Here is a 72,089-nt window from a genome sequence, read left to right as displayed (position 1 = left end):
CCTAAAAATGGTACAGATGAACTGGTTTGCAGGGAAGAAAGAGAGACACAGAGGTAGAGAACAAACGTATGGACACCAAGTGTGGGAAGCCATGGGGTGGTGGTGGTGGGATGAGCTGGGAGTTTGGGATTGACCTGTATACATGTATATGCATAAAATACATAACTAATAATAACGTGCTGTATAAAAAAATAAATAAAATAAAATTTCAAAATTTTAAAAAATAAAATTTAAAAATAAAACAGAAAAAATTTCTTCCCGTCACACAGATGTATTTATAGGAATGAATTATTTCCATGCTTCTATCTATAAATACATAAAAGAGGAATAAAATCTAACTTGAACCATAAAAGAAAAAAAAATCCTGAACCCACGAGTTATACAGAGGAAAATACTATCAGGGCACTTGCTCCAGTGGTAAACAATTCTGAAATTGGTCAGAGGTGGGGAACCATCTCCCATACAGCCAGCAACCCACCCCCCACGCAAGGAGCGTCCTCATTGCAAAGCTGGGGGACCGTGCCGAGGCATCTGTGAGTAAACGTGAGGTGAGCCACTGGCCAGCTGCTGCTGAACTGTTCCCACCCTTTCCAGGTAAAACACCTGAATATGTACAAGGGCTTGAAAGCCTAGAGGAAGGACCGTGGAGCCACACCTGCGACAGCACGCAGGCCAACTTGGTGCCTGCAGGCCAGCCAGGGTGGTCCTGGCCCCGGGCGCTCTTCCAGAAGCTTTCCATTGCCCTGCCTGAGATACCCCTCCTGTCCCGGCCCCCACTGCTTTTTTCCTTCCTCACCTCTGTCCGGAGAGAAATTCCAGCGGAAGGTATGGGTGACACATCCTCTTCTTTACAGGCGGCAGCCTGGCAACTCCTGCAGAAAGGCCAGCAGAACCCCACTCACACCGGGCCACCCACAAAGCTGTGGCCCCTCACTCCCTCCCACCAGCACAGCCCCGAGACTGCTGACGGGGCAGAGAATATGGAGTCAGGCACAGCTTCAGGGGCTATTGCTGCCTGGAGCTCTGTTTATATTGACCTCAACGAGGCACACCTGGGGAGGGCGGGCCGGCAGGGTAAGGCTGCCCAGGTCAGCTAATCCACAACCCTCAGGGAATCACATTGTTGAAAATGGACCCCGCTAAGGCAGAAGAGAAGCCAAGGGAAAAAAGGACACAATGCCATTTGCAGCACCGTAGATGAGTCTAGAAGTAATCACGTGACTTGTAGTAAGTCAGAAAGTGAAAGACACATATCATATCATATCACTTATAGGTGTTACCTAAAAATGGATACCAGGGCAGATATTTCCACGGAGAAGGGCAATCACAGATTCATTAAACAAACTTATGGTTCACCAATGGAAAGGTGTGAGGATTGGTTTCATTACGATATCGGGGTTAACAGACATATACAAACACAGGTGACATATATAATCACCAAAGACCTACAGAATACCAAGAGAGGACTACTCAACATTCTGTCATAACGTACATGGGAAAAGGATCCCAGGAAGAACACACATCTGTATATGTGTAAAAGAACCACATCTTCCACACCTACAGCAAGCCAAACATTGTAATCAAACTTGCTGTAATAAAAAATAAAAACTTAAATTAAAAACACGAACAAGAAGTAGTGAGACAAACGTGAGGGGCTTTCTCCTGGTACATTCCATTCTAAACTCCAACCTAGGGCTTCCCTGGTGGCGCAGTGGTTGAGAGTCCGCCTGCCGATGCAGGGGACACGGGTTCGTGCCCCGATCCCGGAAGATCCCACATGCCGCGGAGCGGCTGGGCCCGCGAGCCATGGCCGCGGAGCCTGTGTGTCCGGAGCCTGTGCTCCGCAACGGGAGAGGCCACAGCAGTGAGAGGCCCGCGTACAGCAAAAAAAAAAAAAATAAATAAACTCCAACCTAGAACACCACTTCCACTGAGGCTCTCTTGCCCTAGTAACCAGATTTGGTAAGGGTGAACTGCTGCCACCTTGTGGCCGTTTCACACAACAGCAGCTTTAATCCCAATGCTAATGGTCAGTTGATATTCAAAATCATTGCAGGCCTGTAAATGACACCTGCCCTGAAAACAAATCCTGGGGTCACATATCGACCAAAAATTTCAAAGGACGTCCATATATCAAAACAACCGTTTCAAAAGGCATATTTTACGCACATTAGTGTTCTGCTTCTTTTCCTTTCTTTCCTTTTTTGTTAAAAAACACGGGAATGGAAAAAGGAATCCCTCAGAATGGGCGAAAATCGTTGCAGACGAATCAGTGGACAGAGGTTTAATCTCCAATATATATAAACAGCTCATGCAGCTTAATATTAAAAAATACAAACAACCCAAAAAAAAATGGGCAGAAGATCTAAAGAGACGTTTCTTCAAAGGAGACACAGAGATGGCCAAGACGCACATGAAAAGCTGCTCAACAGCACTAATTATTAGAGAAATGCAAATCAAAACTACAATGAGGTATCACCTCACACCTGTTAGAATCAGCATCATCAGAAAATCTACAAACAACCAATTCTGGGGAGGGTGTGGACAAAAGCAGCCCTTTTCCACAATTGGTGGGAATGTAAATTGATACAGTCACTATGGAGAACAGTATGGAGTTTCCTTAAAAAATCTAGAAATAGAATTACCATCTGATCCAGCAATCCCACTTCTGGGCATATACCCAGAGAAAACCGTATTTCAAAAAGGCACATTCACCACAATGTTCGTTGCAGCACTATTTACAATAGCCAGGTAATGGAAGCAACCTAAATGCCCACAGACAGATGAATGGATAAAGATGTGGTACATATATAAAATGGAATATTACTCGGCCATAAAAAGGAATGAAACTGGGTCATTTGTAGAGACATCGATGGATCGAGAGACTGTCATACACAATGAAGTAAGTCAGAAAGAGGAAAACAAATATTGTCTATTAACGCATATATGTGGAGCCTAAAAATGGTACAGATGAACTGGTTTGCAGGGAAGAAAGAGAGACACAGAGGTAGAGAACAAACGTATGGACACCAAGTGTGGGAAGCCATGGGGTGGTGGTGGTGGGATGAGTTGGGAGTTTGGGATTGACCTGTATACATGTATATGCATAAAATACATAACTAATAATAACGTGCTGTATAAAAAAAATAAATAAAATAAAATTTCAAAATTTTAAAAAATAAAATTTAAAAATAAAACAGAAAAAAGTTCTTCCCGTCACACAGATGTATTTATAGGAATGAATTATTTCCATGCTTCTATCTATAAATACATAAAAGAGGAATAAAATCTAACTTGAACCATAAAAGAAAAAAAAATCCTGAACCCACGAGTTATACAGAGGAAAACCCTATCAGGGCACTTGCTCCAGTGGTAAACAATTCTGAAATTGGTCAGAGGTGGGGAACCATCTCCCATACAGCCTGCAACCCACCTCCCACGCAAGGAGCGTCCTCATTGCAAAGCTGGGGGACCGTGCCGAGGCATCTGTGAGTAAACGTGAGGTGAGCCACTGGCCAGCTGCTGCTGAACTGTTCCCACCCTTTCCAGGTAAAACACCTGAATATGTACAAGGGCTTGAAAGCCTAGAGGAAGGACCGTGGAGCCACACCAGCGACAGCATGCAGGCCAACTTGGTGCCTGCAGGCCAGCCAGGGTGGTCCTGGCCCCGGGCGCTCTTCCAGAAGCTTTCCATTGCCCTGCCTGAGATACCCCTCCTGTCCCGGCCCCCACTGCTTTTTTCCTTCCTCACCTCTGTCCGGAGAGAAATTCCAGCGGAAGGTATGGGTGACACATCCTCTTCTTTACAGGCGGCAGCCTGGCAACTCCTGCAGAAAGGCCAGCAGAACCCCACTAACACCGGGCCACCCACAAAGCTGTGGCCCCTCACTCCCTCCCACCAGCACAACCCCGAGACTGCTGACGGGGCAGAGAATATGGAGGCAGGCACAGCTTCAGGGGCTATTGCTCCCTGGAGCGCTGTTTATATTGACCTCAATGAGGCACACCTGGGGAGGGCGGGCCGGCAGGGTAAGGCTGCCCAGGTCAGCTAATCCACAACCCTCAGGGAATCACATTGTTGAAAATGGACCCCGCTAAGGCAGAAGAGAAGCCAAGGGAAAAAAGGACACAATGCCATTTGCATCACCGTAGATGAGTCTAGAAGTAATCACGTGACTTGTAGTAAGTCAGAAAGTGAAAGACACATATCATATCATATCACTTATAGGTGTTACCTAAAAATGGATACCAGGGCAGATATTTCCACGGAGAAGGGCAATCACAGATTCATTAAACAAACTTATGGTTCACCAATGGAAAGGTGTGAGGATTGGTTTCATTACGATATCGGGGTTAACAGACATATACAAACACAGGTGACATATATAATCACCAAAGACCTACAGAATACCAAGAGAGGACTACTCAACATTCTGTCATAACGTACATGGGAAAAGGATCCCAGGAAGAAGAGACATCTGTATATGTGTATAAGAACCACATCTTCCACACCTACAACAAGCCAAACATTGTAATCAAACTTGCTGTAACAAAAAATAAAAAATTAAATTAAAAACACGAACAAGAAGTAGTGAGACAAACGTGAGGGGCTTTCTCCTGGCACATTCCATTCTAAACTCCAATCTAGAACACCACTTCCACTGAGGCTCTCTTGCCCTAGTAACCAGATTTGGTAAGGTAGAACTGCTGCCACCTTGTGGCCGTTTCACACAACAGAAGCTTTAATCCCAACGCTAATGGTCAGTTGATATTCAAAATCATTGCAGGCCTGTAAATGACACCTGCCCTGAAAACAAATCCTGGGGTCACATATCGACCAAAAAATTCAAAGGACGTCCATATTTCAAAACGACCGTTTCAAAAGGCATATTTTACGCACATTAGTGTTCTGCTTCTTTTCCTTTCTTTCCTTTTTTGATAAAAAACACGGGAATGGAAAAAGGCATCCCTCAGAATGGGTGAAAATCGTTGCAAACGAATCAGTGGATAGAGGTTTAATCTCCAATATATATAAACAGCCCATGCAGCTTAATATTAAAAAAACAAACAACCCAAAAAAATGGGCAGAATATCTAAAGAGATGTTTCTTCAAAGGAGACACAGAGATGGCCAAGACGCACATGAAAAGCTGCTCAACAGCACTAAATATTAGAGAAATGCAAATCAAAACTACAATGAGGAATCACCTCACACCTGTTAGAATCGGCATCATCAGAAAATCTACAAACAACCAATTCTGGGGAGGTTGTGGACAAAAGGAGCCCTCTTAGACTATTGGTGGGAATGTAAATTGATACAGTCACTATGGAGAACAGTATGGAGTTTCCTTAAAAAAACTAGATATAGAATTACCATCTGATCCAGCAATCCCACTTCTGGGCATATACCCAGAGAAAACCGTATTTCAAAAAGGCACATTCACCACAATGTTCGTTGCAGCACTATTTACAATAGCCAGGTAATGGAAGCAACCTAAATGCCCACAGACAGATGAATGGATAAAGATGTGGTACATATATAAAATGGAATATTACTCGGCCATAAAAAGGAATGAAACTGGGACATTTGTAGAGACATCGATGGATCGAGAGACTGTCATACAGAATGAATTAAGTCAGAAAGAGGAAAACAAATATTGTCTATTAACGCATATATGTGGAGCCTAAAAATGGTACAGATGAACTGGTTTGCAGGGAAGAAATAGAGACACAGAGGTAGAGAACAAACGTATGGACACCAAGTGTGGGAAGCCATGGGGTGGTGGTGGTGGAACGAGTTGTGAGATTGGGATTGACCTGTATACATGTATATGCTTAAAATACATAACTAATAAAAACGTGCTGTATAAAAAAATAAATAAAATAAAATTTCAAAATTTTAAAAAATAAAATTTAAAAATAAAACAGAAAAAATTTCTTCCCGTCACACAGATGTATTTATAGGAATGAATTATTTCCATGCTTATATCTATAAATACATAAAAGAGGAATAAAATCTAACTTGAACCATAAAAGAAAAAAAAATCCTGAACCCACGAGTTATACAGAGGAAAACCCTATCAGGGCACTTGCTCCAGTGGTAAACAATTCTGAAATTGGTCAGAGGTGGGGACTCATCTCCCATACAGCCAGCAACCCACCCCCCACGCAAGGAGCGTCCACATTGCAAAGCTGGGGGACCGTGCCGAGGCATCTGTGAGTAAACGTGAGCTGAGCCCCAGGCCAGCTGCTGCTGAACTGTTCCCACCCTTTCCAGGTAAAACACCTGAATATGTACAAGGGCTTGAAAGCCTAGAGGAAGGACCGTGGAGCCACACCAGTGACAGCACGCAGGCCAACTTGGTGCCTGCAGGACAGCCAGGGTGGTCCTGGCCCCGGGCACTCTACCAGAAGCTTTCCATTGCCCTGCCTGAGATACCCCTCCTGTCCCGGCCACCACTGCATTTTTTCCTTCCTCACCTCTGTCCGGAGAGAAATTCCAGCGGAAGGTATGGGTGACACAACCTCTTCTTTACAGGCGCCAGCCTGGCAACTCCTGCAGAAAGGCCAGCAGAACCCCACTCACACAGGGCCACCCACAAAGCTGTGGCCCCTCACTCCCTCCCACCAGCACAGCCTCGAGACTGCTGACGGGGCAGAGAATATGGAGGCAGGCACAGCTTCAGGGGCTATTGCTGCCTGGAGCGCTGTTTTTATTGACCTCAACGAGGCACACCTGGCGAGGGCGGGCCGGCAGGGTAAGGCTGCCCAGGTCAGCTAATCCACAACCCTCAGGGAATCACATTGTTGAAAATGGACCCCGCTAAGGCAGAAGAGAAGCCAAGGGAAAAAAGGACACAATGCCATTTGCAGCACCGTAGATGAGTCTAGAAGTAATCACGTGACTTGTAGTAAGTCAGAAAGTGAAAGACACATATCATATCATATCACTTATAGGTGTTACCTAAAAATGAATACCAGGACAGATATTTCCACGGAGAAGGGCAATCACAGATTCATTAAACAAACTTATGGTTCACCAATGGAAAGGTGTGAGGATTGGTTTCATTACGATATCGGGGTTAACAGACATATACAAACACAGGTGACATATATAATCACCAAAGACCTACAGAATACCAAGAGAGGACTACTCAACATTCTGTCATAACGTACATGGGAAAAGGATCCCAGGAAGAACAGACATCTGTATATGTGTAAAAGATCCACTTCTTCCACACCTACAGCAAGCCAAACATTGTAATCAAACTTGCTCTAATAAAAAATAAAAAATTAAATTAAAAACACGAACAAGAAGTAGTGAGACAAACGTGAGGGTCTTTCTCCTGGCACATTCCATTCTAAACTCCTATCTAGAACACCACTTCCACTGAGGCTCTCTTGCCCTACTAACCAGATTTGGTAACGGAGAACTGCTGCCACCTTGTGACCGTTTCACACAACAGCAGCTTTAATCCCAACGCTAATGGTCAGTTGATATTCAAAATCATTGCAGGCCTGTAAATGACACCTGCCCTGAAAACAAATCCTGGGGTCACATATCGACCAAAAAATTCAAGGGACGTCCATATTTCAAAACGACCGTTTCAAAAGGCATATTTTACGCACATTAGTGTTCTGCTTCTTTTCCTTTCTTTCCTTTTTTGTTAAAAAAAACGGGAATGGAAAAAGGCATCCCTCAGAATAGGTGAAAATCATTGCAAACGAATCAATGGACAGAGGTTTAATCTCCAATATATATAAACAGCTCATGCAGCTTAATATTAAAAAAAACAAACAACCCAAAAAAAATGGGCAGAAGATCTAAAGAGACGTTTCTTCAAAGGAGACACAGAGATGGCCAAGACGCACATGAAAAGCTGCTCAACAGCACTAATTATTAGAGAAATGCAAATCAAAACTACAATGAGGTATCACCTCACACCTGTTAGAATCGGCATCATCAGAAAATCTACAAACAACCAATTCTGGGGAGGGTGTGGACAAAAGGAGCCCTCTTCCACTATTGGTGGGAATGTGAATTGATACAGTCACTATGGAGAACAGTATGGAGTTTCCTTAAAAAAATTAGAAATAGAATTACCATCTGATCCAGCAATCCCACTTCTGGGCATATACCCAGAGAAAACCGTATTTCAAAAAGGCACATTCAGCACAATGTTCGTTGCAGCACTATTTACAATAGCCAGGTAATGGAAGCAACCTAAATGCCCACAGACAGATGAGTGGATAAAGATGTGGTACATATATAAAATGGAATATTACTCGGCCATAAAAAGGAATGAAACTGGGTCATTTGTAGAGACATCGATGGATCGAGAGACTGTCATACAGAATGAAGTAAGTCAGAAAGAGGAAAACAAATATTGTATATTAATGCATATATGTGGAGCCTAAAAATGGTACAGATGAACTGGTTTGCAGGGAAGAAATAGAGACACAAACGTAGAGAACAAACGTATGGACACCAAGTGTGGGAAGCCATGGGGTGGTGGTGGTGGGATGAGTTGGGAGATTGGGATTGACCTGTATACATGTATATGCATAAAATACATAACTAATAATAACGTGCTGTATAAAAACATAAATAAAATTAAATTTCAAAAAATAAAATTTAAAAATAAAACAGAAAAAATTTCTTCCCGTCACACAGATGTATTTATAGGAATGAATGATTTCCATGCTTATATCTATAAATACATAAAAGAGGAATAAAGTCTAACTTGAACCATAAAAGAAAAAAAAATCCTGAATCCACGAGTTATACAGGGGAAAACCCTATCAGGGCACTTGCTCCAGTGGTAAACAATTCTGAAATTGGTCAGAGGTGGGGAATCATCTCCCATACAGCCAGCAACCCACCCCCCACGCAAGGAGCGTCCTCATTGCAAAGCTGGGGGACCGTGCCGAGGCATCTGTGAGTAAATGTGAGCTGAGCCCCAGGCCAGCTGCTGCTGAACTGTTCCCACCCTTTCCAGGTAAAACACCTGAATATGTACAAGGGCTTGAAAGCCTAGAGGAAGGACCGTGGAGCCACACCAGCGACAGCACGCAGGCCATCTTGGTGCCTGCAGGCCAGCCAGGTTGGTCCTGGCCCCGGGCACTCTTCCAGAAGCTTTCCATTGCCCTGCCTGAGATACCCCTCCTGTCCCGGCCCCCACTGCTTTTTTCCTTCCTCACCTCTGTCCGGAGAAAAATTCCAGCGGAATGTATGGGTGACACATCCTCTTCTTTACAGGCGGCAGCCTGGCAACTCCTGCAGAAAGGCCAGCAGAACCCCACTCACACCGGGCCACCCACAAAGCTGTGGCCCCTCACTCCCTCCCACCAGCACTGCCCCGAGACTGCTGACGAGGCAGATAATATGGAGTCAGGCACAGCTTCAAGGGCTATTGCTGCCTGGAGCTCTGTTTATATTGACCTCAACGAGGCACACCTGGGGAGGGCGGGCCGGCAGGGTAAGGCTGCCCAGGTCAGCTAATCCACAACCCTCAGGGAATCACATTGTTGAAAATGGACCCCGCTAAGGCAGAAGAGAAGCCAAGGGAAAAAAGGACACAATGCCATTTGCAGCACCGTAGATGAGTCTAGAAGTAATCACGTGACTTGTAGTAAGTCAGAAAGTGAAAGACACATATCCTATCATATCACTTATAGGTGTTACCTAAAAATGGATACCAGGGCAGATATTTCCACGGAGAAGGGCAATCACAGATTCATGAAACAAACTTATGGTTCACCAATGGAAAGGTGTGAGGATTGGTTTCATTACGATATCGGGGTTAACAGACATATACAAACACAGGTGACATATATAATCACCAAAGACCTACAGAATACCAAGAGAGGACTACTCAACATTCTGTCATAACGTACATGGGAAAAGAATCCCAGGAAGAACAGTCATCTGTATATGTGTAAAAGAACCACATCTTCCACACCTACAACAAGCCAAACATTGTAATCAAACTTGCTGTAATAAAAAATAAAAAATTAAATTAAAAACACGAACAAGAAGTAGTGAGACAAACGTGAGCGGCTTTCTCCTGGCACATTCCATTCTAAACTCCAATCTAGAACACCACTTCCAATGAGGCTCTCTTGCCCTAGTAACCAGATTTGGTAAGGGTGAACTGCTGCCACCTTGTGGCCGTTTCACACAACAGCAGCTTTAATCCCAACGCTAATGGTCAGTTGATATTCAAAATCATTGCATGCCTGTAAATGACACCTGCCCTGAAAACAAATCCTGGGGTCACATATCGACCAAAAAATTCAAAGGACGTCCATATTTCAAAACGACCGTTTCAAAAGGCATATTTTACGCACATTAGTGTTCTGCTTCTTTTCCTTTCTTTCCTTTTTTGTTAAAAAACACGGGAATGGAAAAAGGCATCCCTCAGAATGGGCGAAAATCATTGCAGACGAATCAATGGACAGAGGTTTAATCTCCAATATATATAAACAGCTCATGCAGCTTAATATTAAAAAAACAAACAACCCAAAAAAAATGGGCAGAAGATCTAAAGAGACGTTTCTTCAAAGGAGACACAGAGATGGCCAAGACGCACAGAAAAGCTGCTCAACAGCACTAATTATTAGAGAAATGCAAATCAAAACTACAATGAGGTATCACCTCACACCTGTTAGAATCAGCATCATCAAAAAATCTACAAACAACCAATTCTGGGGAGGGTGTGGACAAAAGGAGCCCTCTTCCACTATTGGTGGGAATGTAAATTGATACAGTCACTATGGAGAACAGTATGGAGTTTCCTTAAAAAAATTAGAAATAGAATTACCATCTGATCCAGCAATCCCACTTCTGGGCATATACCCAGAGAAAACCGTATTTCAAAAAGGCACATTCAGCACAATGTTCGTTGCAGCACTATTTACAATAGCCAGGTAATGGAAGCAACCTAAATGCCCACAGACAGATGAGTGGATAAAGATGTGGTACATATATAAAATGGAATATTACTCGGCCATAAAAAGGAATGAAACTGGGTCATTTGTAGAGACATCGATGGATCGAGAGACTGTCATACAGAATGAAGTAAGTCAGAAAGAGGAAAACAAATATTGTATATTAATGCATATATGTGGAGCCTAAAAATGGTACAGATGAACTGGTTTGCAGGGAAGAAATAGAGACACAGACGTAGAGAACAAACGTATGGACACCAAGTGTGGGAAGCCATGGGGTGGTGGTGGTGGGATGAGTTGGGAGATTGGGATTGACCTGTATACATGTATATGCATAAAATACATAACTAATAATAACCTGCTGTATAAAAACATAAATAAAATTAAATTTCAAAATTTAAAAAAATAAAATTTAAAAATAAAACAGAAAAAAGTGCTTCCCGTCACACAGATGTATTTATAGGAATGAATGATTTCCATGCTTATATCTATAAATACATAAAAGAGGAATAAAATCTAACTTGAACCATAAAAGAAAAAAAAATCCTGAATCCACGAGTTATACAGGGGAAAACCCTATCAGGGCACTTGCTCCAGTGGTAAACAATTCTGAAATTGGTCAGAGGTGGGGAATCATCTCCCATACAGCCAGCCACCCACCCCCCACGCAAGGAGCGTCCTCATTGCAAAGCTGGGGGACCGTGCCGAGGCATCTGTGAGTAAATGTGAGCTGAGCCCCAGGCCAGCTGCTGCTGAACTGTTCCCACCCTTTCCAGGTAAAACACCTGAATATGTACAAGGGCTTGAAAGCCTAGAGGAAGGACCGTGGAGCCACACCAGCGACAGCACGCGGGCCATCTTGGTGCCTGCAGGCCAGCCAGGTTGGTCCTGGCCCCGGGCACTCTTCCAGAAGCTTTCCATTGCCCTGCCTGAGATACCCCTCCTGTCCCGGCCCCCACTGCTTTTTTCCTTCCTCACCTCTGTCCGGAGAAAAATTCCAGTGGAATGTATGGGTGACACATCCTCTTCTTTACAGGCGGCAGCCTGGCAACTCCTGCAGAAAGGCCAGCAGAACCCCACTCACACCGAGCCACCCACAAAGCTGTGGCCCCTCACTCCCTCCCACCAGCACAGCCCCGAGACTGCTGACGGGGCAGAGAATATGGAGTCAGGCACAGCTTCAAGGGCTATTGCTGCCTGGAGCTCTGTTTATATTGACCTCAACGAGGCACACCTGTGGAGGGCGGGCCGGCAGGGTAAGGCTGCCCAGGTCAGCTAATCCACAACCCTCAGGGAATCACATTGTTGAAAATGGACCCCGCTAAGGCAGAAGAGAAGCCAAGGGAAAAAAGGACACAATGCCATTTGCAGCACCGTAGATGAGTCTAGAAGTAATCACGTGACTTGTAGTAAGTCAGAAAGTGAAAGACACATATCCTATCATATCACTTATAGGTGTTACCTAAAAATGGATACCAGGGCAGATATTTCCACGGAGAAGGGCAATCACAGATTCATGAAACAAACTTATGGTTCACCAATGGAAAGGTGTGAGGATTGGTTTCATTACGATATCGGGGTTAACAGACATATACAAACACAGGTGACATATATAATCACCAAAGACCTACAGAATACCAAGAGAGGACTACTCAACATTCTGTCATAACGTACATGGGAAAAGAATCCCAGGAAGAACAGTCATCTGTATATGTGTAAAAGAACCACATCTTCCACACCTACAACAAGCCAAACATTGTAATCAAACTTGCTGTAATAAAAAATAAAAAATTAAATTAAAAACACGAACAAGAAGTAGTGAGACAAACGTGAGCGGCTTTCTCCTGGCACATTCCATTCTAAACTCCAATCTAGAACACCACTTCCACTGAGGCTCTCTTGCCCTAGTAACCAGATTTGGTAAGGGTGAACTGCTGCCACCTTGTGGCCGTTTCACACAACAGCAGCTTTAATCCCAACGCTAATGGTCAGTTGATATTCAAAATCATTGCATGCCTGTAAATGACACCTGCCCTGAAAACAAATCCTGGGGTCACATATCGACCAAAAAATTCAAAGGACGTCCATATTTCAAAACGACCGTTTCAAAAGGCATATTTTACGCACATTAGTGTTCTGCTTCTTTTCCTTTCTTTCCTTTTTTGTTAAAAAACACGGGAATGGAAAAAGGCATCCCTCAGAATGGGCGAAAATCATTGCAGACGAATCAATGGACAGAGGTTTAATCTCCAATATATATAAACAGCTCATGCAGCTTAATATTAAAAAAACAAACAACCCAAAAAAAATGGGCAGAAGATCTAAAGAGACGTTTCTTCAAAGGAGACACAGAGATGGCCAAGACGCACAGAAAAGCTGCTCAACAGCACTAATTATTAGAGAAATGCAAATCAAAACTACAATGAGGTATCACCTCACACCTTTTAGAATCGGCATCATCAGAAAATCTACAAACAACCAATTCTGGGGAGGGTGTGGACAAAAGGAGCCCTCTTCCACTATTGGTGGGAATGTAAATTGATACAGTCACTATGGAGAAGAGTATGGAGTTTCCTTAAAAAAATTAGAAATAGAATTACCATCTGATCCAGCAATCCCACTTCTGGGCATATACCCAGAGAAAACCGTATTTCAAAAAGGCACATTCAGCACAATGTTCGTTGCAGCACTATTTACAATAGCCAGGTAATGGAAGCAACCTAAATGCCCACAGACAGATGAGTGGATAAAGATGTGGTACATATATAAAATGGAATATTACTCGGCCATAAAAAGGAATGAAACTGGGTCATTTGTAGAGACATCGATGGATCGAGAGACTGTCATACAGAATGAAGTAAGTCAGAAAGAGGAAAACAAATATTGTATATTAATGCATATATGTGGAGCCGAAAAATGGTACAGATGAACTGGTTTGCAGGGAAGAAATAGAGACACAGACGTAGAGAACAAACGTATGGACACCAAGTGTGGGAAGCCATGGGGTGGTGGTGGTGGGATGAGTTGGGAGATTGGGATTGACCTGTATACATGTATATGCATAAAATACATAACTAATAATAACCTGCTGTATAAAAACATAAATAAAATTAAATTTCAAAATTTTAAAAAATAAAATTTAAAAATAAAACAGAAAAAAGTTCTTCCCGTCACACAGATGTATTTATAGGAATGAATGATTTCCATGCTTATATCTATAAATACATAAAAGAGGAATAAAATCTAACTTGAACCATAAAAGAAAAAAAAATCCTGAATCCACGAGTTATACAGGGGAAAACCCTATCACGACACTTGCTCCAGTGGTAAACAATTCTGAAATTGGTCAGAGGTGGGGAAGCATCTCCCATACAGCCAGCAACCCACCCCCCACGCAAGGAGCGTCCTCATTGCAAAGCTGGGGGACCGTGCCGAGGCATCTGTGAGTAAACGTGAGCTGAGCCCCAGGCCAGCTGCTGCTGAACTGTTCCCACCCTTTCCAGGTAAAACACCTGAATATGTACAAGGGCTTGAAAGCCTAGAGGAAGGACCGTGGAGCCACACCAGCGACAGCACGCAGGACAACTTGGTGCCTGCAGGCCAGCCAGGTTGGTCCTGGCCCCGGGCGCTCTTCCAGAAGCTTTCCATTGCCCTACCTGAGATACCCCTCCTGTCCCGGCCCCCACTGCTTTTTTCCTTCCTCACCTCTGTCCGGAGAGAAATTCCAGCGGAATGTATGGGTGACACATCCTCTTCTTTACAGGCGGCAGCATGGCAACTCCTGCAGAAAGGCCAGCAGAACCCCACTCACACCGGGCCACCCACAAAGCTGTGGCCCCTCACTCCCTCCCACCAGCACAGCCCCGAGACTGCTGACGGGGCAGAGAATATGGAGTCAGGCACAGCTTCAGGGGCTATTGCTGCCTGGAGCTCTGTTTATATTGACCTCAACGAGGCACACCTGGGGAGGGCGGGCCGGCAGGGTAAGGCTGCCCAGGTCAGCTAATCCACAACCCTCAGGGAATCACATTGTTGAAAATGGACCCCGCTAAGGCAGAAGAGAAGCCAAGGGAAAAAAGGACACAATGCCATTTGCAGCACCGTAGATGAGTCTAGAAGTAATCACGTGACTTGTAGTAAGTCAGAAAGTGAAAGACACATATCCTATCATATCACCTATAGGTGTTACCTAAAAGTGGATACCAGGGCAGATATTTCCACGGAGAAGGGCAATCACAGATTCATGAAACAAACTTATGGTTCACCAATGGAAAGGTGTGCGGATTGGTTTCATTACGATATCGGGGTTAACAGACATCTACAAACACAGGTGACATATATAATCACCAAAGACCTACAGAATACCAAGAGAGGACTACTCAACATTCTGTCATAACGTACATGGGAAAAGAATCCCAGGAAGAACAGTCATCTGTATATGTGTAAAAGAACCACATCTTCCACACCTACAACAAGCCAAACATTGTAATCAAACTTGCTGTAATAAAAAATAAAAAATTAAATTAAAAACACGAACAAGAAGTAGTGAGACAAACGTGAGCGGCTTTCTCCTGGTACATTCCATTCTAAACTCCAATCTAGAACACCACTTCCACTGAGGCTCTCTTGCCCTAGTAACCAGATTTGGTAAGGGTGAACTGCTGCCACCTTGTGGCCGTTTCACACAACAGCAGCTTTAATCCCAACGCTAATGGTCAGTTGATATTCAAAATCATTGCATGCCTGTAAATGACACCTGCCCTGAAAACAAATCCTGGGGTCACATATCGACCAAAAAATTCAAAGGACGTCCATATTTCAAAACGACCGTTTCAAAAGGCATATTTTACGCACATTAGTGTTCTGCTTCTTTTCCTTTCTTTCCTTTTTTGTTAAAAAAAACGGGAATGGAGAAAGGCATCCCTCAGGATGGGTGAAAATCGTTGCAAATGAATCAATGGACACAGGTTTAATCTCCAATATATATAAACAGCTCATGCAGCTTAATATTAAAAAAACAAACAACCCCAAAAAATGGGCAGAAGATCTAAAGAGACGTTTCTTCAAAGGAGACACAGAGATGGCCAAGACGCACATGAAAAGCTGCTCAACAGCACTAATTATTAGAGAAATGCAAATCAAAACTACAATGAGGTATCACCTCACACCTGTTAGAATAGGCATCATCAGAAAATATACAAACAACCAATTCTGGGGAGGGTGTGGACAAAAGGAGCCCTCTTCCACTATTGGTGGGAATGTAAATTGATACAGTCACTATGGAGAACAGTATGGAGTTTCCTTAAAAAAATTAGAAATAGAATTACCATCTGATCCAGCAATCCCACTTCTGGGCATATACCCAGAGAAAACCGTATTTCAAAAAGGCACATTCAGCACAATGTTCGTTGCAGCACTATTTACAATAGCCAGGTAATGGAAGCAACCTAAATGCCCACAGACAGATGAGTGGATAAAGATGTGGTACATATATAAAATGGAATATTACTCGGCCATAAAAAGGAATGAAACTGGGTCATTTGTAGAGACATCGATGGATTGAGAGACTCTCATACAGAATGAAGTAAGTCAGAAAGAGGAAAACAAATATTGTATATTAATGCATATATGTGGAGCCTAAAAATGGTACAGATGAACTGGTTTGCAGGGAAGAAATAGAGACACAGACGTAGAGAACAAACGTATGGACACCAAGGGTGGGAAGCCATGGGGTGGTGGTGGTGGGATGAGTTGGGAGATTGGGATTGACCTGTATACATGTATATGCATAAAATACATAACTAATAATAACCTGCTGTATAAAAACATAACTGAAATTAAATTTCAAAATTTTAAAAAATAAAATTTAAAAATAAAACAGAAAAAAGTTCTTCCCGTCACACAGATGTATTTATAGGAATGAATGATTTCCATGCTTATATTTATAAATACATAAAAGAGGAATAAAATCTAACTTGAACCATAAAAGAAAAAAAAATTGAACCCACGAGTTATACAGAGGAAAACCCTATCACGACACTTGCTCCAGCGGTAAACAATTCTGAAATTGGTCAGAGGTGGGGAACCATCTCCCATACAGCCAGCCACCCACCCCCCACGCAAGGAGCGTCCTCATTGCAAAGCTGGGGGACCGTGCCGAGGCATCTGTGAGTAAACGTGAGCTGAGCCCCAGGCCAGCTGCTGCTGAACTGTTCCCACCCTTTCCAGGTAAAACACCTGAATATGTACAAGGGCTTGAAAGCCTAGAGGAAGGACCGTGGAGCCACACCAGCGACAGCACGCAGGCCAACTTGGTGCCTGCAGGCCAGCCAGCCCACTGGTCCTGGACCCTGGCGCTCTTCCAGAAGCTTTCCATTGCCCTGCCTGAGATACCCCTCCTGTCCCGGACCCCACTGCTTTTTTCCTTCCTCACCTCTGTCCGGAGAGAAATTCCAGCGGAAGGTATGGGTGACACATCCTCTTCTTTACAGGCGGCAGCTTGGCAACTCCTGCAGAAAGGCCAGCAGAACCCCACTCACACCGGGCCACCCACAAAGCTGTGGCCCCTCACTCCCTCCCACCAGCACAGCCCCGAGACTGCTGATGGGGCAGAGAATATGGAGTCAGGCACAGCTTCAGGGGCTATTGCTGCCTGGAGCTCTGTTTATATTGACCTCAACGAGGCACACCTGGGGAGGGCGGGCCGGCAGGGTAAGGCTGCCCAGGTCAGCTAATCCACAACCCTCAGGGAATCACATTGTTGAAAATGGACCCCGCTAAGGCAGAAGAGAAGCCAAGGGAAAAAAGGACACAATGCCATTTGCAGCACCGTAGATGAGTCTAGAAGTAATCACGTGACTTGTAGTAAGTCAGAAAGTGAAAGACACATATCCTATCATATCACTTATAGGTGTTACCTAAAAATGGATACCAGGGCAGATATTTCCACGGAGAAGGGCAATCACAGATTCATGAAACAAACTTATGGTTCACCAATGGAAAGGTGTGAGGATTGGTTTCATTACGATATTGGGGTTAACAGACATATACAAACACAGGTGACATACATAATCACCAAAGACCTACAGAATACCAAGAGAGGACTACTCAACATTCTGTCATAACGTACATGGGAAAAGGATCCCAGGAAGAACAGTCATCTGTATATGTGTAAAAGAACCACATCTTCCACACCTACAACAAGCCAAACATTGTAATCAAACTTGCTGTAATAAAAAATAAAAAATTAAATTAAAAACACGAACAAGAAGTAGTGAGACAAACGTGAGCGGCTTTCTCCTGGTACATTCCAATCTAAACTCCAATCTAGAACACCACTTCCACTGAGGCTCTCTTGCCCTAGTAACCAGATTTGGTAAGGGTGAACTGCTGCCACCTTGTGGCCGTTTCACACAACAGCAGCTTTAATCCCAACGCTAATGGTCAGTTGATATTCAAAATCATTGCATGCCTGTAAATGACACCTGCCCTGAAAACAAATCCTGGGGTCACATATCGACCAAAAAATTCAAAGGACGTCCATATTTCAAAACGACCGTTTCAAAAGACATATTTTACGCACATTAGTGTTCTGCTTCTTTTCCTTTCTTTCCTTTTTTGTTAAAAAACACGGGAATGGAAAAAGGCATCCCTCAGAATGGGCGAAAATCATTGCAGACGAATCAATGGACAGAGGTTTAATCTCCAATATATATAAACAGCTCATGCAGCTTAATATTAAAAAAACAAACAACCCAAAAAAAAGGGCAGAAGATCTAAAGAGACGTTTCTTCAAAGGAGACACAGAGATGGCCAAGACACACAGAAAAGCTGCTCAACAGCACTAATTATTAGAGAAATGCAAATCAAAACTACAATGAGGTATCACCTCACACCTTTTAGAATCGGCATCATCAGAAAATCTACAAACAACCAATTCTGGGGAGGGTGTGGACAAAAGGAGCCCTCTTCCACTATTGGTGGGAATGTAAATTGATACAGTCACTATGGAGAAGAGTATGGAGTTTCCTTAAAAAAATTAGAAATAGAATTACCATCTGATCCAGCAATCCCACTTCTGGGCATATACCCAGAGAAAACCGTATTTCAAAAAGGCACATTCAGCACAATGTTCGTTGCAGCACTATTTACAATAGCCAGGTAATGGAAGCAACCTAAATGCCCACAGACAGATGAGTGGATAAAGAAGTGGTACATATATAAAATGGAATATTACTCGGCCATAAAAAGGAATGAAACTGGGTCATTTGTAGAGACATCGATGGATCGAGAGACTGTCATACAGAATGAAGTAAGTCAGAAAGAGGAAAACAAATATTGTATATTAATGCATATATGTGGAGCCGAAAAATGGTACAGATGAACTGGTTTGCAGGGAAGAAATAGAGACACAGACGTAGAGAACAAACGTATGGACACCAAGTGTGGGAAGCCATGGGGTGGTGGTGGTGGGATGAGTTGGGAGATTGGGATTGACCTGTATACATGTATATGCATAAAATACATAACTAATAATAACCTGCTGTATAAAAACATAAATAAAATTAAATTTCAAAATTTTAAAAAATAAAATTTAAAAATAAAACAGAAAAAAGTTCTTCCCGTCACACAGATGTATTTATAGGAATGAATGATTTCCATGCTTATATCTATAAATACATAAAAGAGGAATAAAATCTAACTTGAACCATAAAAGAAAAAAAAATCCTGAATCCACGAGTTATACAGGGGAAAACCCTATCAGGGCACTTGCTCCAGTGGTAAACAATTCTGAAATTGGTCAGAGGTGGGGAAGCATCTCCCATACAGCCAGCAACCCACCCCCCACGCAAGGAGCGTCCTCATTGCAAAGCTGGGGGACCGTGCCGAGGCATCTGTGAGTAAACGTGAGCTGAGCCCCAGGTCAGCTGCTGCTGAACTGTTCCCACCCTTTCCAGGTAAAACACCTGAATATGTACAAGGGCTTGAAAGCCTAGAGGAAGGACCGTGGAGCCACACCAGCGACAGCACGCAGGACAACTTGGTGCCTGCAGGCCAGCCAGGTTGGTCCTGGCCCCGGGCGCTCTTCCAGAAGCTTTCCATTGCCCTGCCTGAGATACCCCTCCTGTCCCGGCCCCCACTGCTTTTTTCCTTCCTCACCTCTGTCCGGAGAGAAATTCCAGCGGAATGTATGGGTGACACATCCTCTTCTTTACAGGCGGCAGCATGGCAACTCCTGCAGAAAGGCCAGCAGAACCCCACTCACACCGGGCCACCCACAAAGCTGTGGCCCCTCACTCCCTCCCACCAGCACAGCCCCGAGACTGCTGACGGGGCAGAGAATATGGAGTCAGGCACAGCTTCAGGTGCTATTGCTGCCTGGAGCTCTGTTTATATTGACCTCAACGAGGCACACCTGGGGAGGGCGGGCCGGCAGGGTAAGGCTGCCCAGGTCAGCTAATCCACAACCCTCAGGGAATCACATTGTTGAAAATGGACCCCGCTAAGGCAGAAGAGAAGCCAAGGGAAAAAAGGACACAATGCCATTTGCAGCACCGTAGATGAGTCTAGAAGTAATCACGTGACTTGTAGTAAGTCAGAAAGTGAAAGACACATATCCTATCATATCACCTATAGGTGTTACCTAAAAGTGGATACCAGGGCAGATATTTCCACGGAGAAGGGCAATCACAGATTCATGAAACAAACTTATGGTTCACCAATGGAAAGGTGTGAGGATTGGTTTCATTACGATATCGGGGTTAACAGACATATACAAACACAGGTGACATATATAATCACCAAAGACCTACAGAATACCAAGAGAGGACTACTCAACATTCTGTCATAACGTACATGGGAAAAGAATCCCAGGAAGAACAGTCATCTGTATATGTGTAAAAGAACCACATCTTCCACACCTACAACAAGCCAAACATTGTAATCAAACTTGCTGTAATAAAAAATAAAAAATTAAATTAAAAACACGAACAAGAAGTAGTGAGACAAACGTGAGCGGTTTTCTCCTGGTACATTCCATTCTAAACTCCAATCTAGAACACCACTTCCACTGAGGCTCTCTTGCCCTAGTAACCAGATTTGGTAAGGGTGAACTGCTGCCACCTTGTGGCCGTTTCACACAACAGCAGCTTTAATCCCAACGCTAATGGTCAGTTGATATTCAAAATCATTGCATGCCTGTAAATGACACCTGCCCTGAAAACAAATCCTGGGGTCACATATCGACCAAAAAATTCAAAGGACGTCCATATTTCAAAACGACCGTTTCAAAAGGCATATTTTACGCACATTAGTGTTCTGCTTCTTTTCCTTTCTTTCCTTTTTTGTTAAAAAAAACGGGAATGGGGAAAGGCATCCCTCAGGATGGGTGAAAATCGTTGCAAATGAATCAATGGACACAGGTTTAATCTCCAATATATATAAACAGCTCATGCAGCTTAATATTAAAAAAACAAACAACCCCAAATAATGGGCAGAAGATCTAAAGTGACGTTTCTTCAAAGGAGACACAGAGATGGCCAAGACGCACATGAAAAGCTGCTCAACAGCACTAATTATTAGAGAAATGCAAATCAAAACTACAATGAGGTATCACCTCACACCTGTTAGAATAGGCATCATCAGAAAATATACAAACAACCAATTCTGGGGAGGGTGTGGACAAAAGGAGCCCTCTTCCACTATTGGTGGGAATGTAAATTGATACAGTCACTATGGAGAACAGTATGGAGTTTCCTTAAAAAAATTAGAAATAGAATTACCATCTGATCCAGCAATCCCACTTCTGGGCATATACCCAGAGAAAACCGTATTTCAAAAAGGCACATTCAGCACAATGTTCGTTGCAGCACTATTTACAATAGCCAGGTAATGGAAGCAACCTAAATGCCCACAGACAGATGAGTGGATAAAGATGTGGTACATATATAAAATGGAATATTACTCGGCCATAAAAAGGAATGAAACTGGGTCATTTGTAGAGACATCGATGGATTGAGAGACTGTCATACAGAATGAAGTAAGTCAGAAAGAGGAAAACAAATATTGTATATTAATGCATATATGTGGAGCCTAAAAATGGTACAGATGAACTGGTTTGCAGGGAAGAAATAGAGACACAGACGTAGAGAACAAACGTATGGACACCAAGGGTGGGAAGCCATGGGGTGGTGGTGGTGGGATGAGTTGGGAGATTGGGATTGACCTGTATACATGTATATGCATAAAATACATAACTAATAATAACCTGCTGTATAAAAACATAAATGAAATTAAATTTCAAAATTTTAAAAAATAAAATTTAAAAATAAAACAGAAAAAAGTTCTTCCCGTCACACAGATGTATTTATAGGAATGAATTATTTCCATGCTTATATTTATAAATACATAAAAGAGGAATAAAATCTAACTTGAACCATAAAAGAAAAAAAAAATTGAACCCACGAGTTATACAGAGGAAAACCCTATCACGACACTTGCTCCAGCGGTAAACAATTCTGAAATTGGTCAGAGGTGGGGAACCATCTCCCATACAGCCAGCCACCCACCCCCCACGCAAGGAGCGTCCTCATTGCAAAGCTGGGGGACCGTGCCGAGGCATCTGTGAGTAAACGTGAGCTGAGCCCCAGGCCAGCTGCTGCTGAACTGTTCCCACCCTTTCCAGGTAAAACACCTGAATATGTACAAGGGCTTGAAAGCCTAGAGGAAGGACCGTGGAGCCACACCAGCGACAGCACGCAGGACAACTTGGTGCCTGCAGGCCAGCCAGGTTGGTCCTGGCCCCGGGCGCTCTTCCAGAAGCTTTCCATTGCCCTGCCTGAGATACCCCTCCTGTCCCGGCCCCCACTGCTTTTTTCCTTCCTCACCTCTGTCCGGAGAGAAATTCCAGCGGAATGTATGGGTGACACATCCTCTTCTTTACAGGCGGCAGCATGGCAACTCCTGCAGAAAGGCCAGCAGAACCCCACTCACACCGGGCCACCCACAAAGCTGTGGCCCCTCACTCCCTCCCACCAGCACAGCCCCGAGACTGCTGACGGGGCAGAGAATATGGAGTCAGGCACAGCTTCAGGGGCTATTGCTGCCTGGAGCTCTGTTTATATTGACCTCAACGAGGCACACCTGGGGAGGGCGGGCCGGCAGGGTAAGGCTGCCCAGGTCAGCTAATCCACAACCCTCAGGGAATCACATTGTTGAAAATGGACCCCGCTAAGGCAGAAGAGAAGCCAAGGGAAAAAAGGACACAATGCCATTTGCAGCACCGTAGATGAGTCTAGAAGTAATCACGTGACTTGTAGTAAGTCAGAAAGTGAAAGACACATATCCTATCATATCACCTATAGGTGTTACCTAAAAGTGGATACCAGGGCAGATATTTCCACGGAGAAGGGCAATCACAGATTCATGAAACAAACTTATGGTTCACCAATGGAAAGGTGTGAGGATTGGTTTCATTACGATATCGGGGTTAACAGACATATACAAACACAGGTGACATATATAATCACCAAAGACCTACAGAATACCAAGAGAGGACTACTCAACATTCTGTCATAATGTACATGGGAAAAGAATCCCAGGAAGAACAGTCATCTGTATATGTGTAAAAGAACCACATCTTCCACACCTACAACAAGCCAAACATTGTAATCAAACTTGCTGTAATAAAAAATAAAAAATTAAATTAAAAACACGAACAAGAAGTAGTGAGACAAACGTGAGCGGCTTTCTCCTGGTACATTCCATTCTAAACTCCAATCTAGAACACCACTTCCACTGAGGCTCTCTTGCCCTAGTAACCAGATTTGGTAAGGGTGAACTGCTGCCACCTTGTGGCCGTTTCACACAACAGCAGCTTTAATCCCAACGCTAATGGTCAGTTGATATTCAAAATCATTGCATGCCTGTAAATGACACCTGCCCTGAAAACAAATCCTGGGGTCACATATCGACCAAAAAATTCAAAGGACGTCCATATTTCAAAACGACCGTTTCAAAAGGCATATTTTACGCACATTAGTGTTCTGCTTCTTTTCCTTTCTTTCCTTTTTTGTTAAAAAAAACGGGAATGGAAAAAGGCATCCCTCAGGATGGGTGAAAATCGTTGCAAATGAATCAATGGACACAGGTTTAATCTCCAATATATATAAACAGCTCATGCAGCTTAATATTAAAAAAACAAAAAACCCCAAAAAATGGGCAGAAGATCTAAAGAGACGTTTCTTCAAAGGAGACACAGAGATGGCAAAGACGCACAAGAAAAGCTGCTCAACAGCACTAATTATTAGAGAAATGCAAATCAAAACTACAATGAGGTATCACCTCACACCTGTTAGAATAGGCATCATCAGAAAATATACAAACAACCAATTCTGGGGAGGGTGTGGACAAAAGGAGCCCTCTTCCACTATTGGTGGGAATGTAAATTGATACAGTCACTATGGAGAACAGTATGGAGTTTCCTTAAAAAAATTAGAAATAGAATTACCATCTGATCCAGCAATCCCACTTCTGGGCATATACCCAGAGAAAACCGTATTTCAAAAAGGCACATTCAGCACAATGTTCGTTGCAGCACTATTTACAATAGCCAGGTAATGGAAGCAACCTAAATGTCCACAGACAGATGAGTGGATAAAGATGTGGTACATATATAAAATGGAATATTACTCGGCCATAAAAAGGAATGGAACTGGGTCATTTGTAGAGACATCGATGGATCGAGAGACTGTCATACAGAATGAAGTAAGTCAGAAGGAGGAAAACAAATATTGTATATTAATGCATATATGTGGAGCCTAAAAATGGTACAGATGAACTGGTTTGCAGGGAAGAAATAGAGACACAGACGTAGAGAACAAACGTATGGACACCAAGTGTGGGAAGCCATGGGGTGGTGGTGGTGGGATGAGTTGGGAGATTGGGATTGACCTGTATACATGTATATGCATAAAATACATAACTAATAATAACCTGCTGTATAAAAACATAAATGAAATTAAATTTCAAAATTTTAAAAAATAAAATTTAAAAATAAAACAGAAAAAAGTTCTTCCCGTCACACAGATGTATTTATAGGAATGAATTATTTCCATGCTTATATTTATAAATACATAAAAGAGGAATAAAATCTAACTTGAACCATAAAAGAAAAAAAAAATTGAACCCACGAGTTATACAGAGGAAAGCCCTATCACGACACTTGCTCCAGCGGTAAACAATTCTGAAATTGGTCAGAGGTGGGGAACCATCTCCCATACAGCCAGCCACCCACCCCCCACGCAAGGAGCGTCCTCATTGCAAAGCTGGGGGACCGTGCCGAGGCATCTGTGAGTAAACGTGAGCTGAGCCCCAGGCCAGCTGCTGCTGAACTGTTCCCACCCTTTCCAGGTAAAACACCTGAATATGTACAAGGGCTTGAAAGCCTAGAGGAAGGACCGTGGAGCCACACCAGCGACAGCACGCAGGCCAACTTGGTGCCTGCAGGCCAGCCAGCCCACTGGTCCTGGACCCTGGCGCTCTTCCAGAAGCTTTCCATTGCCCTGCCTGAGATACCCCTCCTGTCCCGGCCCCCACTGCTTTTTTCCTTCCTCACCTCTGTCCGGAGAGAAATTCCAGCGGAAGGTATGGGTGACACATCCTCTTCTTTACAGGCGGCAGCCTGGCAACTCCTGCAGAAAGGCCAGCAGAACCCCACTCACACCGGGCCACCCACAAAGCTGTGGCCCCTCACTCCCTCCCACCAGCACAGCCCCGAGACTGCTGACGGGGCAGAGAATATGGAGTCAGGCACAGCTTCAGGGGCTATTGCTGCCTGGAGCTCTGTTTATATTGACCTCAACTAGGCACACCTGGGGAGGGCGGGCCGGCAGGGTAAGGCTGCCCAGGTCAGCTAATCCACAACCCTCAGGGAATCACATTGTTGAAAATGGACCCCGCTAAGGCAGAAGAGAAGCCAAGGGAAAAAAGGACACAATGCCATTTGCAGCACCGTAGATGAGTCTAGAAGTAATCACGTGAATTGTAGTAAGTCAGAAAGTGAAAGACACATATCCTATCATATCACTTATAGGTGTTACCTAAAAATGGATACCAGGGCAGATATTTCCACGGAGAAGGGCAATCACAGATTCATGAAACAAACTTATGGTTCACCAATGGAAAGGTGTGAGGATTGGTTTCATTACGATATCGGGGTTAACAGACATATACAAACACAGGTGACATACATAATCACCAAAGACCTACAGAATACCAAGAGAGGACTACTCAACATTCTGTCATAACGTACATGGGAAAAGGATCCCAGGAAGAAAAGTCATCTGTATATGTGTAAAAGAACCACATCTTCCACACCTACAACAAGCCAAACATTGTAATCAAACTTGCTGTAATAAAAAATAAAAAATTAAGTTAAAAACACGAACAAGAAGTAGTGAGACAAACGTGAGCGGCTTTCTCCTGGCACATTCCATTCTAAACTCCAATCTAGAACACCACTTCCACTGAGGCTCTCTTGCCCTAGTAACCAGATTGGGTAAGGGTGAACTGCTGCCACCTTGTGGCCGTTTCACACAACAGCAGCTTTAATCCCAACGCTAATGGTCAGTTGATATTCAAAATCATTGCATGCCTGTAAATGACACCTGCCCTGAAAACAAATCCTGGGGTCACATATCGACCAAAAAATTCAAAGGACGTCCATATTTCAAAACGACCGTTTCAAAAGGCATATTTTACGCACATTAGTGTTCTGCTTCTTTTCCTTTCTTTCCTTTTTTGTTAAAAAACACGGGAATGGAAAAAGGCATCCCTCAGAATGGGCGAAAATCATTGCAGACGAATCAATGGACAGAAGTTTAATCTCCAATATATATAAACAGCTCATGCAGCTTAATATTAAAAAAAACAAACAACCCAAAAAAAATGGGCAGAAGATCTAAAGAGACGTTTCTTCAAAGGAGACACAGAGATGGCCAAGACACACAGAAAAGCTGCTCAACAGCACTAATTATTAGAGAAATGCAAATCAAAACTACAATGAGGTATCACCTCACACCTTTTAGAATCGGCATCATCAGAAAATCTACAAACAACCAATTCTGGGGAGGGTGTGGACAAAAGGAGCCCTCTTCCACTATTGGTGGGAATGTAAATTGATACAGTCACTATGGAGAACAGTATGGAGTTTCCTTAAAAAAATTAGAAATAGAATTACCATCTGATCCAGCAATCCCACTTCTGGGCATATACCCAGAGAAAACCGTATTTCAAAAAGGCACATTCAGCACAATGTTCGTTGCAGCACTATTTACAATAGCCAGGTAATGGAAGCAACCTAAATGCCCACAGACAGATGAGTGGATAAAGATGTGGTACATATATAAAATGGAATATTACTCGGCCATAAAAAGGAATGAAACTGGGTCATTTGTAGAGACATCGATGGATCGAGAGACTGTCATACAGAATGAAGTAAGTCAGAAAGAGGAAAACAAATATTGTATATTAATGCATATATGTGGAGCCTAAAAATGGTACAGATGAACTGGTTTGCAGGGAAGAAATAGAGACACAGACGTAGAGAACAAACGTATGGACACCAAGTGTGGGAAGCCATGGGGTGGTGGTGGTGGGATGAGTTGGGAGATTGGGATTGACCTGTATACATGTATATGCATAAAATACATAACTAATAATAACCTGCTGTATAAAAACATAAATAAAATTAAATTTCAAAATTTTAAAAAATGAAATTTAAAAATAAAACAGAAAAAAGTTCTTCTCGTCACACAGATGTATTTATAGGAATGAATGATTTCCATGCTTATATCTATAAATATATAAAAGAGGAATAAAATCTAACTTGAACCATAAAAGAAAAAAAAATTGAACCCACGAGTTATACAGAGGAAAACCCTATCACGACACTTGCTCCAGCGGTAAACAATTCTGAAATTGGTCAGAGGTGGGGAACCATCTCCCATACAGCCAGCCACCCACCCCCCACGCAAGGAGCGTCCTCATTGCAAAGCTGGGGGACCGTGCCGAGGCATCTGTGAGTAAACGTGAGCTGAGCCCCAGGCCAGCTGCTGCTGAACTGTTCCCACCCTTTCCAGGTAAAACACCTGAATATGTACAAGGGCTTGAAAGCCTAGAGGAAGGACCGTGGAGCCACACCAGCGACAGCACGCAGGCCAACTTGGTGCCTGCAGGCCAGCCAGCCCACTGGTCCTGGACCCTGGCGCTCTTCCAGAAGCTTTCCATTGCCCTGCCTGAGATACCCCTCCTGTCCCGGCCCCCACTGCTTTTTTCCTTCCTCACCTCTGTCCGGAGAGAAATTCCAGCGGAAGGTATGGGTGACACATCCTCTTCTTTACAGGCGGCAGCCTGGCAACTCCTGCAGAAAGGCCAGCAGAACCCCACTCACACCGGGCCACCCACAAAGCTGTGGCCCCTCACTCCCTCCCACCAGCACAGCCCCGAGACTGCTGACGGGGCAGAGAATATGGAGTCAGGCACAGCTTCAGGGGCTATTGCTGCCTGGAGCTCTGTTTATATTGACCTCAACGAGGCACACCTGGGGAGGGCGGGCCGGCAGGGTAAGGCTGCCCAGGTCAGCTAATCCACAACCCTCAGGGAATCACATTGTTGAAAATGGACCCCGCTAAGGCAGAAGAGAAGCCAAGGGAAAAAAGGACACAATGCCATTTGCAGCACCGTAGATGAGTCTAGAAGTAATCACGTGACTTGTAGTAAGTCAGAAAGTGAAAGACACATATCCTATCATATCACTTATAGGTGTTACCTAAAAATGGATACCAGGGCAGATATTTCCACGGAGAAGGGCAATCACAGATTCATGAAACAAACTTATGGTTCACCAATGGAAAGGTGTGAGGATTGGTTTCATTACGATATCGGGGTTAACAGACATATACAAACACAGGTGACATACATAATCACCAAAGACCTACAGAATACCAAGAGAGGACGACTCAACATTCTGTCATAACGTACATGGGAAAAGGATCCCAGGAAGAAAAGTCATCTGTATATGTGTAAAAGAACCACATCTTCCACACCTACAACAAGCCAAACATTGTAATCAAACTTGCTGTAATAAAAAATAAAAAATTAAGTTAAAAACACGAACAAGAAGTAGTGAGACAAACGTGAGCGGCTTTCTCATGGCACATTCCATTCTAAACTCCAATCTAGAACACCACTTCCACTGAGGCTCTCTTGCCCTAGTAACCAGATTTGGTAAGGGTGAACTGCTGCCACCTTGTGGCCGTTTCACACAACAGCAGCTTTAATCCCAACGCTAATGGTCAGTTGATATTCAAAATCATTGCATGCCTGTAAATGACACCTGCCCTGAAAACAAATCCTGGGGTCACATATCGACCAAAAAATTCAAAGGACGTCCATATTTCAAAACGACCGTTTCAAAAGGCATATTTTACGCACATTAGTGTTCTGCTTCTTTTCCTTTCTTTCCTTTTTTGTTAAAAAACACGGGAATGGAAAAAGGCATCCCTCAGAATGGGCGAAAATCATTGCAGACGAATCAATGGACAGAGGTTTAATCTCCAATATATATAAACAGCTCATGCAGCTTAATATTAAAAAAACAAACAACCCAAAAAAAATGGGCAGAAGATCTAAAGAGACGTTTCTTCAAAGGAGACACAGAGATGGCCAAGACGCACAGAAAAGCTGCTCAACAGCACTAATTATTAGAGAAATGCAAATCAAAACTACAATGAGGTATCACCTCACACCTTTTAGAATCGGCATCATCAGAAAATCTACAAACAACCAATTCTGGGGAGGGTGTGGACAAAAGGAGCCCTCTTCCACTATTGGTGGGAATGTAAATTGATACAGTCACTATGGAGAACAGTATGGAGTTTCCTTAAAAAAATTAGAAATAGAATTACCATCTGATCCAGCAATCCCACTTCTGGGCATATACCCAGAGAAAACCGTATTTCAAAAAGGCACATTCAGCACAATGTTCGTTGCAGCACTATTTACAATAGCCAGGTAATGGAAGCAACCTAAATGCCCACAGACAGATGAGTGGATAAAGATGTGGTACATATATAAAATGGAATATTACTCGGCTATAAAAAGGAATGAAACTGGGTCATTTGTAGAGACATCAATGGATCGAGAGACTGTCATACAGAATGAAGTAAGTCAGAAAGAGGAAAACAAATATTGTATATTAATGCATATATGTGGAGCCTAAAAATGGTACAGATGAACTGGTTTGCAGGGAAGAAATAGAGACACAGACGTAGAGAACAAACGTATGGACACCAAGTGTGGGAAGCCATGGGGTGGTGGTGGTGGGATGAGTTGGGAGATTGGGATTGACCTGTATACATGTATATGCATAAAATACATAACTAGGGCTTCCCTGGTGGCGCAGTGGTTGAGAGTCCGCCTGGCGATGCAGGGGACACGGGTTCGTGCCCCGATCCCGGAGGATCCCACGTGCCGCGGAGCGGCTGGGCCCGCGAGCCGTGGCCGCGGGGCCTGTGTGTCCGGAGCCTGTGCTCCGCAACGGGAGAGGCCACAGCAGTGAGAGGCCCGCGTACAGCAAAAAAAAAAAAAAAAAAAAAAAAAAAAAAAAAAAAAAAAAAAAAAAAAAAAAAAAAATACATAACTAATAATAACCTGCTGTATAAAAACATAAATAAAATTAAATTTCAAAATTTTAAAAAATAAAATTTAAAAATAAAACAGAAAAAAGTTCTTCCCGTCACACAGATGTATTTATAGGAATGAATGATTTCCATGCTTATATCTATAAATACATAAAAGAGGAATAAAATCTAACTTGAACCATAAAAGAAAAAAAAAATCCTGAACCCACGAGTTATACAGGGGAAAACCCTATCAGGGCACTTGCTCCAGTGGTAAACAATTCTGAAATTGGTCAGAGGTGGGGAAGCATCTCCCATACAGCCAGCAACCCACCCCCCACACAAGGAGCGTCCTCATTGCAAAGCTGAGGGACCGTGCCGAGGCATCTGTGAGTAAACGTGAGCTGAGCCCCAGGCCAGCTGCTGCTGAACTGTTCCCACCCTTTCCAGGTAAAACACCTGAATATGTACAAGGGCTTGAAAGCCTAGAGGAAGGACCGTGGAGCCACACCAGTGACAGCACGCAGGACAACTTGGTGCCTGCAGGCCTGCCAGGTTGGTCCTGGCCCCGGGCGCTCTTCCAGAAGCTTTCCATTGCCCTGCCTGAGATACCCCTCCTGTCCCGGCCCCCACTGCTTTTTTCCTTCCTCACCTCTGTCCGGAGAGAAATTCCAGCAGAATGTATGGGTGACACATCCTCTTCTTTACAGGCGGCAGCATGGCAACTCCTGCAGAAAGGCCAGCAGAACCCCACTCACACCGGGCCACCCACAAAGCTGTGGCCCCTCACTCCCTCCCACCAGCACAGCCCCGAGACTGCTGACGGGGCAGAGAATATGGAGTCAGGCACAGCTTCAGGGGCTATTGCTGCCTGGAGCTCTGTTTATATTGACCTCAACGAGGCACACCTGGGGAGGGCGGGCCGGCAGGGTAAGGCTGCCCAGGTCAGCTAATCCACAACCCTCAGGGAATCACATTGTTGAAAATGGACCCCGCTAAGGCAGAAGAGAAGCCAAGGGAAAAAAGGACACAATGCCATTTGCAGCACCGTAGATGAGTCTAGAAGTAATCACGTGACTTGTAGTAAGTCAGAAAGTGAAAGACACATATCATATCATATCACCTATAGGTGTTACCTAAAAGTGGATACCAGGGCAGATATTTCCACGGAGAAGGGCAATCACAGATTCATGAAACAAACTTATGGTTCACCAATGGAAAGGTGTGAGGATTGGTTTCATTACGATATCGGGGTTAACAGACATATACAAACACAGGTGACATACATAATCACCAAAGACCTACAGAATACCAAGAGAGGACTACTCAACATTCTGTCATAACGTACATGGGAAAAGGATCCCAGGAAGAACAGTCATCTGTATATGTGTAAAAGAACCACATCTTCCACACCTACAACAAGCCAAACATTGTAATCAAACTTGCTGTAATAAAAAATAAAAAATTAAATTAAAAACACGAACATGAAGTAGTGAGACAAACGTGAGCGGCTTTCTCCTGGTACATTCCATTCTAAATTCCAATCTAGAACACCACTTCCACTGAGGCTCTCTTGCCCTAGTAACCAGATTTGGTAAGGGTGAACTGCTGCCACCTTGTGGCCGTTTCACACAACAGCAGCTTTAATCCCAACGCTAATGGTCAGTTGATATTCAAAATCATTGCATGCCTGTAAATGACACCTGCCCTGAAAACAAATCCTGGGGTCACATATCGACCAAAAAATTCAAAGGACGTCCATATTTCAAAACGACCGTTTCAAAAGGCATATTTTACGCACATTAGTGTTCTGCTTCTTTTCCTTTCTTTCCTTTTTTGTTAAAAAACACGGGAATGGAAAAAGGCATCCCTCAGAATGGGCGAAAATCATTGCAGACGAATCAATGGACAGAGGTTTAATCTCCAATATATATAAACAGCTCATGCAGCTTAATATTAAAAAAACAAACAACCCAAAAAAAATGGGCAGAAGATCTAAAGAGACGTTTCTTCAAAGGAGACACAGAGATGGCCAAGACGCACAGAAAAGCTGCTCAACAGCACTAATTATTAGAGAAATGCAAATCAAAACTACAATGAGGTATCACCTCACACCTTTTAGAATCGGCATCATCAGAAAATCTACAAACAACCAATTCTGGGGAGGGTGTGGACAAAAGGAGCCCTCTTCCACTATTGGTGGGAATGTAAATTGATACAGTCACTATGGAGAACAGTATGGAGTTTCCTTAAAAAAATTAGAAATAGAATTACCATCTGATCCAGCAATCCCACTTCTGGGCATATACCCAGAGAAAACCGTATTTCAAAAAGGCACATTCAGCACAATGTTCGTTGCAGCACTATTTACAATAGCCAGGTAATGGAAGCAACCTAAATGCCCACAGACAGATGAGTGGATAAAGATGTGGTACATATATAAAATGGAATATTACTCGGCTATAAAAAGGAATGAAACTGGGTCATTTGTAGAGACATCGATGGATCGAGAGACTGTCATACAGAATGAAGTAAGTCAGAAAGAGGAAAACAAATATTGTATATTAATGCATATATGTGGAGCCTAAAAATGGTACAGATGAACTGGTTTGCAGGGAAGAAATAGAGACACAGACGTAGAGAACAAACGTATGGACACCAAGTGTGGGAAGCCATGGGGTGGTGGTGGTGGGATGAGTTGGGAGATTGGGATTGACCTGTATACATGTATATGCATAAAATACATAACTAATAATAACCTGCTGTATAAAAACATAAATAAAATTAAATTTCAAAATTTTAAAAAATAAAATTTAAAAATAAAACAGAAAAAAGTTCTTCCCGTCACACAGATGTATTTATAGGAATGAATGATTTCCATGCTTATATCTATAAATACATAAAAGAGGAATAAAATCTAACTTGAACCATAAAAGAAAAAAAAAAATCCTGAACCCACGAGTTATACAGGGGAAAACCCTATCAGGGCACTTGCTCCAGTGGTAAACAATTCTGAAATTGGTCAGAGGTGGGGAAGCATCTCCCATACAGCCAGCAACCCACCCCCCACGCAAGGAGCGTCCTCATTGCAAAGCTGAGGGACCGTGCCGAGGCATCTGTGAGTAAACGTGAGCTGAGCCCCAGGCCAGCTGCTGCTGAACTGTTCCCACCCTTTCCAGGTAAAACACCTGAATATGTACAAGGGCTTGAAAGCCTAGAGGAAGGACCGTGGAGCCACACCAGCGACAGCACGCAGGCCAACTTGGTGCCTGCAGGCCAGCCAGCCCACTGGTCCTGGACCCTGGCGCTCTTCCAGAAGCTTTCCATTGCCCTGCCTGAGATACCCCTCCTGTCCCGGCCCCCACTGCTTTTTTCCTTCCTCACCTCTGTCCGGAGAGAAATTCCAGCAGAATGTATGGGTGACACATCCTCTTCTTTACAGGCGGCAGCATGGCAACTCCTGCAGAAAGGCCAGCAGAACCCCACTCACACCGGGCCACCCACAAAGCTGTGGCCCCTCACTCCCTCCCACCAGCACAGCCCCGAGACTGCTGACGGGGCAGAGAATATGGAGTCAGGCACAGCTTCAGGGGCTATTGCTGCCTGGAGCTCTGTTTATATTGACCTCAACGAGGCACACCTGGGGAGGGCGGGCCGGCAGGGTAAGGCTGCCCAGGTCAGCTAATCCACAACCCTCAGGGAATCACATTGTTGAAAATGGACCCCGCTAAGGCAGAAGAGAAGCCAAGGGAAAAAAGGACACAATGCCATTTGCAGCACCGTAGATGAGTCTAGAAGTAATCACGTGACTTGTAGTAAGTCAGAAAGTGAAAGACACATATCCTATCATATCACCTATAGGTGTTACCTAAAAGTGGATACCAGGGCAGATATTTCCACGGAGAAGGGCAATCACAGATTCATGAAACAAACTTATGGTTCACCAATGGAAAGGTGTGAGGATTGGTTTCATTACGATATCGGGGTTAACAGACATATACAAACACAGGTGACATACATAATCACCAAAGACCTACAGAATACCAAGAGAGGACTACTCAACATTCTGTCATAACGTACATGGGAAAAGGATCCCAGGAAGAACAGTCATCTGTATATGTGTAAAAGAACCACATCTTCCACACCTACAACAAGCCAAACATTGTAATCAAACTTGCTGTAATAAAAAATAAAAAATTAAATTAAAAACACGAACAAGAAGTAGTGAGACAAACGTGAGCGGCTTTCTCCTGGTACATTCCTTTCTAAACTCCAATCTAGAACACCACTTCCACTGAGGCTCTCTTGCCCTAGTAACCAGATTGGGTAAGGGTGAACTGCTGCCACCTTGTGGCCGTTTCACACAACAGCAGCTTTAATCCCAACGCTAATGGTCAGTTGATATTCAAAATCATTGCATGCCTGTAAATGACACCTGCCCTGAAAACAAATCCTGGGGTCACATATCGACCAAAAAATTCAAAGGACGTCCATATTTCAAAACGACCGTTTCAAAAGGCATATTTTACGCACATTAGTGTTCTGCTTCTTTTCCTTTCTTTCCTTTTTTGTTAAAAAACACGGGAATGGAAAAAGGCATCCCTCAGAATGGGCGAAAATCATTGCAGACGAATCAATGGACAGAGGTTTAATCTCCAATATATATAAACAGCTCATGCAGCATAATATTAAAAAAACAAACAACCCCAAAAAAATGGGCAGAAGATCTAAAGAGACGTTTCTTCAAAGGAGACACAGAGATGGCCAAGACGCACAGAAAAGCTGCTCAACAGCACTAATTATTAGAGAAATGCAAATCAAAACTACAATGAGGTATCACCTCACACCTTTTAGAATCGGCATCATCAGAAAATATACAAACAACCAATTCTGGGGAGGGTGTGGACAAAAGGAGCCCTCTTCCACTATTGGTGGGAATGTAAATTGATACAGTCACTATGGAGAACAGTATGGAGTTTCCTTAAAAAAATTAGAAATAGAATTACCATCTGATCCAGCAATCCCACTTCTGGGCATATACCCAGAGAAAACCGTATTTCAAAAAGGCACATTCAGCACAATGTTCGTTGCAGCACTATTTACAATAGCCAGGTAATGGAAGCAACCTAAATGCCCACAGACAGATGAGTGGATAAAGATGTGGTACATATATAAAATGGAATATTACTCGGCCATAAAAAGGAATGAAACTGGGTCATTTGTAGAGACATCGATGGATCGAGAGACTGTCATACAGAATGAAGTAAGTCAGAAAGAGGAAAACAAATATTGTATATTAATGCATATATGTGGAGCCGAAAAATGGTACAGATGAACTGGTTTGCAGGGAAGAAATAGAGACACAGACGTAGAGAACAAACGTATGGACACCAAGTGTGGGAAGCCATGGGGAGGTGGTGGTGGGATGAGTTGGGAGATTGGGATTGACCTGTATACATGTATATGCATAAAATACATTACTAATAATAACCTGCTGTATAAAAACATAAATAAAATTAAATTTCAAAATTTTAAAAAATGAAATTTAAAAATAAAACAGAAAAAAGTTCTTCCCGTCACACAGATGTATTTATAGGAATGAATGATTTCCACGCTTATATCTATAAATACATAAAAGAGGAATAAAATCTAACTTGAACCAAAAAAGAAAAAAAAATCCTGAATCCACGAGTTATACAGGGGAAAACCCTATCAGGGCACTTGCTCCAGTGGTAAACAATTCTGAAATTGGTCAGAGGTGGGGAATCATCTCCCATACAGCCAGCAACCCACCCCCCACGCAAGGAGCGTCCTCATTGCAAAGCTGGGGGACCGTGCCGAGGCATCTGTGAGTAAACGTGAGCTGAGCCCCAGGCCAGCTGCTGCTGAACTGTTCCCACCCTTTCCAGGTAAAACACCTGAATATGTACAAGGGCTTGAAAGCCTAGAGGAAGGACAGTGGAGCCACACCAGCGACAGCACGCAGGCCATCTTGGTGCCTGCAGGCCAGCCAGGTTGGTCCTGGCCCCGGGCACTCTTCCAGAAGCTTTCCATTGCCCTGCCTGAGATACCCCTCCTGTCCCGGCCCCCACTGCTTTTTTCCTTCCTCTCCTCTGTCCGGAGAGAAATTCCCGCGGAAGTTATGGGTGACACATCCTCTTCTTTACAGGCGGTAGCCTGGCAACTCCTGCAGAAATGCCAGCAGAACCCCACTCACACCGGGCCACCCACAAAGCTGTGGCCCCTCACTCCCTCCCACCAGCACAGCCCCGAGACTGCTGACGGGGCAGAGAATATGGAGTCAGGCACAGCTTCAGGGGCTATTGCTGCCTGGAGCTCTGTTTATATTGACCTCAACGAGGCACACCTGGGGAGGGCGGGCCGGCAGGGTAAGGCTGCCCAGGTCAGCTAATCCACAACCCTCAGGGAATCACATTGTTGAAAATGGACCCCGCTAAGGCAGAAGAGAAGCCAAGGGAAAAAAGGACACAATGCCATTTGCAGCACCGTAGATGAGTCTAGAAGTAATCACGTGACTTGTAGTAAGTCAGAAAGTGAAAGACACATATCATATCATATCACCTATAGGTGTTACCTAAAAGTGGATACCAGGGCAGATATTTCCACGGAGAAGGGCAATCACAGATTCATGAAACAAACTTATGGTTCACCAATGGAAAGGTGTGAGGATTGGTTTCATTACGATATCGGGGTTAACAGACATATACAAACACAGGTGACATACATAATCACCAAAGACCTACAGAATACCAAGAGAGGACTACTCAACATTCTGTCATAACGTACATGGGAAAAGAATCCCAGGAAGAACAGTCATCTGTATATGTGTAAAAGAACCACATCTTCCACACCTACAACAAGCCAAACATTGTAATCAAACTTGCTGTAATAAAAAATAAAAAATTAAATTAAAAACACGAACAAGAAGTAGTGAGACAAACGTGAGCGGCTTTCTCCTGGTACATTCCATTCTAAACTCCAATCTAGAACACCACTTCCACTGAGGCTCTCTTGCCCTAGTAACCAGATTTGGTAAGGGTGAACTGCTGCCACCTTGTGGCCGTTTCACACAACAGCAGCTTTAATCCCAACGCTAATGGTCAGTTGATATTCAAAATCATTGCATGCCTGTAAATGACACCTGCCCTGAAAACAAATCCTGGGGTCACATATCGACCAAAAAATTCAAAGGACGTCCATATTTCAAAACGACCGTTTCAAAAGGCATATTTTACGCACATTAGTGTTCTGCTTCTTTTCCTTTCTTTCCTTTTTTGTTAAGAAAAACGGGAATGGAAAAAGGCATCCCTCAGGATGGGTGAAAATCGTTGCAAATGAATCAATGGACACAGGTTTAATCTCCAATATATATAAACAGCTCATGCAGCTTAATATTAAAAAAACAAACAACCCAAAAAAAATGGGCAGAAGATCTAAAGAGACGTTTCTTCAAAGGAGACACAGAGATGGCCAAGACGCACATGAAAAGCTGCTCAACAGCACTAATTATTAGAGAAATGCAAATCAAAACTACAATGAGGTATCACCTCACAGCTGTTAGAATCGGCATCATCAGAAAATATACAAACAACCAATTCTGGGGAGGGTGTGGACAAAAGGAGCCCTCTTCCACTATTGGTGGGAATGTAAATTGATACAGTCACTATGGAGAACAGTACGGAGTTTCCTTAAAAAAATTAGAAATAGAATTACCATCTGATCCAGCAATCCCACTTCTGGGCATATACCCAGAGAAAACCGTATTTCAAAAAGGCACATTCAGCACAATGTTCGTTGCAGCACTATTTACAATAGCCAGGTAATGGAAGCAACCTAAATGCCCACAGACAGATGAGTGGATAAAGATGTGGTACATATATAAAATGGAATATTACTCGGCCATAAAAAGGAATGAAACTGGGTCATTTGTAGAGACATCAATGGATTGAGAGACTGTCATACAGAATGAAGTAAGTCAGAAAGAGGAAAACAAATATTGTATATTAATGCATATATGTGGAGCCTAAAAATGGTACAGATGAACTGGTTTGCAGGGAAGAAATAGAGACACAGACGTAGAGAACAAACTTATGGACACCAAGGGTGGGAAGCCATGGGGTGGTGGTGGTGGGATGAGTTGAGAGATTGGGATTGACCTGTATACATGTATATGCATAAAATACATAACTAATAATAACCTGCTGTATAAAAACATAAATGAAATTAAATTTCAAAATTTTAAAAAATAAAATTTAAAAATAAAACAGAAAAAAGTTCTTCCCGTCACACAGATGTATTTATAGGAATGAATTATTTCCATCCTTATATTTATAAATACATAAAAGAGGAATAAAATCTAACTTGAACCATAAAAGAAAAAAAAAATTGAACCCACGAGTTATACAGAGGAAAACCCTATCACGACACTTGCTCCAGCGGTAAACAATTCTGAAATTGGTCAGAGGTGGGGAACCATCTCCCATACAGCCAGCCACCCACCCCCCACGCAAGGAGCGTCCTCATTGCAAAGCTGGGGGACCGTGCCGAGGCATCTGTGAGTAAACGTGAGCTGAGCCCCAGGCCAGCTGCTGCTGAACTGTTCCCACCCTTTCCAGGTAAAACTCCTGAATATGTACAAGGGCTTGAAAGCCTAGAGGAAGGACCGTGGAGCCACACCAGCGACAGCACGCAGGCCAACTTGGTGCCTGCAGGCCAGCCAGCCCACTGGTCCTGGACCCTGGCGCTCTTCCAGAAGCTTTCCATTGCCCTGCCTGAGATACCCCTCCTGTCCCGGCCCCCACTGCTTTTTTCCTTCCTCACCTCTGTCCGGAGAGAAATTCCAGCGGAAGGTATGGGTGACACATCCTCTTCTTTACAGGCGGCAGCCTGGCAACTCCTGCAGAAAGGCCAGCAGAACCCCACTCACACCGGGCCACCCACAAAGCTGTGGCCCCTCACTCCCTCCCACCAGCACAGCCCCGAGACTGCTGACGGGGCAGAGAATATGGAGTCAGGCACAGCTTCAGGGGCTATTGCTGCCTGGAGCTCTGTTTATATTGACCTCAACGAGGCACACCTGGGGAGGGCGGGCCGGCAGGGTAAGGCTGCCCAGGTCAGCTAATCCACAACCCTCAGGGAATCACATTGTTGAAAATGGACCCCGCTAAGGCAGAAGAGAAGCCAAGGGAAAAAAGGACACAATGCCATTTGCAGCACCGTAGATGAGTCTAGAAGTAATCACGTGACTTGTAGTAAGTCAGAAAGTGAAAGACACATATCCTATCATATCTCTTATAGGTGTTACCTAAAAATGGATACCAGGGCAGATATTACCACGGAGAAGGGCAATCACAGATTCATGAAACAAACTTATGGTTCACCAATGGAAAGGTGTGAGGATTGGTTTCATTACGATATCGGGGTTAACAGACATATACAAACACAGGTGACATACATAATCACCAAAGACCTACAGAATACCAAGAGAGGACTACTCAACATTCTGTCATAACGTACATGGGAAAAGGATCCCAGGAAGAACAGTCATCTGTATATGTGTAAAAGAACCACATCTTCCACACCTACAACAAGCCAAACATTGTAATCAAACTTGCTGTAATAAAAAATAAAAAATTAAATTAAAAACACGAACAAGAAGTAGTGAGACAAACGTGAGCGGCTTTCTCCTGGTACATTCCATTCTAAACTCCAATCTAGAACACCACTTCCACTGAGGCTCTCTTGCCCTAGTAACCAGATTGGGTAAGGGTGAACTGCTGCCACCTTGTGGCCGTTTCACACAACAGCAGCTTTAATCCCAACGCTAATGGTCAGTTGATATTCAAAATCATTGCATGCCTGTAAATGACACCTGCCCTGAAAACAAATCCTGGGGTCACATATCGACCAAAAAATTCAAAGGACGTCCATATTTCAAAACGACCGTTTCAAAAGGCATATTTTACGCACATTAGTGTTCTGCTTCTTTTCCTTTCTTTCCTTTTTTGTTAAAAAACACGGGAATGGAAAAAGGCATCCCTCAGAATGGGCGAAAATCATTGCAGACGAATCAATGGACAGAGGTTTAATCTCCAATATATATAAACAGCTCATGCAGCTTAATATTAAAAAAACAAACAACCCAAAAAAATGGGCAGAAGATCTAAAGAGACGTTTCTTCAAAGGAGACACAGAGATGGCCAAGACGCACAGAAAAGCTGCTCAACAGCACTAATTATTAGAGAAATGCAAATCAAAACTACAATGAGGTATCACCTCACACCTTTTAGAATCGGCATCATCAGAAAATCTACAAACAACCAATTCTGGGAAGGGTGTGGACAAAAGGAGCCCTCTTCCACTATTGGTGGGAATGTAAATTGATACAGTCACTATGGAGAACAGTATGGAGTTTCCTTAAAAAAATTAGAAATAGAATTACCATCTGATCCATCAATCCCACTTCTGGGCATATACCCAGAGAAAACCGTATTTCAAAAAGGCACATTCAGCACAATGTTCGTTGCAGCACTATTTACAATAGCCAGGTAATGGAAGCAACCTAAATGCCCACAGACAGATGAGTGGATAAAGATGTGGTACATATATAAAATGGAATATTACTCGGCCATAAAAAGGAATGAAACTGGGTCATTTGTAGAGACATCGATGGATCGAGAGACTGTCATACAGAATGAAGTAAGTCAGAAAGAGGAAAACAAATATTGTATATTAATGCATATATGTGGAGCCTAAAAATGGTACAGATGAACTGGTTTGCAGGGAAGAAATAGAGACACAGACGTAGAGAACAAACGTATGGACACCAAGTGTGGGAAGCCATGGGGTGGTGGTGGTGGGATGAGTTGGGAGATTGGGATTGACCTGTATACATGTATATGCATAAAATACATAACTAATAATAACCTGCTGTATAAAAACATAAATAAAATTAAATTTCAAAATTTTAAAAAATAAAATTTAAAAATAAAACAGAAAAAATTTCTTCCCGTCACACAGATGTATTTATAGGAATGAATGATTTCCATGCTTATATCTATAAATACATAAAAGAGGAATAAAATCTAACTTGAACCATAAAAGAAAATAAAATCCTGAATCCACGAGTTATACAGGGGAAAACACTATCAGGGCACTTGCTCCAGTGGTAAACAATTCTGAAATTGGTCAGAGGTGGGGAATCATCTCCCATACAGCCAGCAACCCACCCCCCACGCAAGGAGCGTCCTCATTGCAAAGCTGGGGGACCGTGCCGATGCATCTGTGAGTAAATGTGAGCTGAGCCCCGGGCCAGCTGCTGCTGAACTGTTCCCACCCTTTCCAGGTAAAACACCTGAATATGTACAAGGGCTTGAAAGCCTAGAGGAAGGACCGTGGAGCCACACCAGCGACAGCACGCAGGCCATCTTGGTGCCTGCAGGCCAGCCAGGTTGGTCCTGGACCCGGACACTCTTCCAGAAGCTTTCCATTGCCCTGCCTGAGATACCCCTCCTGTCCCGGCCCCCACTGCTTTTTTCCTTCCTCACCTCTGTCCGGAGAAAAATTCCAGCGGAATGTATGGGTGACACATCCTCTTCTTTACAGGCGGCAGCCTGGAAACTCCTGCAGAAAGGCCAGCAGAATCCCACTCACACCGGGCCACCCACAAAGCTGTGGCCCCTCACTCCCTCCCACCAGCACAGCCCCGAGACTGCTGACGGGGCAGAGAATATGGAGTCAGGCACAGCTTCAAGGGCTATTGCTGCCTGGAGCTCTGTTTATATTGACCTCAACGAGGCACACCTGGGGAGGGCGGGCCGGCAGGGTAAGGCTGCCCAGGTCAGCTAATCCACAACCCTCAGGGAATCACATTGTTGAAAATGGACCCCGCTAAGGCAGAAGAGAAGTCAAGGGAAAAAAGGACACAATGCCATTTGCAGCACCGTAGATGAGTCTAGAAGTAATCACGTGACTTGTAGTAAGTCAGAAAGTGAAAGACACATATCCTATCATATCACTTATAGGTGTTACCTAAAAATGGATACCAGGGCAGATATTTCCACGGAGAAGGGCAATCACAGATTCATGAAACAAACTTATGGTTCACCAATGGAAAGGTGTGAGGATTGGTTTCATTACGATATCGGGGTTAACAGACATATACAAACACAGGTGACATATATAATCACCAAAGACCTACAGAATACCAAGAGAGGACTACTCAACATTCTGTCATAACGTACATGGGAAAAGAATCCCAGGAAGAACAGTCATCTGTATATGTGTAAAAGAACCACATCTTCCACACCTACAACAAGCCAAACATTGTAATCAAACTTGCTGTAATAAAAAATAAAAAATTAAATTAAAAACACGAACAAGAAGTAGTGAGACAAACGTGAGCGGCTTTCTCCTGGCACATTCCATTCTAAACTCCAATCTAGAACACCACTTCCACTGAGGCTCTCTTGCCCTAGTAACCAGATTTGGTAAGGGTGAACTGCTGCCACCTTGTGGCCGTTTCACACAACAGCAGCTTTAATCCCAACGCTAATGGTCAGTTGATATTCAAAATCATTGCATGCCTGTAAATGACACCTGCCCTGAAAACAAATCCTGGGGTCACATATCGACCAAAAAATTCAAAGGACGTCCATATTTCAAAACGACCGTTTCAAAAGGCATATTTTACGCACATTAGTGTTCTGCTTCTTTTCCTTTCTTTCCTTTTTTGTTAAAAAACACGGGAATGGAAAAAGGCATCCCTCAGAATGGGCGAAAATCATTGCAGACGAATCAATGGACAGAGGTTTAATCTCCAATATATATAAACAGCTCATGCAGCTTAATATTAAAAAAACAAACAACCCAAAAAAAATGGGCAGAAGATCTAAAGAGACGTTTCTTCAAAGGAGACACAGAGATGGCCAAGACGCACAGAAAAGCTGCTCAACAGCACTAATTATTAGAGAAATGCAAATCAAAACTACAATGAGGTATCACCTCACACCTTTTAGAATCGGCATCATCAGAAAATCTACAAACAACCAATTCTGGGGAGGGTGTGGACAAAAGGAGCCCTCTTCCACTATTGGTGGGAATGTAAATTGATACAGTCACTATGGAGAACAGTATGGAGTTTCCTTAAAAAAATTAGAAATAGAATTACCATCTGATCCAGCAATCCCACTTCTGGGCATATACCCAGAGAAAACCGTATTTCAAAAAGGCACATTCAGCACAATGTTCGTTGCAGCACTATTTACAATAGCCAGGTAATGGAAGCAACCTAAATGCCCACAGACAGATGAGTGGATAAAGATGTGGTACATATATAAAATGGAATATTACTCGGCCATAAAAAGGAATGAAACTGGGTCATTTGTAGAGACATCGATGGAACGAGAGACTGTCATACAGAATGAAGTAAGTCAGAAAGAGGAAAACAAATATTGTATATTAATGCATATATGTGGAGCCTAAAAATGGTACAGATGAACTGGTTTGCAGGGAAGAAATAGAGACACAGACGTAGAGAACAAATGTATGGACACCAAGTGTGGGAAGCCATGGGGTGGTGGTGGTGGGATGAGTTGGGAGATTGGGATTGACCTGTAAACATGTATATGCATAAAATACATAACTAATAATAACCTGCTGTATAAAAACATAAATAAAATTAAATTTCAAAATTTTAAAAAATAAAATTTAAAAATAAAACAGAAAAAAGTTCTTCCCGTCACACAGATGTATTTATAGGAATGAATGATTTCCATGCTTATATCTATAAATACATAAAAGAGGAATAAAATCTAACTTGAACCATAAAAGAAAAAAAAATCCTGAACCCACGAGTTATACAGGGGAAAACCCTATCAGGGCACTTGTTCCAGTGGTAAACAATTCTGAAATTGGTCAGAGGTGGGGAATCATCTCCCATACAGCCAGCAACCCACCCCCCACGCAAGGAGTGTCCTCATTGCAAAGCTGGGGGACCGTGCCGAGGCATCTGTGAGTAAATGTGAGCTGAGCCCCAGGCCAGCTGCTGCTGAACTGTTCCCACCCTTTCCAGGTAAAACACCTGAATATGTACAAGGGCTTGAAAGCCTAGAGGAAGGACCGTGGAGCCACACCAGCGACAGCACGCAGGCCAACTTGGTGCTTGCAGGCCAGCCAGCACACTGGTCCTGGACCCTGGCGCTCTTCCAGAAGCTTTCCATTGCCCTGCCTGAGATACCCCTCCTGTCCCGGCCCCCACTGCTTTTTTCCTTCCTCACCTCTGTCCGGAGAGAAATTCCAGCGGAAGGTATGGGTGACACATCCTCTTCTTTACAGGCGGCAGCCTGGCAACTCCTGCAGAAAGGCTAGCAGAACCCCACTCACACCGGGCCACCCACAAAGCTGTGGCCCCTCACTCCCTCCCACCAGCACAGCCCCGAGACTGCTGACGGGGCAGAGAAAATGGAGTCAGGCACAGCTTCAGGGGCTATTGCTGCCTGGAGCTCTGTTTATATTGACCTCAACGAGGCACACCTGGGGAGGGCGGGCCGGCAGGGTAAGGCTGCCCAGGTCAGCTAATCCACAACCCTCAGGGAATCACATTGTTGAAAATGGACCCCGCTAAGGCAGAAGAGAAGCCAAGGGAAAAAAGGACACAATGCCATTTGCAGCACCGTAGATGAGTCTAGAAGTAATCACGTGACTTGTAGTAAGTCAGAAAGTGAAAGACACATATCATATCATATCACCTATAGGTGTTACCTAAAAATGGATACCAGGGCAGATATTTTCACGGAGAAGGGCAATCACAGATTCATGAAACAAACTTATGGTTCACCAATGGAAAGGTGTGAGGATTGGTTTCATTACGATATCGGGGTTAACAGACATATACAAACACAGGTGACATATATAATCACCAAAGACCTACAGAATACCAAGAGAGGACTACTCAACATTCTGTCATAACGTACATGGGAAAAGAATCCCAGGAAGAACAGTCATCTGTATATGTGTAAAAGAACCACATCTTCCACACCTACAACAAGCCAAACATTGTAATCAAACTTGCTGTAAGAAAAAATAAAAAATTAAATTAAAAACACGAACAAGAAGTAGTGAGACAAACGTGAGCGGCTTTCTCCTGGTACATTCCATTCTAAACTCCAATCTAGAACACCACTTCCACTGAGGCTCTCTTGCCCTAGTAACCAGATTTGGTAAGGGTGAACTGCTGCCACCTTGTGGCCGTTTCACACAACAGCAGCTTTAATCCCAACGCTAATGGTCAGTTGATATTCAAAATCATTGCATGCCTGTAAATGACACCTGCCCTGAAAACAAATCCTGGGGTCACATATCGACCAAAAAATTGAAAGGACGTCCATATTTCAAAACGACCGTTCCAAAAGGCATATTTTACGCACATTAGTGTTCTGCTTCTTTTCCTTTCTTTCCTTTTTTGTTAAAAACACGAGAATGGAAAAAGGCATCCCTCAGGATGGGTGAAAATCGTTGCAAATGAATCAATGGACACAGGTTTAATCTCCAATATATATAAACAGCTCATGCAGCTTAATATTAAAAAAACAAACAACCCAAAAAAATGGGCAGAAGATCTAAAGAGACGTTTCTTCAAAGGAGACACAGAGATGGCCAAGACGCACATGAAAAGCTGCACAACAGCACTAATTATTAGAGAAATGCAAATCAAAACTACAATGAGGTATCACCTCACACCTGTTAGAATCGGCATCATCAGAAAATATACAAACAACCAATTCTGGGGAGGGTGTGGACAAAAGGAGCACTCTTCCACTATTGGTGGGAATGTAAATTGATACAGTCACTATGGAGAACAGTATGGAGTTTCCTTTAAAAAATTAGAAATAGAATTACCATCTGATCCAGCAATCCCACTTCTGGGCATATACCCAGAGAAAACCGTATTTCAAAAAGGCACATTCAGCACAATGTTCGTTGCAGCACTATTTACAATAGCCACGTAATGGAAGCAACCTAAATACCCACAGACAGATGAGTGGATAAAGATGTGGTACATATATAAAATGGAATATTACTCGGCCATAAAAAGGAATGAAACTGGGTCATTTGTAGAGACATCGATGGATCGAGAGACTGTCATACAGAATGAAGTAAGTCAGAAAGAGGAAAACTAATATTGTATATTAATGCATATATGTGGAGCCTAAAAATGGTACAGATGAACTGGTTTGCAGGGAAGAAATAGAGACACAGACGTAGAGAACAAACGTATGGACACCAAGTGTGGGAAGCCACGGGGTGGTGGTGGTGGGATGAGTTGGGAGATTGGGATTGACCTGTATACATGTATATGCATAAAATACATAACTAATAATAACCTGCTGTATAAAAACATAAATGAAATTAAATTTCAAAATTTTAAAAAATAAAATTTAAAAATAAAACAGAAAAAAGTTCTTCCCGTCACACAGATGTATTTATAGGAATGAATTATTTCCATGCTTATATTTATAAATACATAAAAGAGGAATAAAATCTAACTTGAACCATAAAAGAAAAAAAAATTGAACCCACGAGTTATACAGAGGAAAACCCTATCATGGCACTTGCTCCAGCGGTAAACAATTCTGAAATTGGTCAGAGGTGGGGAACCATCTCCCAAACAGCCATCCACCCACCCCCCACGCAAGGAGTGTCCTCATTGCAAAGCTGGGGGACCGTGCCGAGGCATCTGTGAGTAAAGGTGAGCTGAGCCCCAGGCCAGCTGCTGCTGAACTGTTCCCACCCTTTCCAGGTAAAACACCTGAATATGTACAAGGGCTTGAAAGCCTAGAGGAAGGACCGTGGAGCCACACCAGCGACAGCACGCAGGCCAACTTGGTGCCTGCAGGCCAGCCAGCCCACTGGTCCTGGACCCTGGCGCTCTTCCAGAAGCTTTCCATTGCCCTGCCTGAGATACCCCTCCTGTCCCGGCCCCCACTGCTTTTTTCCTTCCTCACCTCTGTCCGGAGAGAAATTCCAGCGGAATGTATGGGTGACACATCCTCTTCTTTACAGGCGGCAGCATGGCAACTCCTGCAGAAAGGCCAGCAGAACCCCACTCACACCGGGCCACCCACAAAGCTGTGGCCCCTCACTCCCTCCCACCAGCACAGCCCCGAGACTGCTGACGGGGCAGAGAATATGGAGTCAGGCACAGCTTCAGGGGCTATTGCTGCCTGGAGCTCTGTTTATATTGACCTCAACGAGGCACACCTGGGGAGGGCGGGCCGGCAGGGTAAGGCTGCCCAGGTCAGCTAATCCACAACCCTCAGGGAATCACATTGTTGAAAATGGACCCCGCTAAGGCAGAAGAGAAGCCAAGGGAAAAAAGGACACAATGCCATTTGCAGCACCGTAGATGAGTCTAGAAGTAATCACGTGACTTGTAGTAAGTCAGAAAGTGAAAGACACATATCATATCATATCACCTATAGGTGTTACCTAAAAGTGGATACCAGGGCAGATATTTCCACGGAGAAGGGCAATCACAGATTCATGAAACAAACTTATGGTTCACCAATGGAAAGGTGTGAGGATTGGTTTCATTACGATATCGGGGTTAACAGACATATACAAACACAGGTGACATATATAATCACCAAAGACCTACAGAATACCAAGAGAGGACTACTCAACATTCTGTCATAACGTACATGGGAAAAGAATCCCAGGAAGAACAGTCATCTGTATATGTGTAAAAGAACCACATCTTCCACACCTACAATAAGCCAAACATTGTAATCAAACTTGCTGTAAGAAAAAATAAAAAATTAAATTAAAAACACGAACAAGAAGTAGTGAGACAAACGTGAGCGGCTTTCTCCTGGTACATTCCATTCTAAACTCCAATCTAGAACACCACTTCCACTGAGGCTCTCTTGCTCTAGTAACCAGATTTGGTAAGGGTGAACTGCTGCCACCTTGTGGCCGTTTCACACAACAGCAGCTTTAATCCCAATGCTAATGGTCAGTTGATATTCAAAATCATTGCAGGCCTGTAAATGACACCTGCCCTGAAAACAAATCCTGGGGTCACATATCGACCAAAAAATTCAAAGGACGTCCATATTTCAAAACGACCGTTTCAAAAGGCATATTTTACGCACATTAGTGTTCTGCTTCTTTTCCTTTCTTTCCTTTTTTGTTAAAAAACACGGGAATGGAAAAAGGCATCCCTCAGGATGGGTGAAAATCGTTGCAAATGAATCAATGGACACAGGTTTAATCTCCAATATATATAAACAGCTCATGCAGCTTAATATTAAAAAAACAAACAACCCCAAAAAATGGGCAGAAGATCTAAAGAGACGTTTCTTCAAAGGAGACACAGAGATGGCCAAGACGCCCATGAAAAGCTGCTCAACAGCACTAATTATTAGAGAAATGCAAATCAAAACTACAATGAGGTATCACCTCACACCGGTTAGAATCGGCATCATCAGAAAATATACAAACAACCAATTCTGGGGAGGGTGTGGACAAAAGGAGCCCTCTTCCACTATTGGTGGGAATGTAAATTGATACAGTCACTATGGAGAACAGTATGGAGTTTCCTTAAAAAAATTAGAAATAGAATTACCATCTGATCCAGCAATCCCACTTCTGGGCATATACCCAGAGAAAACCGTATTTCAAAAAGGCACATTCAGCACAATGTTCGTTGCAGCACTATTTACAATAGCCAGGTAATGGAAGCAACCTAAATGCCCACAGACAGATGAGTGGATAAAGTTGTGGTACGTATATAAAATGGAATATTACTCGGCCATAAAAAGGAATGAAACTGGGTCATTTGTAGAGACATCGATGGATCGAGAGACTGTCATACAGAATGAAGTAAGTCAGAAAGAGGAAAACTAATATTGTATATTAATGCATATATGTGGAGCCTAAAAATGGTACAGATGAACTGGTTTGCAGGGAAGAAATAGAGACACAGACGTAGAGAACAAACGTATGGACACCAAGTGTGGGAAGCCATGGGGTGGTGGTGGTGGGATGAGTTGGGAGATTGGGATTGACCTGTATACATGTATATGCATAAAATACATAACTAATAATAACCTGCTGTATAAAAACATAAATGAAATTAAATTTCAAAATTTTAAAAAATAAAATTTAAAAATAAAACAGAAAAAAGTTCTTCCCGTCACACAGATGTATTTATAGGAATGAATTATTTCCATGCTTATATTTATAAATACATAAAAGAGGAATAAAATCTAACTTGAACCATAAAAGAAAAAAAAAATTGAACCCACGAGTTATACAGAGGAAAACCCTATCACGACACTTGCTCCAGCGGTAAACAATTCTGAAATTGGTCAGAGGTGGGGAACCATCTCCCATACAGCCAGCCACCCACCCCCCACGTAAGGAGCGTCCTCATTGCAAAGCTGGGGGACCGTGCCGAGGCATCTGTGAGTAAACGTGAGCTGAGCCCCAGGCCAGCTGCTGCTGAACTGTTCCCACCCTTTCCAGGTAAAACACCTGAATATGTACAAGGGCTTGAAAGCCTAGAGGAAGGACCGTGGAGCCACACCAGCGACAGCACGCAGGCCAACTTGGTGCCTGCAGGCCAGCCAGCCCACTGGTCCTGGACCCTGGCGCTCTTCCAGAAGCTTTCCATTGCCCGGCCTGAGATACCCCTCCTGTCCCGGCCCCCACTGCTTTTTTCCTTCCTCACCTCTGTCCAGAGAGAAATTCCAGCGGAAGGTATGGGTGACACATCCTCTTCTTTACAGGCGGCAGCCTGGCAACTCCTGCAGAAAGGCCAGCAGAACCCCACTCACACCGGGCCACCCACAAAGCTGTGGCCCCTCACTCCCTCCCACCAGCACAGCCCCGAGATTGCTGACGGGGCAGAGAATATTGAGTCAGGCACAGCTTCAGGGGCTATTGCTGCCTGGAGCTCTGTTTATATTGACCTCAACGTGGCACACCTGGGGAGGTCGGGCCGGCAGGGTAAGGCTGCCCAGGTCAGCTAATCCACAACCCTCAGGGAATCACATTGTTGAAAATGGACCCCGCTAAGGCAGAAGAGAAGTCAAGGGAAAAAAGGACACAATGCCATTTGCAGCACCGTAGATGAGTCTAGAAGTAATCACGTGACTTGTAGTAAGTCAGAAAGTGAAAGACACATATCATATCATATCACTTATAGGTGTTACCTAAAAATGGATACCAGGGCAGATATTTCCACGGAGAAGGGCAATCACAGATTCATTAAACAAACTTATGGTTCACCAATGGAAAGGTGTGAGGATTGGTTTCATTACGATATCGGGGTTAACAGACATATACAAACACAGGTGACATACATAATCACCAAAGGCCTACAGAATACCAAGAGAGGACTACTCAACATTCTGTCATAACGTACATGGGAAAAGGATCCCAGGAATAACAGTCATCTGTATATGTGTAAAAGAACCACATCTTCCACACCTACAACAAGCCAAACATTGTAATCAAACTTGCTGTAATAAAAAATAAAAAATTAAATTAAAAACACGAACAAGAAGTAGTGAGACAAACGTGAGCGGCTTTCTCCTGGTACATTCCATTCTAAACTCCAATCTAGAACACCACTTCCACTGAGGCTCTCTTGCCCTAGTAACCAGATTTGGTAAGGGTGAACTGCTGCCACCTTGTGGCCGTTTCACACAACAGCAGCTTTAATCCCAACGCTAATGGTCAGTTGATATTCAAAATCATTGCATGCCTGTAAATGACACCTGCCCTGAAAACAAATCCTGGGGTCACATATCGACCAAAAAATTCAAAGGACGTCCATATTTCAAAACGACCATTTCAAAAGGCATATTTTACGCACATTAGTGTTCTGCTTCTTTTCCTTTCTTTCCTTTTTTGTTAAAAAACACGGGAATGGAAAAAGGCATCCCTCAGAATGGGCGAAAATCGTTGCAGACGAATCAATGGACAGAGGTTTAATCTCCAATATATATAAACAGCTCATGCAGCTTAATATTAAAAAAACAAACAACCCAAAAAAAATGGGCAGAAGATCTAAAGAGACGTTTCTTCAAAGGAGACACAGAGATGGCCAAGACGCACAGAAAAGCTGCTCAACAGCACTAATTATTAGAGAAATGCAAATCAAAACTACAATGAGGTATCACCTCACACCTTTTAGAATCGGCATCATCAGAAAATCTACAAACAACCAATTCTGGGGAGGGTGTGGACAAAAGGAGCCCTCTTCCACTATTGGTGGGAATGTAAATTGATACAGTCACTATGGAGAACAGTATGGAGTTTCCTTTAAAAAATTAGAAATAGAATTACCATCTGATCCAGCAATCCCACTTCTGGGCATATACCCAGAGAAAACCGTATTTCAAAAAGGCACATTCAGCACAATGTTCGTTGCAGCACTATTTACAATAGCCAGGTAATGGAAGCAACCTAAATGCCCACAGACAGATGAGTGGATAAAGATGTGGTACATATATAAAATGGAATATTACTCGGCCATAAAAAGGAATGAAACTGGGTCATTTGTAGAGACATCGATGGATCGAGAGACTGTCATACAGAATGAAGTAAGTCAGAAAGAGGAAAACAAATATTGTATATTAATGCATATATGTGGAGCCTAAAAATGGTACAGATGAACTGGTTTGCAGGGAAGAAATAGAGACACAGACGTAGAGAACAAACGTATGGACACCAAGTGTGGGAAGCCATGGGGTGGTGGTGGTGGGATGAGTTGGGAGATTGGGATTGACCTGTATACATGTATATGCATAAAATACATAACTAATAATAACCTGCTGTATAAAAACATAAATAAAATTAAATTTCAAAATTTTAAAAAATAAAATTTTAAAATAAAACAGAAAAAAGTTCTTCCCGTCACACAGATGTATTTATAGGAATGAATGATTTCCATGCTTATATCTATAAATACATAAAAGAGGAATAAAATCTAACTTGAACCATAAAAGAAAAAAAAATCCTGAACCCATGAGTTATACAGGGGAAAAACCTATCAGGACACTTGCTCCAGTGGTAAACAATTCTGAAATTGGTCAGAGGTGGGGAATCATCTCCCATACAGCCATCAACCCACCCCCCACGCAAGGAGCGTCCTCATTGCAAAGCTGGGGGACCGTGCCGAGGCATCTGTGAGTAAAGGTGAGCTGAGCCCCAGGCCAGCTGCTGCTGAACTGTTCCCACCCTTTCCAGGTAAAACACCTGAATATGTACAAGGGCTTGAAAGCCTAGAGGAAGGACCGTGGAGCCACACCAGCGACAGCACGCAGGACAACTTGGTGCCTGCAGGTCAGCGAGGTTGGTCCTGGCCCCGGGCGCTCTTCCAGAAGCTTTCCATTGCCCTGCCTGAGATACCCCTCCTGTCCCGGCCCCCACTGCTTTTTTCCTTCCTCACCTCTGTCCGGAGAGAAATTCCAGCAGAATGTATGGGTGACACATCCTCTTCTTTACAGGCGGCAGCATGGCAACTCCTGCAGAAAGGCCAGCAGAACCCCACTCACACCGGGCCACCCACAAAGCTGTGGCCCCTCACTCCCTCCCACCAGCACAGCCCCGAGACTGCTGACGGGGCAGAGAATATGGAGTCAGGCACAGCTTCAGGGGCTATTGCTGCCTGGAGCTCTGTTTATATTGACCTCAACGAGGCACACCTGGGGAGGGCGGGCCGGCAGGGTAAGGCTGCCCAGGTCAGCTAATCCACAACCCTCAGGGAATCACATTGTTGAAAATGGACCCCGCTAAGGCAGAAGAGAAGCCAAGGGAAAAAAGGACACAATGCCATTTGCAGCACCGTAGATGAGTCTAGAAGTAATCACGTGACTTGTAGTAAGTCAGAAAGTGAAAGACACATATCATATCATATCACCTATAGGTGTTACCTAAAAGTGGATACCAGGGCAGATATTTCCACGGAGAAGGGCAATCACAGATTCATGAAACAAACTTATGGTTCACCAATGGAAAGGTGTGAGGATTGGTTTCATTACGATATCGGGGTTAACAGACATATACAAACACAGGTGACATATATAATCACCAAAGACCTACAGAATACCAAGAGAGGACTACTCAACATTCTGTCATAACGTACATGGGAAAAGAATCCCAGGAAGAACAGTCATCTGTATATGTGTAAAAGAACCACATCTTCCACACCTACAACAAGCCAAACATTGTAATCAAACTTGCTGTAATAAAAAATAAAAAATTAAATTAAAAACACGAACAAGAAGTAGTGAGACAAACGTGAGCGGCTTTCTCCTGGTACATTCCATTCTAAACTCCAATCTAGAACACCACTTCCACTGAGGCTCTCTTGCCCTAGTAACCAGATTTGGTAAGGGTGAACTGCTGCCACCTTGTGGCCGTTTCACACAACAGCAGCTTTAATCCCAACGCTAATGGTCAGTTGATATTCAAAATCATTGCAGGCCTGTAAATGACACCTGCCCTGAAAACAAATCCTGGGGTCACATATCGACCAAAAAATTCAAAGGACGTCCATATTTCAAAACGACGGTTTCAAAAGGCATATTTTACGCACATTAGTGTTCTGCTTCTTTTCCTTTCTTTCCTTTTTTGTTAAAAAAAACGGGAATGGAAAAAGGCATCCCTCAGGATGGGTGAAAATCGTTGCAAATGAATCAATGGACACAGGTTTAATCTCCAATATATATAAACAGCTCATGCAGCTTAATATTAAAAAAACAAACAACCCCCAAAATTGGGCAGAAGATCTAAAGAGACGTTTCTTCAAAGGAGACACAGAGATGGCCAAGACGCACATGAAAAGCTGCTCAACAGCACTAATTATTAGAGAAATGCAAATCAAAACTACAATGAGGTATCACCTCACAGCTGTTACAATCGGCATCATCAGAAAATATACAAACAACCAATTCTGGGGAGGGTGTGGACAAAAGGAGCCCTCTTCCACTATTGGTGGGAATGTAAATTGATACAGTCACTATGGAGAACAGTATGGAGTTTCCTTAAAAAAATTAGAAATAGAATTACCATCTGATCCAGCAATCCCACTTCTGGGCATATACCCAGAGAAAACCGTATTTCAAAAAGGCACATTCAGCACAATGTTCGTTGCAGCACTATTTACAATAGCCAGGTAATGGAAGCAACCTAAATGCCCACAGACAGATGAGTGGATAAAGATGTGGTACGTATATAAAATGGAATATTACTCGGCCATAAAAAGGAATGAAACTGGGTCATTTGTAGAGACATCGATGGATCGAGAGACTGTCATACAGAATGAAGTAAGTCAGAAAGAGTCAAACTAATATTGTATATTAATGCATATATGTGGAGCCTAAAAATGGTACAGATGAACTGGTTTGCAGGGAAGAAATAGAGACACAGACGTAGAGAACAAACGTATGGACACCAAGTGTGGGAAGCCATGGGGTGGTGGTGGTGGGATGAGTTGGGAGATTGGGATTGACCTGTATACATGTATATGCATAAAATACATAACTAATAATAACCTGCTGTATAAAAACATAAATGAAATTAAATTTCAAAATTTTAAAAAATAAAATTTAAAAATAAAACAGAAAAAAGTTCTTCCCGTCACACAGATGTATTTATAGGAATGAATTATTTCCATGCTTATATTTATAAATACATAAAAGAGGAATAAAATCTAACTTGAACCATAAAAGAAAAGAAAAATTGAACCCACGAGTTATACAGAGGAAAACCCTATCACGACACTTGCTCCAGCGGTAAACAATTCTGAAATTGGTCAGAGGTGGGGAACCATCTCCCATACAGCCAGCCACCCACCCCCCACGCAAGGGGCGTCCTCATTGCAAAGCTGGGGGACCGTGCCGAGGCATCTGTGAGTAAACGTGAGCTGAGCCCCAGGCCAGCTGCTGCTGAACTGTTCCCACCCTTTCCAGGTAAAACACCTGAATATGTACAAGGGCTTGAAAGCCTAGAGGAAGGACCGTGGAGCCACACCAGCGACAGCACGCAGGCCAACTTGGTGCCTGCAGGCCAGCCAGCCCACTGGTCCTGGACCCTGGCGCTCTTCCAGAAGCTTTCCATTGCCCTGCCTGAGATACCCCTCCTGTCCCGGCCCCCACTGCTTTTTTCCTTCCTCACCTCTGTCCAGAGAGAAATTCCAGCGGAAGGTATGGGTGACACATCCTCTTCTTTACAGGCGGCAGCCTGGCAACTCCTGCAGAAAGGCCAGCAGAACCCCACTCACACCGGGCCACCCACAAAGCTGTGGCCCCTCACTCCCTCCCACCAGCACAGCCCCGAGACTGCTGACGGGGCAGAGAATATTGAGTCAGGCACAGCTTCAGGGGCTATTGCTGCCTGGAGCTCTGTTTATATTGACCTCAACGTGGCACACCTGGGGAGGTCGGGCCGGCAGGGTAAGGCTGCCCAGGTCAGCTAATCCACAACCCTCAGGGAATCACATTGTTGAAAATGGACCCCGCTAAGGCAGAAGAGAAGCCAAGGGAAAAAAGGACACAATGCCATTTGCAGCACCGTAGATGAGTCTAGAAGTAATCACGTGACTTGTAGTAAGTCAGAAAGTGAAAGACACATATCATATCATATCACTTATAGGTGTTACCTAAAAATGGATACCAGGGCAGATATTTCCACGGAGAAGGGCAATCACAGATTCATTAAACAAACTTATGGTTCACCAATGGAAATGTGTGAGGATTGGTTTCATTACGATATCGGGGTTAACAGACATATACAAACACAGGTGACATACATAATCACCAAAGACCTACAGAATACCAAGAGAGGACTACTCAACATTCTGTCATAACGTACATGGGAAAAGGATCCCAGGAATAACAGTCATCTGTATATGTGTAAAAGAACCACATCTTCCACACCTACAAGAAGCCAAACATTGTAATCAAACTTGCTGTAATAAAAAATAAAAAATTAAATTAAAAACACGAACAAGAAGTAGTGAGACAAACGTGAGCGGCTTTCTCCTGGTACATTCCATTCTAAACTCCAATCTAGAACACCACTTCCACTGAGGCTCTCTTGCCCTAGTAACCAGATTTGGTAAGGGTGAACTGCTGCCACCTTGTGGCCGTTTCACACAACAGCAGCTTTAATCCCAACGCTAATGGTCAGTTGATATTCAAAATCATTGCATGCCTGTAAATGACACCTGCCCTGAAAACAAATCCTGGGGTCACATATCGACCAAAAAATTCAAAGGACGTCCATATTTCAAAACGACCGTTTCAAAAGGCATATTTTACGCACATTAGTGTTCTGCTTCTTTTCCTTTCTTTCCTTTTTTGTTAAAAAACACGGGAATGGAAAAAGGCATCCCTCAGGATGGGTGAAAATCGTTGCAAATGAATCAATGGACACAGGTTTAATCTCCAATATATATAAACAGCTCATGCAGCTTAATATTAAAAAAACAAAAAACCCCAAAAAATGGGCAGAAGATCTAAAGAGACGTTTCTTCAAAGGAGACACAGAGATGGCCAAGACGCCCATGAAAAGCTGCTCAACAGCACTAATTATTAGAGAAATGCAAATCAAAACTACAATGAGGTATCACCTCACACCGGTTAGAATCGGCATCATCAGAAAATATACAAACAACCAATTCTGGGGAGGGTGTGGACAAAAGGAGCCCTCTTCCACTATTGGTGGGAATGTAAATTGATACAGTCACTATGGAGAACAGTATGGAGTTTCCTTAAAAAAATTAGAAATAGAATTACCATCTGATCCAGCAATCCCACTTCTGGGCATATACCCAGAGAAAACCGTATTTCAAAAAGGCACATTCAGCACAATGTTCGTTGCAGCACTATTTACAATAGCCAGGTAATGGAAGCAACCTAAATGCCCACAGACAGATGAGTGGATAAAGATGTGGTACATATATAAAATGGAATATTACTCGGCCATAAAAAGGAATGAAACTGGGTCATTTGTAGAGACATCGAAGGATCGAGAGACTGTCATACAGAATGAAGTAAGTCAGAAAGAGGAAAACTAATATTGTATATTAATGCATATATGTGGAGCCTAAAAATGGTACAGATGAACTGGTTTGCAGGGAAGAAATAGAGACACAGACGTAGAGAACAAACGTATGGACACCAAGTGTGGGAAGCCATGGGGTGGTGGTGGTGGGATGAGTTGGGAGATTGGGATTGACCTGTATACATGTATATGCATAAAATACATAACTAATAATAACCTGCTGTATAAAAACATAAATGAAATTAAATTTCAAAATTTTAAAAAATAAAATTTAAAAATAAAACAGAAAAAAGTTCTTCCCGTCACACAGATGTATTTATAGGAATGAATTATTTCCATGCTTATATTTATAAATACATAAAAGAGGAATAAAATCTAACTTGAACCATAAAAGAAAAAAAAATTGAACCCACGAGTTATACAGAGGAAAACCCTATCATGGCACTTGCTCCAGCGGTAAACAATTCTGAAATTGGTCAGAGGTGGGGAACCATCTCCCAAACAGCCATCCACCCACCCCCCACGCAAGGAGCGTCCTCATTGCAAAGCTGGGGGACCGTGCCGAGGCATCTGTGAGTAAAGGTGAGCTGAGCCCCAGGCCAGCTGCTGCTGAACTGTTCCCACCCTTTCCAGGTAAAACACCTGAATATGTACAAGGGCTTGAAAGCCTAGAGGAAGGACCGTGGAGCCACACCAGCGACAGCACGCAGGCCAACTTGGTGCCTGCAGGCCAGCCAGCCCACTGGTCCTGGCCCTGGGCGCTCTTCCAGAAGCTTTCCATTGCCCTGCCTGAGATACCCCTCCTGTCCCGGCCCCCACTGCTTTTTTCCTTCCTCACCTCTGTCCGGAGAGAAATTCCAGCGGAATGTATGGGTGACACATCCTCTTCTTTACAGGCGGCAGCATGGCAACTCCTGCAGAAAGGCCAGCAGAACCCCACTCACACCGGGCCACCCACAAAGCTGTGGCCCCTCACTCCCTCCCACCAGCACAGCCCCGAGACTGCTGACGGGGCAGAGAATATGGAGTCAGGCACAGCTTCAGGGGCTATTGCTGCCTGGAGCTCTGTTTATATTGACCTCAACGAGGCACACCTGGGGAGGGCGGGCCGGCAGGGTAAGGCTGCCCAGGTCAGCTAATCCACAACCCTCAGGGAATCACATTGTTGAAAATGGACCCCGCTAAGGCAGAAGAGAAGCCAAGGGAAAAAAGGACACAATGCCATTTGCAGCACCGTAGATGAGTCTAGAAGTAATCACGTGACTTGTAGTAAGTCAGAAAGTGAAAGACACATATCATATCATATCACTTATAGGTGTTACCTAAAAGTGGATACCAGGGCAGATATTTCCACGGAGAAGGGCAATCACAGATTCATGAAACAAACTTATGGTTCACCAATGGAAAGGTGTGAGGATTGGTTTCATTACGATATCGGGGTTAACAGACATATACAAACACAGGTGACATATATAATCACCAAAGACCTACAGAATACCAAGAGAGGACTACTCAACATTCTGTCATAACGTACATGGGAAAAGAATCCCAGGAAGAACAGTCATCTGTATATGTGTAAAAGAACCACATCTTCCACACCTACAATAAGCCAAACATTGTAATCAAACTTGCTGTAAGAAAAAATAAAAAATTAAATTAAAAACACGAACAAGAAGTAGTGAGACAAACGTGAGCGGCTTTCTCCTGGTACATTCCATTCTAAACTCCAATCTAGAACACCACTTCCACTGAGGCTCTCTTGCTCTAGTAACCAGATTTGGTAAGGGTGAACTGCTGCCACCTTGTGGCCGTTTCACACAACAGCAGCTTTAATCCCAATGCTAATGGTCAGTTGATATTCAAAATCATTGCAGGCCTGTAAATGACACCTGCCCTGAAAACAAATCCTGGGGTCACATATCGACCAAAAAATTCAAAGGACGTCCATATTTCAAAACGACCGTTTCAAAAGGCATATTTTACGCACATTAGTGTTCTGCTTCTTTTCCTTTCTTTCCTTTTTTGTTAAAAAACACGGGAATGGAAAAAGGCATCCCTCAGGATGGGTGAAAATCGTTGCAAATGAATCAATGGACACAGGTTTAATCTCCAATATATATAAACAGCTCATGCAGCTTAATATTAAAAAAACAAAAAACCCCAAAAAATGGGCAGAAGATCTAAAGAGACGTTTCTTCAAAGGAGACACAGAGATGGCCAAGACGCCCATGAAAAGCTGCTCAACAGCACTAATTATTAGAGAAATGCAAATCAAAACTACAATGAGGTATCACCTCACACCGGTTAGAATCGGCATCATCAGAAAATATACAAACAACCAATTCTGGGGAGGGTGTGGACAAAAGGAGCCCTCTTCCACTATTGGTGGGAATGTAAATTGATACAGTCACTATGGAGAACAGTATGGAGTTTCCTTAAAAAAATTAGAAATAGAATTACCATCTGATCCAGCAATCCCACTTCTGGGCATATACCCAGAGAAAACCGTATTTCAAAAAGGCACATTCAGCACAATGTTCGTTGCAGCACTATTTACAATAGCCAGGTAATGGAAGCAACCTAAATGCCCACAGACAGATGAGTGGATAAAGTTGTGGTACGTATATAAAATGGAATATTACTCGGCCATAAAAAGGAATGAAACTGGGTCATTTGTAGAGACATCGATGGATCGAGAGACTGTCATACAGAATGAAGTAAGTCAGAAAGAGGAAAACTAATATTGTATATTAATGCATATATGTGGAGCCTAAAAATGGTACAGATGAACTGGTTTGCAGGGAAGAAATAGAGACACAGACGTAGAGAACAAACGTATGGACACCAAGTGTGGGAAGCCATGGGGTGGTGGTGGTGGGATGAGTTGGGAGATTGGGATTGACCTGTATACATGTATATGCATAAAATACATAACTAATAATAACCTGCTGTATAAAAACATAAATGAAATTAAATTTCAAAATTTTAAAAAATAAAATTTAAAAATAAAACAGAAAAAAGTTCTTCCCGTCACACAGATGTATTTATAGGAATGAATTATTTCCATGCTTATATTTATAAATACATAAAAGAGGAATAAAATCTAACTTGAACCATAAAAGAAAAAAAAAATTGAACCCACGAGTTATACAGAGGAAAACCCTATCACGACACTTGCTCCAGCGGTAAACAATTCTGAAATTGGTCAGAGGTGGGGAACCATCTCCCATACAGCCAGCCACCCACCCCCCACGTAAGGAGCGTCCTCATTGCAAAGCTGGGGGACCGTGCCGAGGCATCTGTGAGTAAACGTGAGCTGAGCCCCAGGCCAGCTGCTGCTGAACTGTTCCCACCCTTTCCAGGTAAAACACCTGAATATGTACAAGGGCTTGAAAGCCTAGAGGAAGGACCGTGGAGCCACACCAGCGACAGCACGCAGGCCAACTTGGTGCCTGCAGGCCAGCCAGCCCACTGGTCCTGGACCCTGGCGCTCTTCCAGAAGCTTTCCATTGCCCGGCCTGAGATACCCCTCCTGTCCCGGCCCCCACTGCTTTTTTCCTTCCTCACCTCTGTCCAGAGAGAAATTCCAGCGGAAGGTATGGGTGACACATCCTCTTCTTTACAGGCGGCAGCCTGGCAACTCCTGCAGAAAGGCCAGCAGAACCCCACTCACACCGGGCCACCCACAAAGCTGTGGCCCCTCACTCCCTCCCACCAGCACAGCCCCGAGATTGCTGACGGGGCAGAGAATATTGAGTCAGGCACAGCTTCAGGGGCTATTGCTGCCTGGAGCTCTGTTTATATTGACCTCAACGTGGCACACCTGGGGAGGTCGGGCCGGCAGGGTAAGGCTGCCCAGGTCAGCTAATCCACAACCCTCAGGGAATCACATTGTTGAAAATGGACCCCGCTAAGGCAGAAGAGAAGTCAAGGGAAAAAAGGACACAATGCCATTTGCAGCACCGTAGATGAGTCTAGAAGTAATCACGTGACTTGTAGTAAGTCAGAAAGTGAAAGACACATATCATATCATATCACTTATAGGTGTTACCTAAAAATGGATACCAGGGCAGATATTTCCACGGAGAAGGGCAATCACAGATTCATTAAACAAACTTATGGTTCACCAATGGAAAGGTGTGAGGATTGGTTTCATTACGATATCGGGGTTAACAGACATATACAAACACAGGTGACATACATAATCACCAAAGGCCTACAGAATACCAAGAGAGGACTACTCAACATTCTGTCATAACGTACATGGGAAAAGGATCCCAGGAATAACAGTCATCTGTATATGTGTAAAAGAACCACATCTTCCACACCTACAACAAGCCAAACATTGTAATCAAACTTGCTGTAATAAAAAATAAAAAATTAAATTAAAAACACGAACAAGAAGTAGTGAGACAAACGTGAGCGGCTTTCTCCTGGTACATTCCATTCTAAACTCCAATCTAGAACACCACTTCCACTGAGGCTCTCTTGCCCTAGTAACCAGATTTGGTAAGGGTGAACTGCTGCCACCTTGTGGCCGTTTCACACAACAGCAGCTTTAATCCCAACGCTAATGGTCAGTTGATATTCAAAATCATTGCATGCCTGTAAATGACACCTGCCCTGAAAACAAATCCTGGGGTCACATATCGACCAAAAAATTCAAAGGACGTCCATATTTCAAAACGACCGTTTCAAAAGGCATATTTTACGCACATTAGTGTTCTGCTTCTTTTCCTTTCTTTCCTTTTTTGTTAAAAAACACGGGAATGGAAAAAGGCATCCCTCAGAATGGGCGAAAATCGTTGCAGACGAATCAATGGACAGAGGTTTAATCTCCAATATATATAAACAGCTCATGCAGCTTAATATTAAAAAAACAAACAACCCAAAAAAAATGGGCAGAAGATCTAAAGAGACGTTTCTTCAAAGGAGACACAGAGATGGCCAAGACGCACAGAAAAGCTGCTCAACAGCACTAATTATTAGAGAAATGCAAATCAAAACTACAATGAGGTATCACCTCACACCTTTTAGAATCGGCATCATCAGAAAATCTACAAACAACCAATTCTGGGGAGGGTGTGGACAAAAGGAGCCCTCTTCCACTATTGGTGGGAATGTAAATTGATACAGTCACTATGGAGAACAGTATGGAGTTTCCTTTAAAAAATTAGAAATAGAATTACCATCTGATCCAGCAATCCCACTTCTGGGCATATACCCAGAGAAAACCGTATTTCAAAAAGGCACATTCAGCACAATGTTCGTTGCAGCACTATTTACAATAGCCAGGTAATGGAAGCAACCTAAATGCCCACAGACAGATGAGTGGATAAAGATGTGGTACATATATAAAATGGAATATTACTCGGCCATAAAAAGGAATGAAACTGGGTCATTTGTAGAGACATCGATGGATCGAGAGACTGTCATACAGAATGAAGTAAGTCAGAAAGAGGAAAACAAATATTGTATATTAATGCATATATGTGGAGCCTAAAAATGGTACAGATGAACTGGTTTGCAGGGAAGAAATAGAGACACAGACGTAGAGAACAAACGTATGGACACCAAGTGTGGGAAGCCATGGGGTGGTGGTGGTGGGATGAGTTGGGAGATTGGGATTGACCTGTATACATGTATATGCATAAAATACATAACTAATAATAACCTGCTGTATAAAAACATAAATAAAATTAAATTTCAAAATTTTAAAAAATAAAATTTTAAAATAAAACAGAAAAAAGTTCTTCCCGTCACACAGATGTATTTATAGGAATGAATGATTTCCATGCTTATATCTATAAATACATAAAAGAGGAATAAAATCTAACTTGAACCATAAAAGAAAAAAAAATCCTGAACCCATGAGTTATACAGGGGAAAAACCTATCAGGACACTTGCTCCAGTGGTAAACAATTCTGAAATTGGTCAGAGGTGGGGAATCATCTCCCATACAGCCATCAACCCACCCCCCACGCAAGGAGCGTCCTCATTGCAAAGCTGGGGGACCGTGCCGAGGCATCTGTGAGTAAAGGTGAGCTGAGCCCCAGGCCAGCTGCTGCTGAACTGTTCCCACCCTTTCCAGGTAAAACACCTGAATATGTACAAGGGCTTGAAAGCCTAGAGGAAGGACCGTGGAGCCACACCAGCGACAGCACGCAGGACAACTTGGTGCCTGCAGGTCAGCGAGGTTGGTCCTGGCCCCGAAGGCTCTTCCAGAAGCTTTCCATTGCCCTGCCTGAGATACCCCTCCTGTCCCGGCCCCCACTGCTTTTTTCCTTCCTCACCTCTGTCCGGAGAGAAATTCCAGCAGAATGTATGGGTGACACATCCTCTTCTTTACAGGCGGCAGCATGGCAACTCCTGCAGAAAGGCCAGCAGAACCCCACTCACACCGGGCCACCCACAAAGCTGTGGCCCCTCACTCCCTCCCACCAGCACAGCCCCGAGACTGCTGACGGGGCAGAGAATATGGAGTCAGGCACAGCTTCAGGGGCTATTGCTGCCTGGAGCTCTGTTTATATTGACCTCAACGAGGCACACCTGGGGAGGGCGGGCCGGCAGGGTAAGGCTGCCCAGGTCAGCTAATCCACAACCCTCAGGGAATCACATTGTTGAAAATGGACCCCGCTAAGGCAGAAGAGAAGCCAAGGGAAAAAAGGACACAATGCCATTTGCAGCACCGTAGATGAGTCTAGAAGTAATCACGTGACTTGTAGTAAGTCAGAAAGTGAAAGACACATATCATATCATATCACCTATAGGTGTTACCTAAAAGTGGATACCAGGGCAGATATTTCCACGGAGAAGGGCAATCACAGATTCATGAAACAAACTTATGGTTCACCAATGGAAAGGTGTGAGGATTGGTTTCATTACGATATCGGGGTTAACAGACATATACAAACACAGGTGACATATATAATCACCAAAGACCTACAGAATACCAAGAGAGGACTACTCAACATTCTGTCATAACGTACATGGGAAAAGAATCCCAGGAAGAACAGTCATCTGTATATGTGTAAAAGAACCACATCTTCCACACCTACAACAAGCCAAACATTGTAATCAAACTTGCTGTAATAAAAAATAAAAAATTAAATTAAAAACACGAACAAGAAGTAGTGAGACAAACGTGAGCGGCTTTCTCCTGGTACATTCCATTCTAAACTCCAATCTAGAACACCACTTCCACTGAGGCTCTCTTGCCCTAGTAACCAGATTTGGTAAGGGTGAACTGCTGCCACCTTGTGGCCGTTTCACACAACAGCAGCTTTAATCCCAACGCTAATGGTCAGTTGATATTCAAAATCATTGCAGGCCTGTAAATGACACCTGCCCTGAAAACAAATCCTGGGGTCACATATCGACCAAAAAATTCAAAGGACGTCCATATTTCAAAACGACGGTTTCAAAAGGCATATTTTACGCACATTAGTGTTCTGCTTCTTTTCCTTTCTTTCCTTTTTTGTTAAAAAAAACGGGAATGGAAAAAGGCATCCCTCAGGATGGGTGAAAATCGTTGCAAATGAATCAATGGACACAGGTTTAATCTCCAATATATATAAACAGCTCATGCAGCTTAATATTAAAAAAACAAACAACCCCCAAAATTGGGCAGAAGATCTAAAGAGACGTTTCTTCAAAGGAGACACAGAGATGGCCAAGACGCACATGAAAAGCTGCTCAACAGCACTAATTATTAGAGAAATGCAAATCAAAACTACAATGAGGTATCACCTCACAGCTGTTACAATCGGCATCATCAGAAAATATACAAACAACCAATTCTGGGGAGGGTGTGGACAAAAGGAGCCCTCTTCCACTATTGGTGGGAATGTAAATTGATACAGTCACTATGGAGAACAGTATGGAGTTTCCTTAAAAAAATTAGAAATAGAATTACCATCTGATCCAGCAATCCCACTTCTGGGCATATACCCAGAGAAAACCGTATTTCAAAAAGGCACATTCAGCACAATGTTCGTTGCAGCACTATTTACAATAGCCAGGTAATGGAAGCAACCTAAATGCCCACAGACAGATGAGTGGATAAAGATGTGGTACGTATATAAAATGGAATATTACTCGGCCATAAAAAGGAATGAAACTGGGTCATTTGTAGAGACATCGATGGATCGAGAGACTGTCATACAGAATGAAGTAAGTCAGAAAGAGTCAAACTAATATTGTATATTAATGCATATATGTGGAGCCTAAAAATGGTACAGATGAACTGGTTTGCAGGGAAGAAATAGAGACACAGACGTAGAGAACAAACGTATGGACACCAAGTGTGGGAAGCCATGGGGTGGTGGTGGTGGGATGAGTTGGGAGATTGGGATTGACCTGTATACATGTATATGCATAAAATACATAACTAATAATAACCTGCTGTATAAAAACATAAATGAAATTAAATTTCAAAATTTTAAAAAATAAAATTTAAAAATAAAACAGAAAAAAGTTCTTCCCGTCACACAGATGTATTTATAGGAATGAATTATTTCCATGCTTATATTTATAAATACATAAAAGAGGAATAAAATCTAACTTGAACCATAAAAGAAAAGAAAAATTGAACCCACGAGTTATACAGAGGAAAACCCTATCACGACACTTGCTCCAGCGGTAAACAATTCTGAAATTGGTCAGAGGTGGGGAACCATCTCCCATACAGCCAGCCACCCACCCCCCACGCAAGGGGCGTCCTCATTGCAAAGCTGGGGGACCGTGCCGAGGCATCTGTGAGTAAACGTGAGCTGAGCCCCAGGCCAGCTGCTGCTGAACTGTTCCCACCCTTTCCAGGTAAAACACCTGAATATGTACAAGGGCTTGAAAGCCTAGAGGAAGGACCGTGGAGCCACACCAGCGACAGCACGCAGGCCAACTTGGTGCCTGCAGGCCAGCCAGCCCACTGGTCCTGGACCCTGGCGCTCTTCCAGAAGCTTTCCATTGCCCTGCCTGAGATACCCCTCCTGTCCCGGCCCCCACTGCTTTTTTCCTTCCTCACCTCTGTCCAGAGAGAAATTCCAGCGGAAGGTATGGGTGACACATCCTCTTCTTTACAGGCGGCAGCCTGGCAACTCCTGCAGAAAGGCCAGCAGAACCCCACTCACACCGGGCCACCCACAAAGCTGTGGCCCCTCACTCCCTCCCACCAGCACAGCCCCGAGACTGCTGACGGGGCAGAGAATATTGAGTCAGGCACAGCTTCAGGGGCTATTGCTGCCTGGAGCTCTGTTTATATTGACCTCAACGTGGCACACCTGGGGAGGTCGGGCCGGCAGGGTAAGGCTGCCCAGGTCAGCTAATCCACAACCCTCAGGGAATCACATTGTTGAAAATGGACCCCGCTAAGGCAGAAGAGAAGCCAAGGGAAAAAAGGACACAATGCCATTTGCAGCACCGTAGATGAGTCTAGAAGTAATCACGTGACTTGTAGTAAGTCAGAAAGTGAAAGACACATATCATATCATATCACTTATAGGTGTTACCTAAAAATGGATACCAGGGCAGATATTTCCACGGAGAAGGGCAATCACAGATTCATTAAACAAACTTATGGTTCACCAATGGAAATGTGTGAGGATTGGTTTCATTACGATATCGGGGTTAACAGACATATACAAACACAGGTGACATACATAATCACCAAAGACCTACAGAATACCAAGAGAGGACTACTCAACATTCTGTCATAACGTACATGGGAAAAGGATCCCAGGAATAACAGTCATCTGTATATGTGTAAAAGAACCACATCTTCCACACCTACAAGAAGCCAAACATTGTAATCAAACTTGCTGTAATAAAAAATAAAAAATTAAATTAAAAACACGAACAAGAAGTAGTGAGACAAACGTGAGCGGCTTTCTCCTGGTACATTCCATTCTAAACTCCAATCTAGAACACCACTTCCACTGAGGCTCTCTTGCCCTAGTAACCAGATTTGGTAAGGGTGAACTGCTGCCACCTTGTGGCCGTTTCACACAACAGCAGCTTTAATCCCAACGCTAATGGTCAGTTGATATTCAAAATCATTGCATGCCTGTAAATGACACCTGCCCTGAAAACAAATCCTGGGGTCACATATCGACCAAAAAATTCAAAGGACGTCCATATTTCAAAACGACCGTTTCAAAAGGCATATTTTACGCACATTAGTGTTCTGCTTCTTTTCCTTTCTTTCCTTTTTTGTTAAAAAACACGGGAATGGAAAAAGGCATCCCTCAGGATGGGTGAAAATCGTTGCAAATGAATCAATGGACACAGGTTTAATCTCCAATATATATAAACAGCTCATGCAGCTTAATATTAAAAAAACAAAAAACCCCAAAAAATGGGCAGAAGATCTAAAGAGACGTTTCTTCAAAGGAGACACAGAGATGGCCAAGACGCCCATGAAAAGCTGCTCAACAGCACTAATTATTAGAGAAATGCAAATCAAAACTACAATGAGGTATCACCTCACACCTTTTAGAATCGGCATCATCAGAAAATCTACAAACAACCAATTCTGGGGAGGGTGTGGACAAAAGGAGCCCTCTTCCACTATTGGTGGGAATGTAAATTGATACAGTCACTATGGAGAACAGTATGGAGTTTCCTTTAAAAAATTAGAAATAGAATTACCATCTGATCCAGCAATCCCACTTCTGGGCATATACCCAGAGAAAACCGTATTTCAAAAAGGCACATTCAGCACAATGTTCGTTGCAGCACTATTTACAATAGCCAGGTAATGGAAGCAACCTAAATGCCCACAGACAGATGAGTGGATAAAGATGTGGTACATATATAAAATGGAATATTACTCGGCCATAAAAAGGAATGAAACTGGGTCATTTGTAGAGACATCGATGGATCGAGAGACTGTCATACAGAATGAAGTAAGTCAGAAAGAGGAAAACAAATATTGTATATTAATGCATATATGTGGAGCCTAAAAATGGTACAGATGAACTGGTTTGCAGGGAAGAAATAGAGACACAGACGTAGAGAACAAACGTATGGACACCAAGTGTGGGAAGCCATGGGGTGGTGGTGGTGGGATGAGTTGGGAGATTGGGATTGACCTGTATACATGTATATGCATAAAATACATAACTAATAATAACCTGCTGTATAAAAACATAAATAAAATTAAATTTCAAAATTTTAAAAAATAAAATTTTAAAATAAAACAGAAAAAAGTTCTTCCCGTCACACAGATGTATTTATAGGAATGAATGATTTCCATGCTTATATCTATAAATACATAAAAGAGGAATAAAATCTAACTTGAACCATAAAAGAAAAAAAAATCCTGAACCCATGAGTTATACAGGGGAAAAACCTATCAGGACACTTGCTCCAGTGGTAAACAATTCTGAAATTGGTCAGAGGTGGGGAATCATCTCCCATACAGCCATCAACCCACCCCCCACGCAAGGAGCGTCCTCATTGCAAAGCTGGGGGACCGTGCCGAGGCATCTGTGAGTAAAGGTGAGCTGAGCCCCAGGCCAGCTGCTGCTGAACTGTTCCCACCCTTTCCAGGTAAAACACCTGAATATGTACAAGGGCTTGAAAGCCTAGAGGAAGGACCGTGGAGCCACACCAGCGACAGCACGCAGGACAACTTGGTGCCTGCAGGTCAGCGAGGTTGGTCCTAGCCCCGAAGGCTCTTCCAGAAGCTTTCCATTGCCCTGCCTGAGATACCCCTCCTGTCCCGGCCCCCACTGCTTTTTTCCTTCCTCACCTCTGTCCGGAGAGAAATTCCAGCAGAATGTATGGGTGACACATCCTCTTCTTTACAGGCGGCAGCATGGCAACTCCTGCAGAAAGGCCAGCAGAACCCCACTCACACCGGGCCACCCACAAAGCTGTGGCCCCTCACTCCCTCCCACCAGCACAGCCCCGAGACTGCTGACGGGGCAGAGAATATGGAGTCAGGCACAGCTTCAGGGGCTATTGCTGCCTGGAGCTCTGTTTATATTGACCTCAACGAGGCACACCTGGGGAGGGCGGGCCGGCAGGGTAAGGCTGCCCAGGTCAGCTAATCCACAACCCTCAGGGAATCACATTGTTGAAAATGGACCCCGCTAAGGCAGAAGAGAAGCCAAGGGAAAAAAGGACACAATGCCATTTGCAGCACCGTAGATGAGTCTAGAAGTAATCACGTGACTTGTAGTAAGTCAGAAAGTGAAAGACACATATCATATCATATCACCTATAGGTGTTACCTAAAAGTGGATACCAGGGCAGATATTTCCACGGAGAAGGGCAATCACAGATTCATGAAACAAACTTATGGTTCACCAATGGAAAGGTGTGAGGATTGGTTTCATTACGATATCGGGGTTAACAGACATATACAAACACAGGTGACATATATAATCACCAAAGACCTACAGAATACCAAGAGAGGACTACTCAACATTCTGTCATAACGTACATGGGAAAAGAATCCCAGGAAGAACAGTCATCTGTATATGTGTAAAAGAACCACATCTTCCACACCTACAACAAGCCAAACATTGTAATCAAACTTGCTGTAATAAAAAATAAAAAATTAAATTAAAAACACGAACAAGAAGTAGTGAGACAAACGTGAGCGGCTTTCTCCTGGTACATTCCATTCTAAACTCCAATCTAGAACACCACTTCCACTGAGGCTCTCTTGCCCTAGTAACCAGATTTGGTAAGGGTGAACTGCTGCCACCTTGTGGCCGTTTCACACAACAGCAGCTTTAATCCCAACGCTAATGGTCAGTTGATATTCAAAATCATTGCAGGCCTGTAAATGACACCTGCCCTGAAAACAAATCCTGGGGTCACATATCGACCAAAAAATTCAAAGGACGTCCATATTTCAAAACGACGGTTTCAAAAGGCATATTTTACGCACATTAGTGTTCTGCTTCTTTTCCTTTCTTTCCTTTTTTGTTAAAAAAAACGGGAATGGAAAAAGGCATCCCTCAGGATGGGTGAAAATCGTTGCAAATGAATCAATGGACACAGGTTTAATCTCCAATATATATAAACAGCTCATGCAGCTTAATATTAAAAAAACAAACAACCCCCAAAATTGGGCAGAAGATCTAAAGAGACGTTTCTTCAAAGGAGACACAGAGATGGCCAAGACGCACATGAAAAGCTGCTCAACAGCACTAATTATTAGAGAAATGCAAATCAAAACTACAATGAGGTATCACCTCACAGCTGTTACAATCGGCATCATCAGAAAATATACAAACAACCAATTCTGGGGAGGGTGTGGACAAAAGGAGCCCTCTTCCACTATTGGTGGGAATGTAAATTGATACAGTCACTATGGAGAACAGTATGGAGTTTCCTTAAAAAAATTAGAAATAGAATTACCATCTGATCCAGCAATCCCACTTCTGGGCATATACCCAGAGAAAACCGTATTTCAAAAAGGCACATTCAGCACAATGTTCGTTGCAGCACTATTTACAATAGCCAGGTAATGGAAGCAACCTAAATGCCCACAGACAGATGAGTGGATAAAGATGTGGTACGTATATAAAATGGAATATTACTCGGCCATAAAAAGGAATGAAACTGGGTCATTTGTAGAGACATCGATGGATCGAGAGACTGTCATACAGAATGAAGTAAGTCAGAAAGAGTCAAACTAATATTGTATATTAATGCATATATGTGGAGCCTAAAAATGGTACAGATGAACTGGTTTGCAGGGAAGAAATAGAGACACAGACGTAGAGAACAAACGTATGGACACCAAGTGTGGGAAGCCATGGGGTGGTGGTGGTGGGATGAGTTGGGAGATTGGGATTGACCTGTATACATGTATATGCATAAAATACATAACTAATAATAACCTGCTGTATAAAAACATAAATGAAATTAAATTTCAAAATTTTAAAAAATAAAATTTAAAAATAAAACAGAAAAAAGTTCTTCCCGTCACACAGATGTATTTATAGGAATGAATTATTTCCATGCTTATATTTATAAATACATAAAAGAGGAATAAAATCTAACTTGAACCATAAAAGAAAAGAAAAATTGAACCCACGAGTTATACAGAGGAAAACCCTATCACGACACTTGCTCCAGCGGTAAACAATTCTGAAATTGGTCAGAGGTGGGGAACCATCTCCCATACAGCCAGCCACCCACCCCCCACGCAAGGGGCGTCCTCATTGCAAAGCTGGGGGACCGTGCCGAGGCATCTGTGAGTAAACGTGAGCTGAGCCCCAGGCCAGCTGCTGCTGAACTGTTCCCACCCTTTCCAGGTAAAACACCTGAATATGTACAAGGGCTTGAAAGCCTAGAGGAAGGACCGTGGAGCCACACCAGCGACAGCACGCAGGCCAACTTGGT

This window comes from Mesoplodon mirus (genome assembly GCF_964341445.2).
Source record: "Mesoplodon mirus genome assembly, chromosome: 8".
Classification (NCBI taxonomy): Eukaryota; Metazoa; Chordata; class Mammalia; order Artiodactyla; family Ziphiidae; genus Mesoplodon; species Mesoplodon mirus.
Note: the sequence above shows the minus strand (reverse complement) of the source record.